The following is a 72,089-nucleotide window of genomic DNA, read 5'->3' on the forward strand; positions in this document are numbered from 1 at the left end:
TGATTTATAATCCTTTGGGTATGTACCCATTAATGGCATGGCTGGGTCATATGGTACTTCTAGTTCTAGATCCTTGAGGAATCACCATACTGTTTTCCATAATGGTTGAACTAGTTTACAATCCCACCAACAGTGTAAAAGTGTTCCTATTTCTCCACATCCTCTCAAGCACCTGTTGTTTCCTGACTTTTTAATGATTTCCATTCTAACTGGTGTGAGATGGTATCTCATTGTGGTTTTGATTTGCATCTCTCTGATGACCAGTGATGATGAGCATTTTTTCATGTGTTTGTTGGCTGTATGCATGTCTTCTTTTGAGAAGTGTCTGTTCATATACTTTGCTCACTTTTAATTGGGGTAGTTTAGTTTTTTCTTGTAAATTTGTTTGAGCTCTTTGTAGGTTCTGGATATTAGCCCTTTGTCAGATGAGTAGATTGCAAAAATTTTCTCCCATTCGGTAGATTGCCTACTCACTCTGATGGTAGTTTCTTTTGCTGTGCAGAAGCTCTTTAATTTAATTAGATCCCATTTGTCAATTTTGACTTTTGTTGTCGTTGCTTTTGGTGTTTTAGACATGAAGTCCTTGCCCATGCCTATGTCCTGAATGGTATTACCTAGGTTTTCTTCTAGGGTTTTTATGCTATTATGTCTAACATTTAAGTCTGTAATCCATCTTGAGTTAATTTTTGTATAAGGAGTAAGGAAAGGATCCATTTTCAGCTTTCTACTTAAGGCTAGCCAATTTTCCCAGCCCCATTTATTAAATAGGGAATCCTTTCCCCATTTCTTGTTTTTCTGAGGTTTGTCAAAGATCAGATGGCTGTACATGTGTGGTACTATTTCTGAGGACTCTGTTCTGTTCCAGGGAATCCTTTCCCCATTTCTTGTTTTTCTGAGGTTTGTCAAAGATCAGATGGCTGTAGATGTGTGGTATTATTTCTGAGGACTCTGTTCTGTTCCATTGGTCTATATGTCTGTTTTGGTACCAGTACCATGCTGTTTTGGTTACTGTAGCCTTGTAGTATAGTTTGAAGTCAGGTAGCATGATGCCTCCAGCTTTGTTCTTTTGACTTAGGATTGTCTTGGCAATGTGGAGTCTTTTTCGGTTCCATATGAACTTTAAAGCAGTTTTTTTCCAATTCTGTGGAAAACTCATTGGTAGCTTGATGGGGATGGCATTGAATCTATACATTACCTTGGGCAGTATGGCCATTTTCACAATATTGATTCTTCCTATCCATGAGCAGAGTATGTTCTTCCATTTGTTTGTGTCCTCTTTTATTCCACTGAGCAATGGTTTGTAGTTCTCCTTGAAGAGGTCCTTTACATCCCTTGTAAGTTGGATTCCTAGGTATTTTATTCTCTTTGAAGCAATTGTGAATGGAATTCATTCATGATTTGGCTCTCTGTTTGTGTGTTACTGTTGTATAAGAATGCTTGTGATTTTTGCACATTAATTTTGTATCCTGAGACTTTGCTGAAGTTGCTTATCAGCTTAAGGAGATTTTGGGCTGAGATGATGGGGTTTTCTAAATATACAATCAACTCATCTGCAAACAGGGACAATTTGACTTCTTCTTTTCCTAACTGAATACCCTTGATTTCTTTCTCTTACCTGATTGCCCTAGCCAGAACTTCCAACACTATGTTGAATAGGAGTGGTGAGAGAGGGCATCCCTGTCTTGTGCCAGTTTTCAAAGGGAATGCTTCCAGTTTTTGCCCATCCAGTATGATGTTGGCTGCGGGTTTTTTGTAAATACCTCTTATTATTTTGAGATACGCCCCATCAATACTGAATTTATTGAGAATTTTTTTGCATGAAGGGCTGTTCAATTTTATCAAAGGCCTTTTCTGCATCTATTGAGATAATCATGTGTTTTTTGTCTTTGGTTCTGTTTATATGCTGGATTACGTTTATTGACTTGCGTATGTTGAACCAGCCTTTCATCCCAGGGATGAAGCCAAGTTGATCATGGTGGATAAGCTTTTTGATGTGCTGCTGGATTCAGTTTGCCAGTATTTTATTGAGGATTTTTGCATCAAAGTTCATCAGGGATATTGTTCTAAAATTCTCTTTTTTTGTTGTGTCTCTGCCAGGCTTTGGTATCAGGATGATGTTGGCTTCATAAAATGAGTTAGGGAGGATTCCCTCTTTTTCTATTGATTGGAATAGTTTCAGAAGAAATTTTACCAGTTCCTCCTTGTACCTCTGGTAGAATTCAGCTGTGAATCCATCTGGTCATGGACTTTTTTTGATTATTAAGCTATTAATTATTGCCTCAATTTCAGAGCCTACTATTGGTCTATTCAGGGATTCAACTTCTTCCTGGTTTAGTCTTGGGAGAGCGTAAGTGTCCAGGAAATTATCCATTTCTTCTTGATTTTCTAGTTTATTTTCATAGAGGTGTTTATAGTATTCTCTGATGGTAGTTTGTATTTCTGTGGGGTCAGTGGTGATATTCCCTTTATCATTTTTTATTGCCTCTATTTGATTCTTCTCTCTTCTTTATTAGTCTTGCTAGTGGTCTATCAATTTTGTTGATCTTCTCAAAAAACCAACTGGATTCATTGATTTTTTGGAGGGTTTTTTGTGTCTCTATCTCCTTCAGTTTTGCTCTGAGCTTAGTTATTTCTTGCCTTTTGCTGGCTTTTGAATGTGTTTGCTCTTGCTTCTCTAGTTCTTTTAATTGTGATGTTAGGATGTCAATTTTAGATCTTTCCAGCTTACTCTTGTGGGCATTTAGTGCTATAAATTTCCCTCTACACGATGCTTTAAATGTGTCCCAGAGATTGTGGTATGTTGTATCTGTGTTCTCATTGGTTTCAAAGAACATTTTTATTTCTGCCTTCATTTCATATGTTCCCAGTAGTCATTCAGGAGCAGGTTGTTCAGTTTCCATGTAGTTGAGCAGTTTTGATTGAGTTTCTTAGTCCTGAGTTCTAGTTTGATTGCAGTGTAGTCTGAGAGACAGTTTGTTATAATTTCTGTTCTTGTACGTTGGCTGAGGAGTGCTTTACCTCCAATTATGTTGTCAGTTTTGAAATAAGTGTGATGTGGTGCTGAGAGGAATGTATATTCTGTTGATTTGGGGTGGAGAGTTCTGTAGATGGCTATTAGGTCTCCTTGCTGCAGAGATGAGTTCAATTCCTGGATATCCTTGTTAACTTTCTGTCTCGTTGATCTGTCTAATGTTGACAGTGGGGTGTTGAAGTCTCCTATTATTATTGTATGGGAGTCTAAGTCTCTTTGTAAGTCTCTAAGGACTTGCTTTATGAATCTGGGTGCTCCTGTATTGGGTGCATATATATTTAGGATAGTTAGCTCTTCCTGATGTATTGATCCCTTTACCATTATGTAATGGCCTTGTTTGTCTCTTTTGGTCTTTGATAGTTTAAAGTCTGTTTTATCAGAGACTAGCATTTCAACCCCTACGTTTTTTTTTCTCCATTTGCTTGATAGATCTTCCTCCATCCCTTTATTTTGAGCCTATGTATGTCTCTGCATGTGAGATGGGTCTCCTGAATACAGCAAACTGATGGGTCTTGACTCTTTATCCAGTTTGCCAGTCTGTGTCTTTTATTTGGACCATTTAGTCCATTTACATTTAAGGTTAAGATTGTTATGTGTGAACTTGATCCTGCCATTATGATATTAACTCGTTATTTTGCTCGTTAGTTGATGCAGTTTCTTCCTAGCATCGATGGTCTTTACATTTTGGCATGTTTTTGCAATGACTGGTACCGGTTGTTCCTTTCCATGTTTAGTGCTTCCTTCAGGATCTCTTGTAAGGCAGGCCTGGTGGTAACCAAATCTCTAAGCATTTTCTTATCTCTAAAGGATTTTATTTCTCCTTCACTGATGAAACTTAGTTTTTCTGGAAATGAAATTCTGGGTTGACAATTCTTTTCTTTAAGAATGCTGAATATTGGCCCCCAGTCTCTTCTGGCTTGTAGAGTTTCTGCCGAGCGATCTGCTGTTAGTCTGAAGGGCTTCCCTTGTGGGTAACACGACTTTTCTCTCTCGCTGCCTTTAACAGTTTTTCCTTCATTTCAACTTTGGTGAATCTGACTGTTATGTGTCTTGGAGTTGCTCTTCTCGAGGAGTATCTTTGTGGCATTCTCTGTATTTCCTGAATTTGAATGTTTGCCTGCCTTACTAGGTTGGGGAAATTCTCCTGGATGATATCCTGCAGAGTGTTTTCCAACTTGGTTCCATTTTCCCCCTCCCTTTCAGGCACCCCAATCAGACGTAGATTTGGTCTTTTCACATAATCCCATACTTCTTGAAGGCTGTGTTCATTTCTTTTTCCTCTTTTTTCTTTAGACTTCTCTTCTCGCTTCATTTCATTCATTTGATCCTCAATCGCTGATACTCTTTTTTCCCGTTGATCAAGTCAGTTACTGAAGCTTGTGCATTTTTCATGTATTTCTCGTGTCATGGTGTTTGTCTTTGTCAGTTCGTTCATGGCCTTCTCTGCAATTATTCTAGTTATCCATTCTTCCATTCTTTTTTCAAATTTTTTTTTCTTTGCACTGGGTACATAGTTCTTCCTTTAGCTCTAAGAAGTTTGTTGGACTGAAATCTTCTTCTCTTAACTTGTCAAAGTCATTCTCCATCCAGCTTTGATCTGTTGCTGGCGATGAGCTGCGTTCCTTTGGAGGAGGAGATGCGCTCTTATTTTTTGAATTTCCAGCTTTTCTGCCCTGCTTTTTCCCCATCTTTGTGGTTTTATCTGCCTGTGGTCTTTGATGATGGTGACGTACTGATGGGGTTTTGGTGTGGGTGTCCTTCCTGTTTGTTAGTTTTCCTTCTAACATTCAGGATCCTCAGCTGTAGGTCTGTTGGAGATTGCTTGAGGTCCACTCCAGACCCTGTTTTCCTGGGTATTAGCAGCAGAGGCTGTAGAAGATAGAATATTGCTGAACAGTGAGTGTACCTGTCTGATTCTTACTTTGCAAGCTTTGTCTCGGGGTATACCCCACCATGTGAGGTGTGGGTTGTCAGTCTGCCCCTAATGGGGGATGTCTCCCAGTTAGGCTACTCAGGGATCAGGGACCATTTGAGCATGCAGTCTGTCTGTTCTCAGATCTCAACCTCAGTGTTGGGAGATCCACTGCTCTCTTCAAAGCCCTCAGACAGGGTCTTTTGCCTCTGCAGAGGTTTCTGCCGCTTTTTTAGTTTGTTTGTTTGGCTCTGCCCTGTCCTCAGAGGTGGAGTCTACAGAGACAGGCAGGACTCCTTGAGCTGCGGTGGGCTCCACCCAGTTCGTGCTTCCCAGTGGCTTTGTTTACCTACTTAAGCCTCAGCAATGGCAGGCGCCCGTCCCCTAGCCTCCCTGCTGCCTTGCCTTTAGATCACAGACTGCTGTGCTAGCAATGTGGGAGGCTCCATGGGCATGGGCCCCTCCCAGCCAGGTATGGGATATAATGTTCTGGTGTGCTGTTTGCGAAGACCTTTGGTAAAGCACAGTATTGGGGTGGGAGTTACCCGATTTTCCAGGTGTTGTGTGTCTCAGTTCCCCTGGCTAGGACAACGGATTCCCTTCCCCCTTGTGCTTCCCAGGTGAGGTGATGCCTCGCCCTGCTTCAGTTCTCGCTGGTTGGGCTACAGCAGCTGACCAGCACCTATTGTCTGGCACTCCCTAGTAAGATGAACTCTGTACCTCAGTTGAAAATGCAGAAGTCACCCGTCTTCTGTGTTGCTCGCACTGGGAGCTGGAGACTGGAGCTGTTCCTATTCGGCCATGTTGCTTTGCCCCCTGGGGATTACATTTCAACGTGAGATTTGGAGGGGACAAACATCCAAACTATCAAAGGATCTGATCATTCAGATTTGATCCAGAGATGACAAGTATGCCATGGAAGATACAGTAGAGAAGATGCCATTCAATTTATTGTATCTTTTATTTGGAATTAACATTGGGAATCAATATGAAGTTCAAAAGTATCTTTGGCTGCATATAAACAGGGATGACAAAATACTCTATGATCTTATACGTAACAACAAAATTCTCAATTGGGCACAGTGACCCACCAAATTATTTCTTTATTTAGAGGTAATTACCTACCTTGTGGCTGACATGTTTATAAAGCAAAAACAAAGCATTTATTTTCCATTTGCTTTTGTTTAAATTTGTTTCCCACTGTCTTACCCTGGGTCGAAAGACACCCTACCCATAATAGGAATGGCATGGAGCTATTTTTAAAAAACACAAGCCAGAGGAGGAGCGAGGATTGAAGAACCACCACTGCAGAAGTAAACAGTATCTACTTTTAAGACGACTTTCATAACAATGGGACCTGCAGAAAGCCTCCCACCTGCTACAGGCAAGGCATCACTGCCCTTTGTTCCACAGCTGCATGTGTCCACCCACCAAAGGCACCTCTTGCTACATCTACTTCCTACACCAGGAATGTTTACTTTTCTCCTGGTGTGCAGGTTTGGATACACTTTCTTTCTGGAAATAAATCAAAGTCAGTCTCTGGCCTGTGGTCTAGAGGGCAGAAGAGTTTAGTCATAGCTTGGTCCAACTCCTGAGCAATGATATTAAGCTTATGATTTCTGAAATGTTTATGTTAGCTCTAGCTATGCCGTTTACTGCAATTGTTGACACTAACACTGTTCGGTCCAGATGAGAGAACAAGATCAGCAACTGAGATTGTTTTGCATTGTAAGTTCTACTCACAGATGTCCTCAAACTAATGAAAGCCAGAGTGTATTGCTTTCTCTGAGCACATGACCAGATAGCCAAGGTTGTTGCAAACATTCAGGACAGCTTTATTTTCCAAGGTTAACAGTTATTGGGGGAAAATAATGTGAAAATAATGTGTAAGAGGTAACTTACTTTCTGGAGCATATTTCAGAGGCTCCTCAAAACATATTTAAAAAAGAGTGCTGTATTTAGTAGTGTCTGCTTTGCAAGTACTTTTAAATCTCCAAGGATGTAAATCGTTTGTGGTACGTAAAACCAGCATTGAATTCAAGCAGTTTTCAGTCAGCTAAAAAAGTTGCTTTATTTTTACAACAATTTTGGCTCTTGTAGACATGGTTTTGGAGCATAAACCGCCTGGTCTTAGAAATATGCATAGAAAGAACCTTGCTTCGTTTTTCCTTTTGGCTTTCATTTGTTTAATATTATACTAATGGACAAGTTGGGCCAACTAAAGAGACAGAAAAAGAGACAAGTTAGGAGAAGGGTGATTTTAATTAACTCTTTTTAAAGCTGCTGAAATCTGCCCCTTGAATTGGCAATGCTTTACCATTAGAACCAGACTCTGAAGAGTCTTGAACTATTCTTTCACTTTAGATTTTTAAAAAAGGAATTTATTTAACAAGAAAGGAATGATTTCTTTACAAAGTTTTCTGCATTGCTCTTGAGTGATAGGTATAGTTTTTTATCTTTACTTGAATAAAATAATGTGACATTGGTGGACCGCATAGGCTTTACTCCATGATAGCAGTGTTACGACGGGAACCTGATACATACAACAAAAACTATTTTCAACCCTCATGCCATGGAAGCTGTATGCTTTGCAATAGGATGATAATGCAGCAAAGGAATTTGGATGGTACCTTGGGGTTTGCTATAATAGGACTGGAAATGCATCTGTCTAATTAGGGATTTTGTTCTAATCTACTAAGCTTGAATCATTGAACATTTGATGTCTGAGACAGGCTTGTTTGGTTCTTTTTAGCATGTCATTATTCAAGAATATGCATAAATAGTCTTTTGTTTAGTCTATTTGATATATATAGCCACTAAATACATTGTTTTTTTCTTCTAAAACACTTTGCTGGTTTTTTTTTTTTTTTTTGACATAATTTTCTCTTAGCCACATAATGTAGTAAATATGTAGAAAAATATGTATTCAGGTGCCCTGCCAATGAGGTCAGAGTTTCCCAAGGTAAATGTCTTCAATTAAGAGAAATTACTAATAATGGTGATAGTTAACATTTATTGAGTACTTAGTCTACAACTGGAAGAGTACTAGAAACTTTACATGTTGTGACAAAGAGTTGTTAGTTTTCTCCCATTCTGTTTCTTTTTCTTCCTGGCAACCCACCTAGTGGCATTTCCATCCTAAGCTGTGACTGCATGTGGCCACGTGAGTTTGTTCTTGTCAATGGCAAGAAAATAGTGACATGTGCTATTTCTAGGTCTAGTCCATAAAATCTCATATGTGATGCTCTTTCATTTTCTGCTGCCTTGATGCAGACAAATATAGTAATCTTAGAAATGATGTGTCAAAAGAGTGGGGTTATCAGAAGCATGCTCTTATTTCCAATATTTCTGCTAAGAACAAAACCTCCTGACAATCAAGAATACCCAGTTAGCACTGTATGTGTGTGAGAAATGAATTTTTGTCATGTTTTGTATCATTTGAGCATTTATTTATGACAACATCTAACATTACTTCAGTACACATACATTGCTTAATTCTTTGCTCTTTGAGATGGGAATAATATTTTACTCACTTTACAGATGATGAAACTGGCTCATAGGGATTTTAAAAAAATATCTAAGTGGAACACAGTTTCTAGATGGTAGAGTTGGGACTTGATCCATGTTCTCTTTGTGGAGGCCTTTTTCTCTTGTTATAATTATTAGGTAAGAGATAAGAAAATTCTCTTATAATTTCCAAATCCATACTTTGCACTATGCAGATAAACCCGTTAGGACTGAAAACATATTTGCATCCTAGGGTCGCAATAAATTCCTGTATTCACTAACGTTTGCTTTTAATTTGAGGGTTGTACTCAATGAAATTCTTTGTGTAAATAATTGGGAAGTTTTTCAAAGAAAATAGAGACATTTAAAGTTTTACAATCTCAAATATTTTAGATTTAAAAAAGAGTTAAAAGAAATTATATCACTAGATACACGTATCTATTACACATAGACGATATATTTGAGGGTTCACGATCAATGTTATTAAATAATATTAGTCTATACTGAGCCCTTTAAAAATGTCTGTTTTTGTAGTTTAAATTATTGAGAACATATTAACAGCAACCATTTTTTGTTACTGTTTAATATTTTACTCAAGTTATTTTCATTGAATTATTTTATGATTTCAATCATAGGAAATCTTCGGTTATCTTGAATCTTGATGAGGTCTGTACTTTTAAATCCTGTGCCTCATTGTCATTCAAGAAAGTTTAGGCTTTCTACATCCATCAAGGGATAGTACTATAACTGCATCATATTGTTTGGATCATTGTAAAAGATATTTTGAACTGTTGCCATATAATATGCACAATCAAGTTAATAATCACAGTAAATCCATCACAGTATAATATAGTTTTAAATGTAGAGATCTTGCATACTTACTAAAAATAAAGAAGCAGAAGAACCAATATTAATAGTCTTGAGAGTTAAGCAAGCACATACCCAAAGAGAAAAAGCCCACTGGTTAGTGGAAAAACTTAAACATCAGTTAGATAAAGAATAGCATTCTCAAAGTCTAAAACAATTAGTGAAGTGCATGGAGGCATTGAGGAAGCTCACAATCTGCATAATAAAATACTTGAAATATCAGAGGAAATACACTTTCGCTATTGTACTATAAAATAATATATTTATTCTTGGTTAATAACTAGGTATAACATTCCGTGCTAAGGACCAAAGTCCATTTTCTTTTTGAAAAAATATTGAAATCATTTTCCATAATAAAAAATGAAAACAAAAACTGCATCTCGATAATGGAATGCTGAGTTTGTTTCACTGGAGGGTGACAGTTTTCTCTTTATCTCTCCCTGCTAATTCTCAGTGTTACCTGTTACTCTTGACTTCACTGTTCCAGGAGTAGAGTCTAGTTTATGAGCCAAACTCCTTAGAGGAACACTAGGTCCTCTCTTTGCAAATAAAGCTCCATTTAGTCCTGGCAATGCAAGGCTTTTTGTTCAAAGAGAAGAGTCTTATAAGACTTCTTGGACACCAAATAACTCTTACAAAACAACATTTTGATGAATTAAGTGTAAATGAATCAGAAACATATGGATTAAATTTCCTTTCAAATATGCATGCCTTTTCCTAATTAAGGGGGAAAATGTTTGGCAAAATGTATTTTGCTGAACCCAAAATACTAGAATAAAACTCAGTGTTTTCCTGGACCCCCAAATTATGCTGGAGCCTCTTTTCTTTTAAAATTAATTCATGTTTAGACTTAATACTGTTTATTTTTTTTTTAAATTTGAAAATGACTTTATTCTGAGCTGTAATTACTTCCTTGGGTTTGTGCTTGTTTTAGTTATTGATAAAACCCTTGACACTCAGAAGTATGCTTCCAGCTTTATATTCACATGTTACCAAACTTTTGGTAGAAGGAATGTATTCTGCTTCTCTGTTAATAATTGTGCAACCTTAATTTTGCATCTTGTTCAAATGGTAAAAGCACTATATAAATTGTCTAGAATTTTTTTTGCCATGCTGTGGTCACTTGGAAAAGGCATAGACCAGGACAATTTTTGAAGATGCTGAACAAAGAGACATCAGTTCCAGTTCCAAAGAAACACCAGTTCCTTTAGAGACACCCAGGGAGAAAGTGTGTTTTGTGGTACTGCACTCATTCTGCTGCTGTAAACATGTCCATTCCTTCTCTACCCTCCTCATTATGCCATGGCAATAGAGGAGGAAATGAGCACAGTTGGTTTTTACTAGGTTCCAGTAATATTTTTCCACCTCTTAATTTACCTCTTTGGGTAGGCATATGCTAAGAGGGGACAAAAGAGTAAATGCTTACTGAATTGGCTGTGCTGTGTGCCTTGGCAGTTAAGGTCTTACTGTCCTTTCACCAGAGAGTTCTAGCTAAGAAATGTAAGACTTCTGATCTCTCCAGCCTACTTTGGATACTTTTTCTTTTTTTCTCTAAACTACGAGCAAGCAAGTCTTCATCATTTTTCCACTTAAACTAAACATTCCCTGCTCCCCCACCCTCCGTTCAGGGCCTTTGCACGTGCTGTTTTCTGAGCTTGGAACACTTCTCTACTTCTCACCTCCCAGCCACCCCATCACTAATCATATTAAGCTTTCAAGTCTCAGTTCAAATGTTACCACTCTCCAGAGAGATTTTTTGAACAGGTATGTTCCTGTCTCTTGTGAAACTTTTTGTTTTCTTTATAGCATTTAAAATCCCAACTGGTAATTATTTTAGTGATGTGATTGTGTCCTTGTTTTCTGTTTCTGCCACAAAGGCAAGGATTATATTTGCCTTATTTATAACTTTTCATCTTAGTGCTTAGCAAAGAATCTGGCACACAGAAGTAACGAATAAATATTTGTTGAATGAATGAATCAAAGAATGAGTCATTAGGTGGGCTTGTCCTTCTTCTTTGGGGCTTTGTCATGCAACCCCGTGGCAAACTCGTTCTTGAGTAAACAGAAAGTGGATTTGCTGGGACACTAATAGTTTGTGTCTGCTGTTTTGGTTTAATTATTACTAATAGTCTCCTCTGCTGTTAGCAGCATCCTGGTTCAGGTGATTAATTATATAGTCCCTCCAGTTATCTAGTATTTTGAATCTTATTTATTTCTTTTAATGTAAAGACAGTGTCTACTGGATTTGTCATATAAATATGGTGCTCTGGTTGGATATATCTGAAGAAAACATATGACTGTGCCTCTCTGTGGTCTGGAAGCCAGTATATTGTCCATAGAGGATAAAGAGTATTGGTTGATCATATATAACCAAGATGAGAGACGATTCAAAAAAGAATAATGAAATTTTGCATCATCTGGCTTCTGAGGCGATATATAGCAATGATCTCAAGAATTCTGATATGAATAGAAGAATAGACAAATTGTGATTAATGATTGAGGCAGGAAAAGGAAAGTCTTCATGACACATACCATGTTAGTTGTTGAAATTACAAACATTTATAAGATTTTATTGCTGCCTGTTGGGGGCTAAATTTGCTTCTAGAAAAGAGATATACATGTAAAAAGTATAAATAGACTATGTACACAATATGTAGAGAAAATGTGGTGTGAGATCTTAGAGGGTAGATTCAGAATGTTTGATGGCCAGGAACTAAAAGGAAAGATCTTTGGCAAAGTAGATGGAGGTTAGACTGATAAGTCAAACCTTGTTTGACTCCGAAGGTGTAACTTGAGGACCATAGAAATGGAGAGAAAAGAAAAGAGATTACTCTGAGAGGTATTTATTCATCACTTTAGTAAACCAGAAGTAAATGTAGTAAAAAAACTAAAACAAAAACAACAACAAAAAAACCACGAACAAATATAAAGTAGTTAACTGTTCTGTTTTGGGAAAATCCTGATGCAAATACTTGTAAAAATTTATAATTCTGGTATCAACATTTTCCCCCAAATTTTCAAGGATGCATTGAATTAGAATAAGTTAACTTGCATACATTTCTAATTCATTTTGTTATGATGCTTTTATTCTATAGATTTCTATTTGAAAACAAGTTTTCAGAAATTGTTTATTTTTTCTTAGGGGATATATCTGAAATATGGTAAGCTGCTGCTTGGTTAGTATTTCCCAAAGTGTGTTCATCGGATATGACTTCTGTGGGAGGTTATAGGTGTTAGGAGGAAAAGGGGTTCATGGTCAAATTATTTTAGGAAGCTCCAGAATAAACAAAGTTGAACAGATTTCCTTTTTGCTAGAATGTTCAGCAACTTCATTATGTTAATTTATCTTATAATTGTAAGAATGGGATACAAGATGCAGAGTGTCTGGCACTTTTTGAAGGACAGAAACTTGTTTTAAGAGATAAAAAATAAGAATCAGGTACTGAGATGAAGTTAGAGTACAAAGATTTATTGGGGAGTAACCTATAAAAGGAAAGGGAAGAAAACAAGATGGAGCCATGGGAGCTCTCAGGCTTATCTGAAAAAGTCTCTGTTAGCTCCACGGAGAGCTCTGGAGCAAAGATTGCCGTTAGAGGAGTCCTCTGTTGGGCTGTCGTGAGGCCTTGGTTTCAGAGTCTGCTCAGTCACTGGCTGGTGCCACCCTGAAAAGTTTATGACTTTGATTTAAAAGCTAGAGGAAGACATGAATGAGTTAACAGTTGGAAGTTGTTTAAGCAAATTCCTTGCAGCTAGGCCACATGTCCTTACTTGCAGGGGGGCCCAAGCAGTCCACTTCTTTCACTACCTCACACACATTTGAGCAACAGCTCCTCCAGGGTCACAGTTGTTCTCTTTCTGAGGGGAAACTTGGAAGAGGATGGTTAGAGGGACAAACTGGCACTACAGTTGGTCTTGAAACTGTAACTCTATTCATTCTCTCCCTCTACCACTACTTATCTTAAATTATCTTTGCCTTCAGCCTTCACCTCTCCTAACACAGGTAGATATCCTAATGTTTCAAGACCATCTGTTCTCAGTCCAATGTTGTTGCATTTGTCCATTCATGATCATGATTGAGCAAGGTAATACCAACAAGTACTGAAGTGGGTCATCTAAGTTCCACACATATTCCTCTCTGTGGCTATTGTGTGACAGTAATCTTACCTCTTCTTTTTTTTTTTTTTTGAGATGGAGTCTCACTCTGTTGCCCAGACTGGAGTGCAGTGGCATGATCTCGGTTCACTGCAATATCCACCATCTGGGTTCAAGCAATTCTCCCTGCCTCAGCCTCCTGAGTAGCTGGGATTATCAGCACCTCCCACTATGCCCGGCTAATTTTTGTATTTTTTAGTGGAGACAGGATTTCACCATGTTGGCCAGGCTGGTCTTGAACTCCTGACCTCAGGTGATCCACCAGCCTTGGCCTCCCAAAGTGCTGGGATTACAGGTGTGAGCCACTGCGCCTGGACTCTTGCTGCTTCTTGATGATCAAGATCGATTTGCCTTGCCAAAATGGAACTTGTTTTTGCCTATCGATCCTGGACACAGCTATAGTTTTCAGTCTTTGGTTCTCTGCTGTGTCTTAGAGCTGAGAGGGTCATCTTTGGGGACCAGGAATTCTAACCTTACAGAGTTCAGAGTTGCAGGGCCACAAAATTTCTCCCTTAGTCATTTGGAATTATGGTAAATAGGCCATTATTTCTTTCATCCTGCCTTCTCATATCCATATAGCTTTCCTACTGGGACACAGTGTCTCTCATTCAGCACACTCTGCTTCCTGGGGGATGGCACCACATCCTTGCAAAGTATTGTTTTGAAGCTGTTCTTCAGCTGTGATTTAAAAGGTCTTTCCAGTGTTCTATGAGGCCTACTGCCACAGGGTGGTGTAGAAGGTAATACACTAGTGGCTACTTTGGTGATAGATCTATTCCTGCACCTCCTTCACTGTGAAGTAGGTTTCCTGGTCAGTGCTACATCTGTGGAACAGATACTTCATAAGCCCCAGATGTGGTACTGGCTGAGGATCTGTGGTTAGGAAAGGCAAACCCATACCTGGAATTAATGTTTATTACTGTGTGACCAAATCACTGGCCTTTAATGATAACAGAATACAGAATCCAGTGTAGTTAACCTACCACCATGTGGTTGGTCAATCTCCTTAGGGAATATTGGCATATTGGGATTTCAACTGTAGTCTCTTTTGATGGTATTCTGGGTATGCAGAGGCAGCAGTAACTAGATTGGCCTTGGTCAGTGGGAGTTCATGTTGTTGGGTTCACGCATAGCATCTCTGCCCACCATAGTCATTTTTTTCCAGTTGCTTATTGTGCCAGCATTGAGGTGGCCACTGACAATGTCTAGCTACTATCAACTAGTGATTAATTTGGTCTACTTATTTGTTTAGTACATCTTTTGTGGTGGGTGCTTTTGATGGGTATTGAAGTATAATATAAGTACCTAATGTTTTATGTCTTTCTGTGTGCTTCTATCCCAGATAACCTTGTCTTTAATCTTCCTTCTCTCAGGCTCCTGACCAAATTGCCAGGCCATTTGCCACTGCCTATGTATCCATATATTTTCTAATATCAGGCCATACCTCTCTATAGAAAGTGGATGACTATGTGCACCACTCAAAGCTCTGTTCATTGTGAAGATTTTCCTTCTCCATTTGGCTTTCAAGACCACCCTTGAGTGAGCCAGTGATGAAGCTATGTTGTATTTTTGAATTCACCTGCATACTGAGCAAAACCATACATAAATTAAGCTCAACCTTTTTCTCCTCCTTTAGCGAGCTGCTAGTGTTAAATTTCCCATATGGCCTGAATATGATCTTGAAGGAGGAGGGTGCTGGCACAACCATTTTGGGCAACATGAAGCACAAGCTACCCTTCATGCAGCTTGCTTGTGTCTTCTGATCCTGTAAGTACCATTTTCATCTTATTGTGTCCGGAATTGGTTCCTTCCAGTGGTTCTTGGTCTCGCTGACTTCAAGAATGAAGTTGCAGACCCTTGCAGTGAGTGTTACAGTTCTTAAAGATGGTGTGTCCCGAGTTTGTTCCTTCAGATGTTCAGATGTGTCCAGAGTTTCTTCCTTCCAGTGGGTTCGTGGTCTTGCTGACTTCAGGAGTGAAGCCACAGACCTTCGCAGTGAGTGTTATAGCTCATAAAGGTAGTGCAGACACAAAGAGTGAGCAGCAGCAAGATTTATTGTGAAGAGCGAAAGAATAAAGCTTCCACAGTTTTATTCAGTTGCTGCTACTGGCTCGGGTGGCCAGCTTTTATTCTCTTATTTGGCCCCACCCATATTATGCTGATTGGTCCATTTTACAGAGAGCTGATTGGTCCGTTTTTAGAGAGTGCCGTTTGGTGCATTTACAAACCTTTAGCTAGACACAGGGTACTGACTGGTGCATTTACAAACCTTTAGCTAGACACAGAACACTGATTGGTGTGTTTACAAACCTTTAGCTTGACAGAAAAGCTCTCCAAGTCCCCACCCGACCCAGAAACTCAGCTGGCTTGACCTCTTATTATGATTGCAGCTAGACCCACCCAACTCTGTGACTTGGCATGTCTGACAGGACCTAGACCATGATAAGAAGTTCTGGATGCATAATTGCCTGAGATTCCATGGCCAAGCATAATACACTGCCTAACCCCAAGCACTCCAAGAGCTGTTTCTCAAAAAGCATGTAGTTCTATGTTGTGGATGGAAGGCTATGCTTCAGGACTCAAAGAATCTGTATTAAGATTCTCCTACTAAGACTTGAAACATATTCCACACTATACCTTTCCCACCATTGACTTTTAACACTGTTGGTTGTTGTGGATTTCATGGCTCAGGTAGCATGTTTACTTGCAATGTAGCTTGAATGTATGTAGTGTACCTGAAAAGTCCTGCAAGACATTATACATCCTTCTTTGTAGCAGAGGATATAAGATGCAGTAATTTGAATTTTACTTTACAAAGGATATCCTGATACGTACTTGATAATTGGACCTCCCAAAACTTTACTGGAGTGGCAAGTCCCTGAAGATTCATAGGGTGTATCTGCCTCCCTTTGAAGTACACATTTGTTAACAAGGTTCGCAACCGCTTTTTGCTCACCCTACTCTAGTAACTTGGTATCATCGATATAACACTGGAGCAATGTGATATTCAGTGAGATACACAAATATCTCAGATTTCTTCAGTTTCTATTATGACAGAGGGTACGAAAATTAACAAAGTCCTTGGACAAAATCATGAATGTATATTGTTGTCAGTTCCATGTGAATGTAAACTGTTTCTTATATTCTTTCTTGATTGGAATAGAAAATGGCAGACTTATGGAATCAATAGCCACACATCATGTATCCAGGGCTGTGTTAATCTGCTCTGGTAGTGATATCACACCTCATAATGCAGCTTGTTTGATCTTGTGGTAGTCAATGGCCATTCTTCAGAATCCAACCAGTGATTGCAGGGACTAGACTAGAAAAATGTTATAAACTGCTATACCTGCATTAATTTGATCTTTTAAAGTGGTATTAGTCTCTTCATCATTCCTGGGATACAGTTTTTATTTTTTGATTTTTCACTTTCTGTGGATAGAGTAAGGACAATTTTGGAAGTTTCAGTTGGGCTTCTCAACTCAGACAGCTTTTACCCCACAAGTCAAAGACCCAATGCGAGGGTTACTCCAAGAGCCAAATATGTCATTCCTAATCATTTATTCAGCAGTTGGGGAAAGGACCAACAGTTGGGTCGGCAAACTCAGTGAGCCCATTGTAAACTCAATTATGGCCAGGACTTCATTTATTATCTGGCCCTTGTGTGTCCTCCACTCTAATAACTGGGCAATGGTGATGCTTCTGGTCTCAGAAAAAAATGTCAACTCAGACCCTTGGTTCAACAGTCCATGAAATGTCTAAGTATTTCTCTCTCCCCATTGTATAGCAAAAAGCCATAGGATCTTTTGGAGAAGGACTGGGAGGATCATTACAGTATACACTTGTTGTGGTGTTGTCTTGCCCTTTTCCCTGGAGACTTAGCCACCACTTAAATCAACAGTTTCCAGATTTGAAAACTGGCTCACTTTTGGGAACTGATCAAGAGATCATGACATTTGATTGATTGATTGATTGATTGGGACAGGGTCTCACTCACTCAGGCTGGAGTGTAATGGCATAATTTTGGCTTACTGCAATCTCCACCTCCTGGAGTCAAGCCATCCTCCCATCTCAGCCTCTCAAGTAGCTAGGACTACAGGTATATGCCACCATACCTGGCTAATTTTTATATATTTTGTAGAGATGGTGTTTCACCATGTTGCCCAGGCTGGTCTCAAACTCCCGGGCTCAATTGATCACACCTTTGCCTTCCAAGATGCTGGGATTACAGGTATGTGCCACTGAACCTGGCCAGATCATGACATTTTAATGGGAAAATAGCTGTCTGATTACTGTTTGTTCATTCTTATATGCTTATTTGTATTTATTCCTTGACTTTTATTTTAGGTTGAGGGGGAAAATGTACCAGTTTGTTACATGGATAAATTGCATGTTTCTGAGGTTGGTGTATGAATGATTCCATCACCCAGGTAGTGAGCATAGTACCAAATAGGTAGTTTTTCAACCCACACCTCTCTCTCCTACTTCCCCTGAGTAGTCCCTAGTGTGTATTTTTGCCATCTTTATTTCCATGTTTACCCAATGCTTAGCTCCTCATTATCAGTGAGAACATGCTTCTTCACAGCAACAGAAACTATCAATAAACAGATAACCTATAGAATTAGAGAAAATACTCAGAAGCTAAGCATTCAACAAATATCCAATGTCCAGAATCTATAAGGAGCTTAAACAATTCAACAAGCAAAAAACAACCCTATTAAAAACGGGCAAAGGACATGTAAACTTCTTTCAAAATCAGTTTTCTTGTGGCAGAATTGATGTAAATTAAAATTATATTTTAAGTGCTAAATTTGATGAGTTTTGTTCAAGATGGCTAAATAGGAACAGCTCCTGTCTACAGCTCCCAGCATGAGCGACACAGAAGATGAGTGATTTCTGCATTTCCAACTGAGGTACTGGGTTCATCTCACTGGGGTGTGTCAGACAGTGGGCGAAGGACAGTGGGTGCAGCCCACTGACAGCCGAAGCAGGGCGAGGCATTGCCTCACCTAGGAAGCACAAGGGGTCGGGGAATTCCCTTTCCTATCTAAGGGAAGCCGTGACAGACAGCACCTGGAAAATAGGGTCACTCCCACCCTAATACTGTGCTTTTCTAAGGGTCTTAGCAAAGGGCACAACAAGAGATTATATCCCACACCTGGCTTGGAGGGTCCCATGCACACGGAGCCTCCCTCATTGCCAGCACAGCAGTCTGAGATTGAACTGCAAGGTGGCAGCCAGGCTAGGGAAGGGGTGCCCGCCATTGCCGAGGCTTGAGTAGGTAAACAAAGTGGCAAACAAAACTGGGTGGAACCCACTGCAGCTCAAGGAGGTCTGCCTGCCTCTGTAGACTCCACCTCTGGGGACAGGGCATAGCCAAACAAAAAGCCCGAGAAGCCTCTGCAGATTTAAATGTCCCTGTCTGACAGCTTTGAAGAGAGTAGTGGTTCTCCCAACACAGAGTTTGAGATGTGAGAACGGACAGACTGCCTCCTCAAGTGAGTCCCTGCCCCCAAGTAGCCTAACTGGGAGGCAACCCCCAGTAGGGGCAGACTGACAACTCACATGATTGGGAACCCCTCTGAGATGAAGCTTCCAGAGGAACTATCAGGCAGCAACATTTGCTGTTCAGCAATATTTGTTGTTTGGCAGCCTCCACTGCTGATACCCAGGCAAACGGGGTCTGGAGTGGACCTCCAGCAAATTCCAACAGACCTGCAGCTGAGGGTCCTGACTGTTAGAAGGAAAACTAACAAACAGAAAGGACATCTACACTGAAACCTCATCTGTACGTCACCATTATCAAAGACCAAAGGTAGATATAACCACAAAGATGGAGAAAAAGCAGAGCAGAAAAGCTGAAAATTCTAAAAGTCAGAGTGCCTCTACCCCTCCAAAGGAACGCAGCTCCTCACCAGCAATGGAACAAAGCTGTATGGACAATGACTTTGACAAGTTGAGAGAAGAAGTCTTCAGACAATCAGACTTCTCTGAGCTAGAGAAGGAAGTTCAAACCCATCACAAAGAATCTAAAAACCTTGAAAAAAGATTAGATGAATAGCTAACTAGAATAGCGAGTGTAGAGAAGTCCTTAAATGACCTGATGGAGCTGAAAAACATGGCATGAAAACTACGTGATGAATACACAAGCTTCAGTAACCGACTTGATCAACTGAAAGAAAGGGTATCAGTGATTGAAGATCAAATGAATGAAATGAAGTGAGAAGAGAAGTTTAGAGAAAAAAGAGTAAAAATAAAAGAACAAAGCCTCCAAGAAATATGGGACGATCTGAAAAGACCAATCTATGTCTGATTGGTGTACCAGAAAGTGATGGGAAGAATGGAACCAAGTTGGAAAACACTCTGCAGGATATTATCCAGGAGAACTTCCCCAACCTAGCAAGGCAGGCCAATATTCAAACGCAGGAAATACAGAGAATGCAACAAAGAGAGTCCTTGAGAAGAGCAACTCCAAGACACGTAATTGTCAGATTCACCAAAGTTGAAATGAAGGAAAAAATGTTAAGGCAGCCAGAGAGAAAGGTCAGGTTATCCATATAGGGAATCCCATCAGATTAACAATGGATCTCTCGGCAGAAACTCTACAAGCCAGAAGAGAGTGAGGGCCAATATTCAACATTCTTATAGAAAAGAACTTTCAACCAAGAATTTCATATCCAGTCAAACTAAGCTTCATAAGCGAAGGAGAAATAAAATCCTTTATAGACAAGCAAGTGCTTAGAGATTTTGTCACCACTAGGCCTTCCCTACAAGAGCTCCTGAAGGATGCACTAAACATGGAAAGGAACAATCAGTATCAGCCACTGCAAAACATGCCCAAATGTAAAGACTGTTGATGCAAGGAAGAAATTGCATCAACTATTGAGCAAAATAACCAGCTAATATCATAATGACAGGATCAAATTCACACATAACAATATTAACCTTAAGTCTAAATGGGATAAATGCTCCAACTAAAAGACACAGACTGTTAAATTGGATAAGGTGTCAATACCCATCAATATGCTATATTCAGGAGAGCCATCTCACATGCAGAGACACACACAGGCTCAAAATGAAGGGATGGAGGAAGATCTACCAAGTAAATGGAAAACAAAAAAAGGCAGGGGTTGCAATCCTAGTCTCTGATAAAACAGACTTTAAACCAACAAAGATGAAAAGAGACAAAGAAGGCCATTACATAATGGTAAAGGGATCAATTCAACAAGAAGACCTAACTATCCTAAATATACATGCACCTAATACAGGAGCACCCAGATTCATAAAACAAGTCCTTAGAGACTTACAAAGAGACTTAGACTCCCACAAAATAATAATGGGAGACTTTAACACCCCACTGTCAACATTAGACAGATCAACGAGACAGGAAATTAACAAGGATATCCAGGAATTGAACTCAAGTCTGCACTAAGTGGACCTAAAAGACATCTACAGAACTCTCCACCTCAAATCAACAGAATATACATTCTTCTCAGTATCACATTACACTTATTCCAAAATTGACCACATAGTTGGAAGTAAAGCACTCCTCAGTAAATGTAAAAGAACAGAAATTAAAACAAACTGTCTCTCAGACCAATGTGCAAACAAACTAGAACTTAGGATTAAGAAACTCAATCAAAACTGCTCAACTACATGGAAACTGAACAACCTGCTCCTGAGTGACTACTGGGTATCAAACGAAATGAAGTCAGAAATAAAGATGTTCTTTGAAACCAGTGAGAACTAAGACATAACATACAAGAATCTCCGGGACACATTTAAATCAGTGTGTAGAGGGAAATTTATAGCACTAAATGCCCACAAGAGAAAGCAGGAAAGATCTAAAATTGACACCCTAACATCACAATTAAAAGAACTAGAGAAGCAAGAGCAAACACATTCAAAAGCTAGCAGAAGGCAAGAAATAACTAAGATCAGAGCAGAACTGAAGGAGATAGAGACACAAAAAAACCTTCAAGGAAAAGAGAGAAGAAAAGAGAGAAGAAAAGAGAGAAGAATAAAATAGACAGAATAAAAAATCATAAAGGGGATTTCAACACTGATCCCACAGAAATACAAACTACGATCAGAGAATACTAGCAACGCCTCTACACAAATAAACTAGAAAATCTAGAAGAAATGGATAAATTCCTGGACACATACACCTTCCTAAGACTAAACCAGGAAGACGTTGAATCCCTGAATAGACCAATAACAGGCTCTGAAATTGAGGCATTAATTAATAGCCTACTAACCAAAAAAAGTCCAGGACCAGACGGATTCACAGACGAATTCTACCAGAGGTACAAGAAGGAGTTGATACTATTCCTTCTGAAACTATTCCAATCAATAGAAAAAGAAGGAATCCTCCCTAATTCATTTCATGAGGCCAACATCATCCTGATACGAAAGCCTGACAGAGACACAACAAAAAAAGAGAAATTTAGACCAATATCCCTGATGAACATCGATGAAAATATCCTCAATAAAATACTGGCAAACTGAATCCAGCAGCACGTCAAAAAGCTTATCCACCAAGATCAAGTGGGCTTCATCCCTGAGATTCAGGATTCAAGGCTGGTTCAACATACGCAAATCAAAAAATGTAATCCAGCATATAAACAGAACCAAAGGAAAAAAAACCACATGATTATCTCAATAGATGCAGGAAAGGCCTTTGACAAAATTCAACAGCCCTTCATACTAAAAATTCTCAATAAATTCGGTATTGATGGGACATAGCTGAAAATAATAAGAGCTATTTATGACAAACCTACAGCCAATATCATACTGAATGAGCAAACACTGGAAGCATTCCCTTTGAAAACTGCAATAAGACAGGATGCTCCTCACCACCCTATTCAAGCATAGCGTTTGAGTTGGCCAGGCAAATCACGCAGGAAGGAAATAAAGTGTATGCAATTAGAGAAGAGGAATTAAATTGTCCCTGTTTGCAGATGACATGATTGTATATTTAGAAACCCCATCGCTCCCAGCCAAAAATCTCTACGATAAGCAACTTCAACAAAAGTCTCAGGATTACAAACCAATGTGCAAAAATCATGAGCATTCTTATACACCAATAAACAGAGAGTCAAATCATGAGTGAACTCCCATTCATACTGATTCAAGGAGAATAAATGCCTGGGAAATCAACCCTCATAAAGGATGTGAAGGACCTCTTGAAGGAGAAGCTACAAACCACTGCTCAAGGAACAAAAAGAGGCCACAAACAAATCGAAGAACATTCCATGTTCATGGATAGGAAGAATCAATAAGTTGTGAAAATGGCCATACTGCCCAAAGCAATTTATGTGGGATTCGATGCCATCCCCATCAAGCTACCAATGTCTTTTTCAGAGAACTGGAAAAACGAGAGCCTAAAGTTCATATGTAACTAAAACAGCCCCATTGCCAAGACAATCCTAAGCCAAAGAACAAAGCTGGAGGCATCATGCTACCTGACTTCAAACTATACGCTACAGTAACTAAAAACAGCATGGTACTGGTACCAAACAGAGATATAGACCAATGGAACAGAAAAGAGGCCTCAGAAATAAAACCACACATCTGCAGCCATCTGATCTTTGACACACCTGACATAAACAAGAAATGGGGAAAGGTTTCCCTGTTTAATAAATGGTGCTGGGAAAACTGGCTAGCCATATGTAGAAAACTGAAACTGCATCCCTTCCTTACACCTTATACAAAAATTAATTGAAGATGAATCAAAGACTTAAATGTTAGACCTAAAACCATAAAAACCCTAGAAGAAAACCTAGGCAATACCATTCAGGACATAGGCATGCACAAGGAATTCATGTCTAAAACACCAAAAACAATGGCAACAAAAGCCAAAATTGACAAATAGGATCTAAATAAACTAAAGAACTTCTGCACAGCAAAATAAACTACCATCAGAGTGAACAGGCAACCTATAAAGTTGGAGAAAGTTTTTGCAATCTATTCATCTGACAAAGGGCTAATATCCAGAATCTACATAGAACTCAAACAAATTTACAAGAAAAAAAAAAAAACCAAAAACAGAAAACATCAAAAAGTGGGCAAAGGATATGAACAGACACTTCTCAAAAGAAGACATTTATTCAGCCAGCAGACACATCAAGAAATGCTCATTATCACTGCTCACCAGAGAAATGAAAATCAAAACCACAATGAGATACCATCTCACACCAGTTAGAATGGTGATCATTAAAAAGTCAGGAAACAACAGGTGCTTGAGAGCATGTGGAGAAATAGAAACACTTTTACACTGTAGGTGGGACTGTAAACTAGTTCAACCATTGTGGAAGACATTGTGGCGATTCCTCAAGGATCTAGAACTAGAAATACCATGTCACCCAGCCATCCCATTTCTGGGGATATACCCAGAGGATTATAAATCATGCTGCTATAAAGACACATGCACACATATGTTTATTACGGCACTATTCACAATAGCAAAGACTTGGAATCAACCCAAATGTCCATCAATGGTAGACTGGATTAAGAAAATGTGGCACATATACACCATGGAATATTATGCAGCCATAAAAAGGATGAGTTCATGTCCTTTCTAGGGACATGGATGAAGCTGGAAACCAACATTCTCAGCAAATTGTTGCAAGGACAGAAAACCAAACACCACATATTCTAATTCATAGATGGGAATTGAGCGATGAGAGCACCTGGACACAGGAAGGGGAACATCACACACTGGGGCCTGTCATGCGGTGGGGATGGGGAGAGGGATAGCATTAGGAGATATTCCTAATGTAAATGACGTGTTAACGGGTGCAGCACACCAACATGGCACATGTATACCTATGTAACAAATCTGCGCGTTATGCCCATGTACCCTAGAATAAAGTATAATTAAAAAAAAAATTGATAACTTTTGACGGTATAGTCATGTTGCTTTTACACAATCATCATTTTGAAACACTTCTAACATCCCCAAATTCTCTCATGGTCCTTTACAGTAATTATTTACCCCCATCACCAGTTTCTATTAACCACTGTTTTGCATTCTATTACTACAGTTTTGCCTTGAAAATTTTTATATAAATGGAATTAGACAGTACATAGTCTTCGGGGCCTACTTTCTTTTTATTTACCATAATGCTTTTAATGCTTATCAATGTTGTAGCATGTATCAGTAGTTCCTTCCCCTTTTGTTGAATAATATTCCATTGAATAGATAGCCCACAATTTTAATTATCAATAAAGATGATGTAAGTTTTCATGTAGGGTGGAGCAAGATGGCCGAATAGGAACAGCTCCAGTCTCCAACTCCCATGCCGAGCCGCACACAGAAGACCGTGATTTCGCATTTTCAACTGAGGTACTGGGTTCATCTCACTGGGAGGCCGGATCCATCCGGTGCTGGTCAGCTGCTGCAGCCCCACCAGCGGTAGAGCTGAAGCAGGCTTCAGGCATTGCCTCACCTGGGAAGCTAGTGTAAAGGGAATCCCTTTCCTAGCCAGGGAACTGAGACACACAACACCCTGGAAAATCGGGTAACTCCCCCCACCACTGCGGGCTTTTAAGCAAACAGGCACACCAGAGATCATCCCACACCTGGTCAGGGAGGGTCCCATCACTTCACGAGCCTCCTCATTGCCAGCACAGCAGTCTGTGATCTACCGCAAGGGCAGCAGCAGCGCAGGCTGGGGAGGGGCTTCCACCACAAGGAGAGGCTTGGGTGAACAAAGTCGCTGGGAAGCCCAACTGTGGGAGCTCACAGCAGCTCAAGGAAAACCTGCTCGTCTCTGTAGACTCCACCCTGGGGACAGGGCACATCTACACAACAACAACAACAACAACAACAAAAAGCAGCAGAAACCTCTCTGCAGACGCGAAACGACTCTGGGTCTGACAGCTTTGAAGAGAGCAGTGATCTCCCAACATGGGAGGCTGAGATCTGAGAACGGGACACTGCCTGCCTGGGCGGGTCCCTGACCCCTGAGTAGCCTAACTGGGACATCCCCCACTAGGCAGCCTGATACCCCACACCTCACAGGGTGGGAGTACACCCTGAGAGGAAGCTCCAAAGCAAGAATCAGACAGGTACACTCTCACACCAGAAATATTCTATCTCTGCAGCCTCTGGGCTGATACCCAGGGCAAACAGGGTCTGGAGGACCCTCAAGCAATCTCCAACAGATACAGCTGAGGGTCCTGACTGTTAGAAGGAAAACTATCAAACAGGAAGGACACTCTACACCAAAACCCCATCAGTACATCACCATCATCAAAGACCAGAGGCAGATAAAACCACAAAGATGGGGAAAAGCAGCAGAAAAGCTGGAAATTCAAAAATAAGAGCACATCTTCCCCGCAAAGGAGCCGCAGCCCATCACCAGCAACGGATCGTTGGACGGAGAAGGACTTTGACGATGAGAGAAGAAGGTTTCAGTCCATCAAATTTCTCAGAGCTAAAGGAGGAATTACGCATCCAGCAAAGAAACTAAAAATCTTGAAAAAAGTGGAAGAATTGATGACTAGAGTAATTAATGCAGAGAAGGTCATAAACTAAATGAAAGAGATGAAAACCATGACACGAGAAACACGCGACAAATGCACAAGCTTCAGTAACCGACTCGATCAACTGGAAGAAAGAGTATCAGCAATTGAGGATCAAATGAACAAAATGAAGTGAGAAGAGAACCAAAAGAAAAGAAGAAAAGAAATGAACAAAAGCCTGCAAGAAGTATGCTGGATTATGTAAAAGACCAAATCTACATCTGATTGGGGTGCCTGGAAAGTGAGGGGGGGAAAATTGAACCAAGTTGGAAAAAACACCTTCAGGATATCATCCAGAGAGAACTTCCCAACCTAGTAGGGCAGGCCAACATTCAAATCCAGGAAATACAGAGAACGCCACAAAGATACTCCTGGAGAAGAGCAACTCCAAGACACATAATTGCCAGATTCACCAAAGTAGAAATGAAGGAAAAAAATCTTAAGGCAGCCAGAGAGAAAGGTCGGGTTACTCACAAAGGGAAGCCCATCAGGACTAACAGCAGATCTCGGCAGAAACTCTACAAGCCAGAAGAGAGTGGGGGCCACATTCAACATTCTTAAAGAAAAGAATTTTCAACCCAGAATTTCATATGATCCAGCCAAAGTAAGTTTCCATAAGTGAAGGAGAAATAAATCCTTTACAGATAAGCAAATGCTTAGAGATTTTTGTCACCACTTGGCCTGCCTTACAAGAGACCCCTGAAGGAAGCACTAAACATGGAAAGGAACAATCGGTATCAGGCATGGCAAAAACATACAAAATGTAAAGACCATCGAGGCTAGGAAGAAAAACTGCATCAACTAACGAAAGAAAATAACCAGTTAATATCATAATGGCAGGATCAAGTTCACACATAACAATCTTAAATCTTTAAAATGTAAATGGAGGGGGCGGAGCAAGATGGCCAAATAGGAACAGCTCCAGTCTCCCCAACTCATACGCGAAATGACACAGAAGACTGGTGATTTTATTTTCAACTGAGGTACTCGGGTTCATCTCACCGAGTGCCGGATGATCCGCGGTTGGTCAGCTGCTGCAGCCTCTGACCAGCGAGAGAGTTGGAAGCAGGGCTGGTGGCATCACACCTGGGAAGCAAGGGGGAAGGAATCCTTTTCCCAGCCAGGGGAACTGGAGACACACAACACCTGGAAAATTGGGTAACTCCCACCCCAATATTGGCGCTTTAAGCAAACAGGCACACCAGGAGATCATATCCCACACCTGGCCGGAGGGTCCCACGCCCACGGAGCCTCTCATTGCTAGCACAGCAGTCTGTGATCTACCGCAAGGCAGCAGCCAGGCTGGGAGGGGCCCCACCATTGCTGAGGCTTAAGTAGTAAACAAAGCCGCTGGGAAGCTCGAACTGGGTGGAGCCTCACAGCAGCTCAAGGAAAACCTGCCTGTCTCTGTGGTGACTCCACCTCTGGGACAGGGCACAGCCACACAAACAAACAAACAACAACAACAACAACAAAAAGCAGTGAACCTCTGAGACGAAAACGACTCTGTCTCGGGACAGCTTTGAAGAGAGGCAGTGGATCTCCCAAACACGGAGGCTTGAGATCTGAGAAGGGACAGACTGCTCGCCTCCAAGTGGGTCCCCTGACCCCCGAGTAGCCTAACTGGGAGACATCCCCCACCAGGGGCAGTCTGGACACCCCATACCCTCACAGTGGCGGGAGCACACCCCCGGAGAGGAAGCTTCCAGCAAGAATCAGACAGGCACACCTCGCCACCAGAATATTCTGAGTTCTTTCAGCAGCCCTGCTGCCGATACCCAGGGCTGGAGCACCAGCACTCCAATTAGACATATAGGTTATGTCTTGACTGTTAGAAGGAAAATTATCAAACAGGAAGGACACTCACATTAAACTCCCCATCGCAGTATCACTATCTCAAACACTGCAGCAGATAAAACCGCCGTTGACGGGGAAGGCGTTACAGTTGAAAATTCAAAAAGTCGGAAAGAGCACAGCCCTCTCAGCAGTGGTTTCAGGCCTCATCGCCAGCAACGATCAAAAGCCGACGAGAATGCCTGACCCAGATGAAGAAAGAAGCTCTCAGTCCATCAACTTCGAAGCGTGCTGAATACGCATTCAGCCGCCAGTTGTTCAAAGTCTGAAAGCGCGAAAGAATTGGCGCTGGTGAGCATTGACGCAAGAAAGGTCATAAACGAAATGGTTATTTAAAACCATGACCAGAAATGGTCGCGACAATGGCCGCGGTCGCACCGGTCAACTTCGAAGCCAGCAGTATCAGTTTATTGAGATCAAATGAATGAAACAGTTTAAGAGGGGCTATAAAAACCGCGCCAGTGCCATGAAAGAAAAAAGCAAATGAACAAAGCTCGCAAGAAGTGGCGATTGCGGGAAAAGACCAAAATTCGTCACCCGATTGCCGAAAGTATGGGGGAAAATGGGACCGTTGCAGCCTTCAGACATCACATCCGGTGAAGTAACTTCCCCGTCCGCAGTCAACATCAGTCCGGTGAAATAGTGAACATCACGTAAAGATGGCTTCCTCTAGGCAGTTGCCAACTCCAAAGAACATAATCGCCGCAGACCACCGCCGAAATGAAGCGAACGCAGCGTTAAAGCCAGAAAGCTGTCGCCGGTTTCATCAAAGCGAAGCCCATCAGACACAGCAAGTATCTCCTCGGCAGAAATCCTCTCTTACAGCCAGAAGTTATAGCAGTCAATATCTCAACATTTCAAAGTCAGTTGTTCTAAACCCGCACCATATCAAGTCAAACCGGGTGCCTCTTCATGGGCGAAGCGAGAAAACTTCACACATAAGCAAAGCCAGAGATTTTCACCACCAAAGTCTGATTTTACAAGAAGAGCCTCGATCAGCGGGAAAGAATGGCCCGTGCACACACAAACACGTGTCGTAAAGAATATTTGCGCTGTAGTTAAAACGCATCAATCAACGAAAGTCAAATAAATCAAAGTTAATATCACGGCAGATCAAGTCACACAACACCCAACTTTGGGGTCATAAATGACTAAATGCTCCAATGAAAGACATTAGACCGGCAACCGGATAAAGAAAGTCAGCATCCCCGCCGTAATTGTGGTTATTCATTCAATACGCAGCATATTACATAGCTCAAAATAAACGATGGAGGAAAGATTTACCAAAGGAAATCAAAAGCAGGCGCTGGCAAATCCCAGCCCCGATGTCGAATTTCTAAAATCATCAAAAGCATCAAAGTTATCGGTGCCAGGCGTCATCGCCACGGGTCGGTAGACCAACAGAAACTATCCCAAATATATGCACTGGGTCGGCTGTGAGCACCCGCAGACCATACAGCAAAGTCTCAGAGACTTCGCCAAAGAGATTCACAATACCACGGGGAAGACTCCTCACCAACACAGAGATCAACCATATCAGAAATAACAGCGACAGTCCGGTAGGTCACCATCTTCGCAGAGCGTTATTCAATAGACATCTGAGTAGTCTCTTCACTTCAAACAACAGAATACGTTGAGTCTTTTCACATCAATATCACACTTTATTCCAAAAATACCGACGACAGTTGGGTTCGAAAGTGTACCAGTCGCAAAGAAGAACAGTAGCTCGAACAACCGTCTTCTCAGATCATTGTGCGCAATCAAACCAGAATCAGACTGTTGTCCTCGAATAAACCGCCTTCACTGGTACGGAAATGAACAACCCGTCACGGGTAATAGCACCAAATGAAGGCAGAAATAAAAGATGTTCTTGAAATCACGAGTAACAAAGATACAGATACCCATCTGCAGTGTAAGAGGAAATTTATACATTAAATGCCCAATAAAGAGAAGTACAGTGAAAGTTATTCAAAAATACCGACACTTAACATCACCAAAGAACTAAAGAAAGCAAACAGAATTAAAAGCTAGCAGAAGGCAAGAAATGTCAAACATCAGAAAGCGAGAACCGAAGCGGATATTGCATAATAAAACCTCCGAAAAATCAATGAAGTTCATGGCCGGTTTTGAAAAGATCAACAAAATTTATCAGGAGACCACTGAAGACCAATAAAGAAGCCAGTAAATTCCACTACTCAAAATGAGCGACATCACCACGACCACAGAAAACAACCGTCATCTATAGTCAGCCATAAACACCCCGCCAAATGCGCGAAAATTCAGAAGTTGAAATGACGTTTCGACACTATTCTCTTCCAACACCAAAACTGTGAAGAAGGAATCGAATATCAATAGTAGCTTCCCGAAATCGGCGCGTCATCAGCGCCCAACAAACCGTTCCAGACGACTACGAATTTCACCAGAGGCGGGCGAAGGAAAGCCGCCATTCCTCGAAATTATTCAATCAACAGAAAAGAGGAATCTCTTCCCCAACCATTTTACAGAAGTCAACAACAGCCCGATAATAAAGCTCGGCAGAGCATCAATAACAAAGTTATAATTCTTTATCAATATCCTCGATGAACACGACAAAACTGGTCAAAATACCGGCAAAACCGATACCAGCAACACAAAGTCTCACGATCAAGGGAAGCCATCCGGGATAAAAGGCCGGTTCAACATTTGCAAAATCAACATATCCCGCATAGCAGCAACCAAAGAATGTAAGAATCATTACGATTGATTAACAGATGGTAAAAGTGCTTCGACAAAATCGGCCCAGCTCTCTCGCCAAAACGCCAATAAATTCCCGCATTGATGGAACGCACCGTAAATAACATGGGGTTGTTGTTTATGACAAATCAATAGCCGTCATCACAATAAAGGGTAAAACTGAAAATTTCACCGCACAAGACAGATGTCCTTCATCATCTCCTCATTCAACATATGTTGGAAGTTCCGGCCAGGGCACCGTGCTAGTTATGTTGAAACAGCTCAGTTAGAAAGAAGCTGTTTCGAAGTCTCGCCAGTAAGATTACGACTGCGCTACGGCAAACGCCATCTTCGTGCCCGCCTAAAAGCGATAAGCAATCTCAACAAAGTTCAGACAGCCAAAATTAATGCAATAAAAATACGTAAAGAGCTCTTGAAGCAATACCGGTACGCAGACAAACAGAGTTATCAGTTCCAGAATGAACTTCCATTCACCGTTTCCGTTATAATAAAAAATGGCCTAGAATTCACCATATGATGTGGGCATGGTCTTCTTATAGTCCGGTTAAACTGTTCTCGCTCGAAAGTGAAATAAAAGTATCAAACAAATGGAAGAATATACCACGTCAAGGATAGAAGAATCAATATCATGAAAAGTCGCAAGCCATACCGCCCGCGGTTTATAGATCACGCCGTTTCCTCATCAAGTCAATGAAAGTTTCTTCTTCACAGAATTGGAACAAACTGCCAAAGTCATATGGACCAAAGAGCTCACATTATTACCCCAAGTCAAAGAACAGCCGGAGGCATCACGCTGCTTCCGACTTCAAATCCACTACAGCAGTTGCAGTGCAATCAAACAGCATGGTACTGGCACAAAAACAGAAGAGTTATAGATCAATGGAATAGAGTCCTCGGTAGGCCGGGTCATCAATATCTGCTGAGCCATCTGACCTGACAAACCCGGTTATTAAAGCGACCCTTACTTCTACAAACGGTGCCGGGAAAACTGGGCCAGCCGGAATCCATCCCCTACCCCTCATACGAAAATTCAATCAAGATGGATTACAGACTTAAATGTTAGATCTACTACCATAAAAATCCTCAGAGGAAAACCTGGTAGTACCCATTCAGGACATAGGCATGGGGCAAAGACTTCATGTCTAAAACAATCAAAAAGCAACGCAGCAAAAGCTAAAATTGACAAATGGATCCCTATTACACTAAAGAGCTTCTGCACAGCAAAAGAAACGCCCATCAGAGTGAACAGGCAACCACAGAATGGGAGAACATTTTGCACCTACTCATCTGACAAAGCGGCTAATATCCAGAACCTACAAAGAGCTCAAACAAATTTACAAGAAGAAAAAAACAAACAACCCCATCAAAAAGTGGGCAAAGGATATGAACAGACATTTCTCAAAAAAGAAGACATCTATACAGCCCACAGACATATGAAAAAAAAAAATCCCTCATCATCACTGGCCATCAGAGAAATGTAAATCAAAACCATTAATGAGATGTACCATCTCACACCAGTTAGAATGGCAATCATTAAAAGTCAGGAAACAACAGGTGCTGGAGAGGATGTGGAGAAATAGGAACGCTTTTACACTGTTGGTGGGATTGTAAACTAGTTCAACCATTATGGAAAACAGTATGGCGATTCCTCAAGGATCTAGAATTAGATGTTCATATGACCCGCCATCCCATTACTGGGTATATACTCAAAGGATTATAAATTATGCTGCTATAAAAGACACATGCACACGCTTGTTTACGCACTATTCACAATAGCAAAGACTTGAATCAACCCAAATGTCCATCAGTGACAGATTGATTAAGAAAAATGTGGCACATATACAACTATGGAATACTATGCAGCCATAAAAAGTGATGAGTTTGTGTCCTTTGTAGGGACATGGATGCAGCTGGAAACCATCATTCTTAGCAAACTATCACAAGAACTAAAAACCAAACACCTATTGCCTTTCACCTATAGGTGGAACTGAACAATGAGGTCACTTGGACCTCGGGAAGGGGAACATCACACACCAGGGCCTATGATGGGGAGGGGAGGGGAGGATTGCATTGGGAGCCATACCCGATGTAAAATGACGAGTTGATGGGTGCAGCACACCAACATGGCACAAGTATACATATATAACAAACCTGCACGTTATGCACAGGTACCCTACAACTTAAAGTATAATAATAATAAATAAATAAATAAATAAATAAATAAATAAATAAATAAATAAATAAAAAAGAAAAAAAAAAAGAAAAAGAAAAAAAAAAAAGTTTTCAAGTAAAGTCTTTGTGTAAAGTTACACTTTTACTACTCCTGGAAAATACTTAGAAATAGAATTCCTGGGTTGTATAGCAAGTATATGCCTAACTTTGTAAGAAATGACCCAACTTCTTTTCCAAGTGACTGAACATACTAGTGAAGTATGAAAATGCCAGTTGCTCGACATGTTTTCTAACAGTTAGTAGATAGTTAGTTTTTAAAATTTAACTGTTCTGTGGATGTGCAGTGGTATCTCATTGCCATTTTAATTTGGATTTCTCTATCAACTAGGGAAGCTGAGAATCTTTCCAAGTGCTTCCAAGCCATTTGTATATCTTCTTTGGTGAAGTGGCTACTGAATTGGCCCATATTTTAATAAGATAGTTTCTGTTATTATTGAACAGTAAAAATTTTTAAATACATTCTGGATAGGTATTTTTAAAATCAGGTACATTTAAAAAATATCTTATCCAAGCCTATTGGGATTGATGTTTCATTTTCTTGGTAAATTTTGAGGAGCAAAAGATCTTAATTTTGATGAAGAACAATTTATCAAATTGTTATTTTATGGTTCATACTTGTGTCCTATGAGGTATTTGTCAAGCTGAAGGGCAGAATAATTTTCTTCTAGAACTTTTATAACTTTGTTTTACATTTAGTGTATGATCCATTTGGAGTTAGCCTTTGTTTATGGTGTGAGGCGAGAGTTGATTTTCTTTTATTATTTTTAATTTTTTTGCATATGAATATTTATACTTAGCCAAATGCTTTTGATGCTTATCTATGTTGTAGTATGTATCAGTAGTTCCTTCCTCCTTTGTTGAGTAATACTCCATTGTACAGAACTGAATGTGAATATTGACTTTTTTCAACATTGTGTTGAAAAATTAATATCTGCATCTCTGTATCTGTCTCCCTCTCTCTACCTATTTGTCCTCCCATTCATTTTAACTTTGTCATTTATGTTGATTGCATTCCCTTGAACCCAGGAGGTAGAGATTGCAGTGAGCCGAGCTCCCGCCATTGCACTCCAGCTGGGCAACAAGAGTGAAACTCTGTCTCAAAAAAAAAAAAAAAAAAAAAAAAAGAATCATGATCCCTAGGTTTATTCACTACTTCTAAAGATTGTTTCAAGTGGATGTGTTTTAACAGTGGCAGTTTTTATTCAGCTTTCTTTTACCCACTTATGTACTGGAGTAATTCTCTACTTTTTATAGAGTACTTTCTCTTTTTCTCTTTTCTCTAACTTTGTAGAGAGAGAGAGCTACTGCTAGGTAATTATTTGTGGGGGTTTTATAATATTTCATGGTGTCTCATCGGAAAACCTCTCTAGGAGAGGGTAGGAAGATGGGAATTTCTTTCCACTCCAATTAGAAGCCTGTAGCAGAATTTCCTCCAGACTATAAATTCTTTTAGCAGATATTCCTGAAGATTTTGCCTTGCCACCTTTCCACCTTTTTAATAAGGAACTTATTTAATGCTCATTTATATTTAATATATAATTTCTTTAATATGACTTGAAGTTTGCAACTTTAATTTCTTTTTTTTAAATCCTAACAAAACAAAAGGCTTTATTTTAAGAACACATTTTTAACTTTCTTTATATTACTAAAATTATTATTATTTTTTTTTATTATAATTTTAAGTTCTAGGGTACATGTGCCTAACGCAGCACGCTTTGTTACATATGTATACTTGTGCCATGTTATGTGTTGCACCCATCAACTCACTAGCACCCATCAACTCGTCATTTACATCAGGTATAACTCCCAATGCCATCCCTCCCTCCCCCTTTCCCCCTCCCATGATAGGCCCCTGGTGTGAGATGTTCCCTCCCGAGTCCAAGTGGGATTCATTGGATCAGTTCCCACCTAAGTGAGTGAGAACATGCAGTGTTTGGTTTTTCTGTTCTTGTGATAGTTTGCTAAGAATGATGGTTTCACCTCCATCTATGTCCCTGGCCAGCGACACAAACTCATCCTTTTTATGGCTGCATAGTATTCCATGGTGTATATGTTACATTTTCTTAATCCAGTCTGTCACCATGGACATTTGGGTTGATTCCAAGCCTTTATATTAGAATAGTGCTGCAACAAATACATAATGCAGTGCATGTGTCTTTATAGCAGCATGATTTTAGAATCCTTTGGGCATATACCCAGTAATGGGATGGCTGGGTCATATGGTACTTCTAGTTCTAGATCTTATGAATCACCTCATACATACTGTTTTCCCACAATGCTGAACTAGTTTACAATCCCACCAACAGTGTAAAAGTGTTCCTATTTCCTCCACATCCTCTCAAGCACCTGTTGTTTCCTTGACTTTTTTAATGATCACCATTCTAATTGGTGTGAGAGATGGTATCTCATTGTGGTTTGATTTGCATTTCTCTGATGGCCAGTGATGATGAGCATTTTTCATGTGTCTGTTGGCTGTATGAATGCCTTCTTTTGAGAAATGTCTGTTCATATCCTTTTGGCTCCACTTTTTGATGGGCTGTTTGTTTTTTTCATGTAAATTTGTTTGAGCTCTGTAGGTTCTGGATATTAAGCCCCTTTGTCAGTTGAGTAGATTGCAAAAATACTTTCCCCCATTGTGTAGGTTGCCTGTTCACCTTGATGCAGGTTTATTTTGTTGTGCAGAAGCTCTTTAGTTTAATTAGATCCTATCGTCAATGTTGGCTTTTTGCTGCCGTTGCTTTTTGGTGTTTTAGACATGAAGTCTTTTGCCCATGCTCTCTATGTCCTGAGTGGTAATACCAAGGTTTTCCTCTAGGGTTTTATGGTACAGTCTAACATTTAAGTCTGTAATCCAATCTTGAATTAATTTTCGTATAAGGAGTAAGGAAAGGATCCATTTCAGCTACTAATGGTTGGGGTCAATTTCCCAGCACTATTTATTAAATAGGGAATCCTTTCCCCATTTCTTTTGTTTCTCTCAGGTTTGTGTCAAAATCAGATGGCCGAGATGTGTGGTATTATTTCTGGAGGACTCTGTTCTGTTCCATTGGTCTATATCTCTTGTTTTGCTCAGTACCATGCTGTTTTGGTTACTGTAGCCTTGTAGTGGCAGTTTGAAGTCAGGCAGCATGGTGCCTCCAGCTTGTTCTCCTTTTGACTTAGGATTGTCTTGGAGATGCGGGCTCTTTTGGTTCCATATGAACTTTTAAAGCAGTTTTTTTTCCAATTCTGTGAAGAAACTCATTGGTAGCTTGATGATGGCATTGAATCTATACATAACCTTTGGACAGTATGGCCATTTTCACATATTGATTCTTCCTATACATGAGCATGGAATGTTCTTCTATCTATATGTCCTCTTTTATTTCACTGAGTAAGTGGTTTGTAGCTCCTTGAAGAGGTCCTTACATCCCTTTGTATTGGATTCCTAGGTATTTGATTCTCCTTTCTTTAAAGTAATTGTGAATGGAAGTTCATTCATGATTTGGCTCTCTGTTTGTCTGTTACTGGTGTATAAGAATGCTTGTGATTTTGCACATTAATTTTGTATCCTGAGACTTTGTATGAAGGTTATCAGCTTAAGGAGATTTTGGCCTGAGACGCGATTTTCTAAATATACACCATGTCACCCTGCAAACAGGGACAATTTGACTTCTTCTTTTCCTAACTGGAATACTCTTGATTTCTGTTCTTACCTGATTGCCCTAGCCAGAACTTCCAACACTATGTTGAATAGGAGTGGTGAGAGAGGGCATCCTGCCCTGTGCCAGTTTCTTTTCAAAGGGAATTTTTCCAGCTTCTGCCTCTATTCAGTATGATATTGGCTGTGGGTTTGTCCTAAATAGCTCTTTTATTATTTTGAGGTACATTCCATCAATACCGAATTTATTGGAGAGTTTAGCATGAAGGGCTGTTGAATTTTGTCAAAGCCTTTTCTGCATCTATTGAGATAATCATGTGGTTCTTTGTCTTTGGTTCTGTTTATATGCTGGATTATGTTTATTGATTTTACTGTTGAACCAGCCTTGCATCCCAGGGATGAAGCCCACCTATGATCATGGTGGATAAGCTTTTGATGTGCTGCTGATTCGGTTTGCCAGTATTTTATTGAGGATTTTTGCATCGATGTTCATCATCAGGATATTGGTCTGAAATTTCTATTTTTGATGTGTCTCTGCCAGGCTTTGGTGTCAGGATGATATTGGCCTCATGCTAGGGAGGATTCCCTCTTTTTCTATTGATTTAAAATAGTTTCAGAAGGAAATTATACCAGCCCTCCTCGGTACCTCTGGTAGAATTCAGCTGTGAACTGGGCTCTGTCCTGAGCTTTTTGATTGTAGTTATTAATTATTGCCTCAATTTCAGAGCTCGCTATTGGTCTATTCAGGGATTCAACTTCTTCCTGATTTAGTCTTGAAGAGGTAAGTGTCCAGGAAATTATCCATTTCTTCTAGATTTTCTAGCTTATTTGCTTAGAGGTGTTTATAGTATTCTCTGATGGTAGTTTGTATTTCTGTGGGGTCGATATGATATCCCTTTATCATTTTTTTATTACAGTTTTATTTGATTCTTCTCTCTTTCTTCTTATTAGTCTGCTAGCTGGCCTCAGGTCAATTTTGTTGATCTTCAAAACCAACTCCTGATTCATTGATTTTTGAGAGTTTTCAGGTTCCCTATCTCCTCAGTCTCTGCTCAGATCTTGGTTATTTCTTTGCCTCTCTACAGCTTTTTAATGTGTTTGTTTTGCTTCTAGTCTTTTTAATTGTGATGTTAGGAGTCACTCTTAGATCTTTCCAGCTCTCTGTGGGCATTTAGCTATAAATTTTCACACACTGCTTTAAATGTGTCCCAGAGATTCCTGGTATGTTGTATCTTTGTTCTCAGTGGTTTCAAAGAACATCTTTTATTTCTCCTTCATTTCGTTATGTACCCAGTAGTCATTTAGGAGAAGGTCTAGTCATGTAGTTGAGCTGTTTTGATTGAGTTTCTAGTTCTGAGCTCTAGTTTGATTGCACCCGTGGTCTGGAGAGACAGTTTGTTATAATTTCTGTTCTTGTACATTTGCTGAGGAGTGCTTTACTTCCAATTATGTAATAATTTGGAATAAGTGCCATGTGGTGCTGAGAAGAATGTATATTCTGTTGATTTGGGGTGGAGAGTCTATAGATGTTCATTAGGTCTGCTTGCTGCAGAGATGAGTTCAATTCCTGGATATCCCAGCAACTATCTGTCTCGCTGATCTGTCTAATGTTGACAGTGGAGGTTGGAAGCCCTCCCACATATTGTATGGGGAGTTCAAGCCCTTGTAAAGTCTCCTAAGGACATGCTTTATGAATCTGAGTGCTCCTGTATTGGGTGTATGGTATATTTAGGATAGTTAGCTCTTCCTGTTGAATTGATCCTTTTACCATTATGCAATGGCCTTCTTGTCTCTTTTTTGATCTTTGATGGTTTAAAGTTTGTTTTATCAGAGACTAGATTGCAACCTCCTGCTTTTTTGGTTCTCCCATTTGCTTGGTAAATCTTCCATCCCTTTATTTTGAGCCTATGTATGTCTCTCTATGTGAGATGGGTTCCTGAATACAGTGAATTGATGGCCCTTTGACTCTTTATCCAGTTTGCCAGTCTGTGTCTTTTTGGAGCATTTAGTCCATTTTACATTTAAGGTTAATACTGTTATGTGTGAACTTGATCCTGCCATTATGATATTTAACTGGTTATTTTGCTCATTAGTTGATGTAGCTTCTTCCCAGCCTCGATGGTGTTTACATTTTGGCGCATGTTTTGCACGGCTGGTACCTGTTGTCTCTTTCTCCATGTTGAGGCCTTCAGGGTCTCTTGTAAGGCAGGCCCAGTGGTGACAAAAATCTCTAAGTGGTCATTTTTCTATCTGTAAGGATTTGGTTTCTCCTTCACTGATGAAACTTAGTTTGGCTGATATGAAATTCTGGGTTGAAAATTCTTTTCTTTTAAGAATGCTGGAATATTGGCCCCCACTCTCTTCTCTGGCTTGTAGAGTTTCTTGCCGAGATCTTGCTGTTAGTCTGATGGCTTCTCGTGGGTAACCTGACCTTTCTCTGGCTGCCCTTAAGATTTTTCCTTCATTTCAGCTTTGGTGAATCTGGCAATTATGTGTCTTGGAGCTGCTCTTCTCGAGGAGTATCTTTGCATGCCCTCTGTATTTCCTGGATTTTGAATGTTGGTCTCGTCTACTAGGTTGGGAAGTTCTCCTGGATGATATCCTGAAGAGTGTTTTCCAACTTAAGTTCCATTTTCTCACTTAAGCACCCTAACTACGTAGATTTGGTCTTTTACATACAATCCCATACTTCTTGCAGGCTTTGTTCTATTTCTTTTTCTTTCTTTTCTTTTTGGTTTCTCTCTAGCTTCATTTCATTCCCATTTGATCCTCAATCGCTGATACTCTTCTTCCAGTTGGACTTGTGCCCGTTACTGAAGCTTGTGCATTTGTCAATGCATTTCTCGTGGTCATGGTTTTCATCTCTTTCATTCGCTTATGACCTTTCTCTGCATTACTACCTTAGCCAGCACTTACCACTTTTTTTCGTTTTAGTTTCTTTTATGCTTCTGGCAATTAATTCCTCCTTTTGCTCTGAGAAGTTTGATGGACTGAAGCCTTCTTCTCTCATCTCGGCCAAAGTCATTCTCCCACAAGCTTTGATCCATTTCTGGTGATGAGCTGCGCCTTGCCAGGGAGATGCTCTTATTTTTTGAATTTCCAACTTTTCTGCCCTGGTTTTTCCCCATCTTTGTGAAGGCACTGCCGCTGGTCTTTGATGATGATGGTGACGCATCACGGGGTTTGTTGTAGGTGTCTTTCCTGTTTTTAGTTTTCCCCTTCTAACAGTCTGCACTGCCAGCTGTAGGTCTGTTGGAGATTGCTTGAGGTCCACTCCAGACCCTGTTTGCCTGGGTGTCAGGCAGCAGAGGCGAAGATAGAATGCTGCTGAACAGCTATGTACCTGTGTGTGATTCTTGCTTTGAGGCTTCCTCTCAGGAGGTACTCCACCGCGGTGAGGTGGGTGTCAGACTGCCCCTAGTGGGGGATGTCTCCCAGTTAGGCTACTCAGGGGTCAGGGACCCACTTGAGCAGGCAGTCTGTCCCTTCTCAGATCTCAACTTAAGACTTTTCTGGAAGATATTAGAGAAATATGACCTCCAGAAGCAGAAGTATCAAGAAGTCGGGATAAAGTGAGTCGCCTACACAATAACAGAAGGCAACCAGCTCAGTCCAGCAGAACCACTTTAATTTCTTTACATAGAGAGTTACTTTCAAAGCAAGTATGACATTTTTTTTTCTGGAAATAAAAAGCACTGAAAGGAAATTTAATTAGCATTTTGATTCTTGAATTTCTTTGAATTAATGGTATCCTTGTGACCAAGAAAAGAAAAGGACTGCAAAAGGAAATAGAGAACAATCCTGAATTTAAGCAGTAGTTAGAAAGAAGAATGGAAATAAATACCAATTATAACATTTTGTTTTTCTCCTTGCACATGGATGCTTTCCAAGACAATAAAAATGATGACTTTATAGCCAGGGGCAGAGTTTGATACCAAGATGCAAATCATAAACATGGATAGGAACTTTGAAATAGCAATTGAAAATATTATTGGAAGTAGATAGAGAAATTCAGTGTGTGTGCCTGTGTATGTGTGTATGTTGTCATCTTCTGCCTTTAAACTTGTATTTTAGAACTTCTCATTAGAGGGTATATGTTATAGGATTGTATTAGGACATGGAAACTTTTCTATCATTATGTTTTTTTTCAATCAATATCATCCATGTCAAAGCAATTATCTCACTTTTAAATTGCTTTTAAAAAAATTGGGAACAAAATTCATTATTTTTCACACAATCATACTAATCAAGCTGATATATATATATATACACATATTTATATATCTTTGCCTTACATCTAAGAAAAAAATTAAAATACTGTACCAAGTAATTTGTAAGAGAATTAGAGTTAATAATAATAATTCCCAAGTGCCATGGTTTGAGTGTGAAAACTGGTTATGAGTGAGGTGTTGCTATAATAAATATTTAAAAGTGTGGAAGTAGAAAACAGTTTTGGACTTGGGTAATGGGCAGAGGCTAGAAAAATTTGGAGGAGCAGGCTAGAAAAATCCTGAATGGCTATGAATGAAGCTTTAAGGACAATTCTGGGGAGGACTCAGAAGAGTATAGCTGTAGGGAAACTCTGAATCTTCCTAGACATTGTTTAAGTGGTTGTGATCAGAATCTTGGTAGAAATATGGACAGGAAAGGTCATTCTGATGAGGTCTCAGAGGGAAATGAGGACTCTCTGATTGGAAACTGGAGTAAATGTCATCTTTGTTAAAAAGTTGTAAATAAATTAGCTGCATCGTGTCCATGCCCAAGGGCTTTACAGAAAGCAGAATATAATAGTGATGAACTAGAATATTTGGTGGAGGAAATTCCTAAACAAAATATTGAAGGAGCTGCATAAGTGCTTTTAACCACTCATGTTAGGTTGGTGCAAAAATAATTGTGGTTTTTGCCATTGAAAGTAATGGCATGTCTTTTAAAGACATGAAAGGAGAGAAATGATTTAAAGATAGAATTGATAATTAAGAGTTAAGCAGAGTAAAAATATTTGGAAAATTAATAACCTGGTCATGAAAAGAGTGAAAAAGACATTTTTAAGAGAGCAAACCAAGGGTAGGGCTAAGCAGCTGTTTGGTAAAGATATTAGCATAGATAGAAGGGAGCCAGGTGCTATTCATCAAACAATGGGAGAATGACCTTAAAGACATTTTAGAGTTCTCCAAGGCTGCCATGCCCATCACAGGTCCAGAGCTCTGGAAGGGTAGACTGATTTTAGAGGATGAGGTCAGGGCATCTTCCATGGGCTTACTACCAGAGCTGCCTTGGCACTTCACTCCCCACATTCCACTGCAGTGTTCCTCAGCTGGCCCATCCACAGCTCAAGTGGACCCAGGTGTTGCTAGTGCAAGCTGTAAGCTTTGGTGATGCCCATGTGGTGCTGGCTCTGCATATGGACAGACTGTCCAAGCTGTGGGGCCATGACAGCCTCTAACTAGGGATCAAAAAAAAAATGTACTGGACCGCCTGAGAGCCCAAGCAGAAATCTGTTGCAGGGGTGGAGCCACTGCAGAAAGGATCCCCAGTAGGATAATGACTAGTTGAGCCATGGGAGTGGGGCCACCCCTGAAACCCAAGAACTATAAAGCTACCAGCATGAAACTTTCACATGGGAGAGCTGCAGGCATAAGATGGCAACCATAAGAGTTGCTGAGTGGGCCAGACGCGGTGGCTCACACCTGTAATCCCAGCACTTTGGGAGGCCGAGGTGGGCGGATCACGAGGTCAGGAGATCGAGACCATCCTGGCAAACCCAGTGAAACCCCGTCTCTACTAAAAATACAAAAAATTAGCCGGGCGAGGTGGCGGGCGCCTGTAGTCCCAGGTACTGGGGAGGCTGAGGCAGGAGAATGGCGTGAACCTGGGAGGTGGAGCTTGCAGTGAGCTGAGATCCGGCCACTGCACTCCAGCCTGGGCAACAGAGCCAGACTCCGTCTCAAAAAGAAAAAAAAAAAAAAAGAGTTGTTGAGTGAGCTGAGCTCAGCAAAGCCATAGGGGTGGATAGGGGTAGATAGGGGTGGGGCTGCCTAACCCTTGCCTGAGTGTGTCAGAGAGGTGAATGATTATCTTTCACATGGAGTGAAAGATTATTCTGAAGCTTTAAGGTTTAATGTTTTCCCTGTTAGGTTTTAAATTTACTTGGGGCCTGGAATGGGAATGTCTATCCTATGCTTGTTCCACCATTGTATTTTGGAAGCATATAACTTGTTTAAGTTCACAGCCTCACAGCTGGAGAAGAATCTACCTCAGGATGAATCATATCTTGAGTCTCACCCATATCTGATTCAGATGAAACGCTGGACTTTGGACTTTTGAGTTAATGCTGGAACAAGTTAAAACTTTTGGGGTCATTGAGATGGAATGAATGTATTTTGCATGAGAGAAGGGCATGAATTTTGGGGTCGGGGTGAAATGCTATGGTTTGAATGTGTCCCCCAAATTTATGTGTTGGAAACTTAATCCCCCGTGCAGTAGCTTTGAGAGGTGGCACCATTAAGAAGTGATTAGCTCTAATGTCCTTATTGTCAGAGCAAGTTCATTATTGAAGGAATGAGTTTCTTATGAAAGGATAAATCTGGGTTTCTTCCCTCACTATCTTCCCATATGATGTCGATGTCTTCCACCATGTTATAATGTGTCAAGAAGGCCCTCACCAGGTACCAGTGCCTTGATCTTGAACTTCTGAGACTCCAGAATTATGAGGAATAAATATTTCTTTTTTTAAAAAAATAAATTTCTCCGTCTCAGATATTTGGTTATTGCAGCACAAAATGGACCAAGACACCAGGTTTCTATTTTTTTCAAATTTTCATGCTGTCTTTTAGAACTCTCATTATATTTTCATTAATTTAAAAAACCTCTTTGTTCTATTACAGATATGCTTTTCAATTACTCAATACAATTTTAAGCACAAGATGGAAGTTATTATCTAGTGATGGCTAACTAGAAAAACACATATTTAACTTTTGTTAAAAGACGTTGTTTGGGATTTGTATAAAAATTACAAATAAAAGTATATGAATTCTAATCATATTACCTTAACTCTCATCATGAATAATCCTTAATATGATGTTATTGCAAATGTATTTTAGTTGCTTATTCTCTCCCATAAATACTGACATTTAGACACATAAAACATGTCTTACCTTTCCCACAATTAAAGAGAGTGATCTAGTAGATAGATGAAAGGAATTCTAACTACCTACTGGATTTTAGAGAAAGGAGAAAAACTATGAGATATTTTGAGGAATTCATAGCTTTTATTGCTATCAGAGATTTCTAATTATCAGGGAAAACTATCATGCCCATCATAGTATTGTAACAATTACCTTAATGCTGAATTTCTTAAAGCAACTATGGATATTGTTGTTTTTACAGCTTTTTGGGGAACACATAATCTCCTTGGATATCAAATACACTGAGTAAGCATATTTTATTATTACATCTCCCTTTATACACAGATAACATACTATGATAACTTTTGTTTTCTAAAGAGGCCTCAACTAGTACTTAATGAATGAATCAATTACTGGTAGCCAGTTTTTCTCTCCCACATACTTTTTTTCAGAATTTAAAAACAAAATATAGATAACTATTTTTTCAAACACCTTTTACCTATAGGGATAAGATGATGTGAAAATTTTCTTATTTTACAGAAAGTAAATTTAGAACTTTAGGTGAGGTAAAGGAGACTTCTTTTCTTTAGTATTTTTACTATTTTGTTTTCCTTAACTGGATTTGTGAAGCATTTCATGAGATGTCATTTTACCTATTAAGCCAAAGATCAAAAATATGCACACCTTCTTAGAAGATATTATGTCTAAAATTTTATGTGAGTGAGAGAGTAAATCTGATGCCCAAGTTATACCTGCACTTTGATGGATCACATGATTCATAGCTTTTCACTCTTGATGCATCAAGGCCTTGTTAGTTTCATGTAGAGTACTTATATCCAGGACTATGAAGTTTCTAGGAGAAATGAAAACAGTGTTTAAGAGAATGGAACATGTAATCTTTTATCTGTATTTGTTTAAATAGTTCTATAATTTAAGAATGAAGCCTATCTAAGTGTAAACTATTCTCAAATAATTTTCTAAAAGCCCATCTCTCATATTTAGTATTTAATACTGAAAAAGACTACTAGAAACCATAAATTGAAATGTCTCTTTGATGATGCTGGTACCAGGAGGTCTTTACTAACTATAATGAATGTATTTTTCTTAAGAAACCATATTGCTTTTCAATAAAACAAATATTTGCCTTTACTGAATTACATTTTGAATTTAATTCCATAGTATCACTATCTGAATAAAGCAAACATGTAATTCATCTTTGTGTTTGTGAGGTTGTAATTGAAAAACTTTTACCATAGTCTCAGATATACAAGAAAATAGAAAATCAAAGATTTTATAAGACTATATGATAAAGAATTGTATATAGTGATCAGTATGTGTAATATATGTTTAAATTAAAAATTTGAAATGAAGACTTATTAACTATTAGATACTGTTTTTACTTGGTAACGTTTAATACACACACTATTACTTACTGTGTTAGGTGCCAATATGTTTCTTAAATTTAATTTGAACCATAAAAAAAACAAAACACTGGATTGTCTTCACTTCTCATATCATTTAAAATATTGTCTCACAAAATAGATTATATTTTGTGATTTATTATTTTTTGTCCTTAATGTAAAATTGATTGTATAATTCAATTTACATGAAACATGCTGCATTCATTGAAAAACATTTTCTAATCTCTTTTTCTGCTTAGTAAGATCTCTCTGTAAATATCTATGAACTTGCCCTTTAAACAAAACAAAAAAGAGCTTTTCAGATTCAAAGCAAAACACAACAAAAGAAATAAATTAGGAATGTATTTTTTCCTTGGCAAGAGATCTTTTTATGAATATTTGGCTTGGACACTATTGAAAATTGCGACATTTTTTTTTCTTCTTCTCGGGCAAGGGCTTCCCTCTTTCTTTTTCCAGTGTAATTCTGGGTATTGGTCTGATCTCTATGTTTATTTTCATGCAATGATGACAGCACATCTTTATGTTGACCAACCGTTGACAAAAACAATTTTACGTAAGCAGTGATAGTTGTGATGGCAAATCATTTTCCAGGCTGTAAATTTAGTCTTCTGTGGCAGTTTTCTTTGGTACTATCTTTCAAATTTCCCATATGCTTTTAACTTTGTTCCATTTTCATACTATAAATCACTATGGTTCCTGAGAGGGTTAAATATCAACCTCTTGTAAGGTAGGTTTATTCCATGAATGTTAGAAGACAGACAAATTCTTAACTACAATCCACTTACCCTATCAACCTTCCATGCTCCTAATTCTGTCTTAATTGATATCCCCAGTGTCTTTTGATACATGATGCTATAATATGCTGTTACCTTTTTGAAAAATCAGTTTAATCAAATATTTGAGGTACTATTCACAATAGCAAAGACTTTGAATCAACTCAAATGTCCATCAATGATAGACTGGATTAAGAAAATGTGGCACATATGCACTATGGAATACTATTTCTGCTGAACTGATGTGTTAGCTTTGTATTGCACCAAGTTTAGAAATTACTTGAATTTTTATTGACCTGTTTCATTATTTTTGCCTTTTGAAGGTGTAGACACAAATGCATGTTAAAGGTAAATGGATTTACTCAAAAAGAAAGACCACATGAAATGTTTTGATTTTTACATTGCACTTATGTAGATTAGAATGAAAGACTGGAAACAAAAGTCATATTGTTGACTGGAATAACACCTACACTTTTAGAATGGGAAAGCAAATATTTTTATGTTGTCTTAGGAGTAGTATACAGGCATGTTATTTTTATTTTTATTTTTAACTTTCATTTTAAGCTCAGGGGTACAAGTGCAGGTTTGTTATATAGGTAAACTTGTGTCATCGGGGTTTGTTGTACACAAGTTTCATCACCCAGGTACTAAGTCTAGTACCCATTAGTTATTTTCTGACCTCTCCCTCCTCCCACCCACCACCCTCCTATAGGCCCTAGTGTGTTTTGTTCCCCTCTATGTGTCCGTGTGTTCTTATCATTTATCTTCCACTTATAAGTAAGAGCATGTGGTGTTTACTTTTCTGTTCCTGCATTAGCTTGCTAAGGATAATGGCCTCCAGCTCTATCCATGTCTTTGCAAAGGACATAATCTCAGTCTTTTTTATGGCTGTATAGATTCTATAGTGTATATGTACCAGATTTTCTTTATCCATCTATCACTGGTGAATTTAAGTTGATTCCATGTTATTTCTATTGTGAAGAGTGCTACAATGAACATACATGTGCATGTGTCTTTATAATACAATGATTTATATTCCTTTGGGCATATACCCAGTAATGGAATTGCTGGGTTGAGTGGTATTTCTGTATTTAGGTCTTTGAGGAATTGCCACACTGTCTTCCACAATGGCTGAACTAATTTATACTCCCACCAATAGTGTATGAGTGTTCCTTTTTCTTCACAACCTCACTAGTATCTGCCATTTTTTGACTTTTTGATAATAGCCATTCTAACTGGTGTGCTTTTAATGTTTATAAAAGATCTTCAACTTTGTGAAGAAAGTGACTTGCAAATAGAGTTATTAAACGTTAGAGTAGCTTTAGGAAGAAGATTACCTTTAAATGACATTTTAGAATAGATGGGACACTCACCTTTCTCAAACTCTTTTGAGAGTATATAAGGCTAGAAGTGTTCTTTTAGAGGTTTGTCATATTTTTATCTATTGATAATAATGTATATAAAAAATACCACTGTAACAATTTTTAGCAGTTTTGATCCACTGGGATACAGATGTGGACTATGTGTTTTTTTTGCACTACCTCTGTAGTCTCTGAAATCTCCATGCATTTTCTGTTATGCAGTGAGCCCTTTTAATGACATCCAGTTTGATTCATAATGTCTTTCTTACTTTCAGGGCCTGCAGAATTGTGGAGTCTCTTCTTGCTATCTTATTGGCCTGAAAGCTTCCTTCTCTCACTGTCCTTCACATGCACCCCTTCCACCCAAGGCTAGACTAGTGGCCTGGAGAGCATGTGCTTCTTTTTACAAAATGCATTCCCACCCCCATTCCCTCCCCTACTCCTCTGGTATTTGCAAGGTACATAGGGAGGGCCAGTTTTCTCCTTAGAGGGTTTTGCTTGGCAATATCATTTTTCTCTCCTTTGTGGGTTGTGATTGCTTTTTGGCTTGTCTACAAGTTTGCTGTGGCTTAATGTCAAGGAATGATGGTACCTCTAGCTCCACAAATAATCTTGATGGGGCTTTATAGACTTTGTGATTCTAATTTCTGTCTTCTCATTAACACCCAGCTAGTGGTCTCATGCTGCCCTCTTGATTCAGGTATCTCTTTCCCGCCTTTCAAAGGGGACTGTTGAGTTTCAAGATACCACAATCAGATTTATTCTCTGGGGCCCCAAAGCTGGGATATGGACACATGCCAAACATCCCTTGTTTATCAGTGTTGGAGAAAGTAGTACTGTTTTTCCTAATGGTGTGCTATATCTACTGTAATCCCTGCATTATTTGGCTTTAGAAAAGATATCCATCAGCACTTCACCCCTTTAGTACTCTAAGATAAGGTAGGCATTAGAGAAGAGAGAATAACTTTCTATGAAAAATTAATCACTTTTAAAGAAAAAATACAGGAAAAGCAGTTAAGTAGTCATTCCCATATACTCCCTTCCTCCCTTTTTCCCTCATTTTTTTTTTTTTTAATCTGAAGTGATTGTTTTCATTTCTAGTTGAGCATTACTCCCTAGAACTTTCCCAGTTTTGTCCCCCTGCCCTGTTGAATTCTGCTCTTGCCAGATCTGTATTAGGTAGACAAAATCAGTTCTAAGTAAGCAAGATCTATAAAAAATGGCCTTAGTTGTTTTCTTTTTTTTATTAGCTCTTCTAAGCCGAATTTGTCTCTGTATGGCTATCCAAACTTAGATTTGAAGACTTATTAGAAATATATTACTAAATATTTGTGTCCATAGGTGTTGCAGATGATGTAGCATTAGGAAGAATACAGGTGTCTTTATTTATTTTTATGCTTTTTACTTCCCTTGAATAAAAGCTTAAAGATGAATGAACAGGGAAATATTCAAGTATGCATAAATCCTATCCTACTAGAGACAAATTGTATTCACAACTCAAAATACATGAGGTTTTCTGTAGTGAGGTTGCATTTTTTCTCTCTCTTTATTTAGTTACCCATGGCAGGTAACTATTTTCCTACTGGTGTGCTATATCTGGTGCAATCCCTGTATTATTTGGTTTTGGAAAACATATTGATCAGTACTTCACCCCTTTAATACTCTGAGATAAGCTAGACACTAGAGAAGAGAGGATGACTTTATATTAAAAATTATTCACTTTAAGGAAAAATACAGGAAAAACAGTTAAGTAGTCAGTCTAATACAATCCCTTCCTCCCATTTTCCCTCAGTTTTTTCTCTGAAGTGATTGTTTTTATTTCTTCTTGAACATTATGCCTCAAGGCAAGGAAACAAAAGTTGGGAGACTTGACATGAAGATTCATAATCTTCCTACAGAGATAGGTTTTATCTAGAGGAATAAAGTAGGCCAAGGAATCAAGTAGGCCAAGAGGCTCACTGAGCAAGTCCATCAATACTGGTAATAAGGAGGACTAGGAAGTGCACGATTATGAGGCTAAGCAGCACAGAACTACACTAAGTTGGGGTAGAGATGGTGGAACATGGAAATATTCAGAAGTACGATAGGAGATGGTCAATTTGAGATGTCACTAAGGCAGAAGGAAATCTGCTGCGGTGGTCTAGCCCTAGAAAAGAAAATTTAAACAAAGTGCAAAGGGTTCAGTTTTATAAGGGAAGTTGGGGTGAGAGGCATGCTAGCTGAAATCACCACAGAAGGGAAATGAAAGCCAGTCTAACCAGCCAGCATACATGGAAGGAGTACTGGTTCTGGGCCTGTACGTATGCTGAGGTGAGACTTGGCCATGGTACTTCCTGAATCTGGTTGATAGGTATAAAGAGAATTTGGATGATCCAGCAGTTCAAGTCTGTGAAACATGATTTTATTCCAGCCTCACTTGTATACTAACTCCTACAGTTAGGCCTGATCCTGCAGATGAATTTACAGCATAATCCAAATGAAGGGGTAGTAGAGGAGGCAAAAAAGGAAAAAAAAGCTTATGTTACAAAGATAACATTTATTTTTTTCTCCTTAAAGTTTGGTTTTAGGGAACATAATTGTAGGATAAAAGAGTTCACTAATGTCTAAACCTGACCCAGGAGGTATTTGACTATAAGGCATAACATTTTAAGCTTTCACTATATATTATATTATAACATATATAATAATATAATATATATGTTATTGTCTCTTATATAATAATATAAGATATTATTATATCTTATATAATAATATATAATAATATAATTTATATAATAATTAATATATTATTATAGTATAAATTATATAATTATATATTATATAATATAAATTATATAATATATATAGCATTATATATTATATACCTATTTCCTTGGGGGAAAGCTAAGTGTAGATAGATGCCCCTGGATAACTTTCAGAAGAGTTCTATAGGACAATAAGGGGGCCAATAATTTAAAGCAACAAGTCTGGCAGGAGGTCCTGCTATGACAAGTGGTTAGAAAAATGACACAGTATTTTATGAATTAGTTATTAGTTGGTAAGGCCTGAGACACACAGACTGTGCAAAATGTGGGTATACATAAGTAAGATTTCCTTAGTGACCATTTTAGCTTAATTTTTTTTGCTTTTAGTTGGTGAATTCTTCACAGTACTTTTTAATGTGAGAGCAATGTCCCCACAACTTAGCAGCATGAGTGTTCATCTGTACTGTCAAAATCATAGACACATTGAAATTTATTGTCCCCTTGTCTATTTTGTTAAATAATTGTTTAGATAACATTCATTGAGATTGTTATTCCAGAATTAATTATATTAATCCAAATAAAATGATCAAGAAACTAAGAGTTGAAACTGCTTCAACGTAAGTACTTTTCATTAAGAAAAGTATAGTTAATTTGAGAATAATGATTTTTTTTTAGTGTTTTCTGTCTGAAGCCATAAGATATTTGAATTTGAAGTGATACATCGTTTTATTTATAAGAATGTTTTTGTTTGTTTGTTTATTTTTAAAGAAATATTGTATGGATAGCCATCACATTGCTATTGCTTCCTTCCTGGAAAAATTATTTGCTTGTTTGAATTTCCCTACCTTTAAAGAGAACCTTGTAAATGTATAGATTATAGTTATTTTAGGATGATTGCAACATCTCTCTTTTCATACCATTATTTCAGTGAGGTCTTCTCCCTTCCTGCCCTCTGGTCCTACTTTATTTGTTATTTTCTGCACTGGTATGTAAAATCTGCTTAAAGATACAGGTTTGTCAGATTGTTTTTTGTCCACTTAAATTATTATCATTTGGGAAGATGCTCAGTCTGAATGACTTAATTTACCTAATCCCAAGTTTCTACCTGTGGTCATTGAGTCTTTCCAGATTTAGACCATTACATTAAATTCTGGAGATAAATGGAAGACAAATGCACATTTGCTAGAAAGGTAATTAAGAGGGTTAGACCGGAACTAAGACATTCATGATTTCCTTAACCAATAAATATTGCTTTTTACATTTTAAAAATAATTAAATTCATACCAACAAAATTCATAGGAGCACGACGAAACATAAAATGGTAAGCAAGTTTAGAAACAAATTCTTCTGTTATATTCTATTTGGAAGCAGACTTGTAAAAACCTTTTCTCTGCTCAATGCCAATGAGCTCACAATGCCTAATTACTCTTTAAAATGACTTGTGGAGGGCATCAGGGAAGAGATGAAAATGATTCAGAGATGGTGTAATAGCGTAGTAGTGATATGGTTGAGATTATAGAAGACATTATTATTATTATTATTATTATTATTATTATTATACTTTAAGTTCTAGGGTACATGTGCATAACGTGCAGGTTTGTTACATATGTATACTTGTGCCATGTTGGTGTGCTGCAACCATCAACTCGTCAGCACCCATCAACTCGTCATTTACATCAGGTATAACTCCCAATGCAATCCCTCCCTCCTCCCCCACTCCTCATAATAGGCCCCGTTGTGTGACGTTCCCCTTCCCGAGTCCAAGTGATCTCATTGTTCAGTTCCCACCTATGAGTGAGAACATGTGATGTTTGGTTTTCTGTTCTTGCGATAGTTTGCTGAGAATGATGGTTTCCAGCTGCATCCATGTCCCTACAAAGGACACAAACTCATCCTTTTTTATGGCTGCATAGTATTCCATGGTGTATATGTGCCACATTTTCTTAATCCAGTCTGTCACTGATGGACATTTGGGTTGATTCCAAGTCTTTGCTATTGTGAATAGTGCTGCAATAAACATACGTGTGCATGTGTCTTTATAGCAGCATGATTTATAATTCTTTGGGTATATACCCAGTAATGGGATGGCTGGGTCATATGGTACTTCTAGTTCTAGATCCTTGAGGAATCGCCACACTGTTTTCCACAATGGTTGAACTAGTTTACAATCCCACCAACAGTGTAAAAGTGTTCCTATTTCTCCACATCCTCTCCAGCACCTGTTGTTTCCTGACTTTTTAATGATTGCCATTCTAACTGGTGTGAGATGGTATCTCATTGTGGTTTTGATTTGCATTTCTTTGATGGCCAGTGATGATGAGCATTTTCTCATGTGTCTGTTGGCTGTATGAATGTCTTCTTTTGAGAACTGTCTATTCATATCTTTTGCCCACTTTTTGATGGGGTTGTTTGTTTTTTTCTTGTAAATTTCTTTGAGTTCTTTGTAGGTTCTGGATATTAGCGCTTTGTCAGATGAGTAGATTGCAAAAATGTTCTCCCATTCTGTAAGTTGCCGGTTCACTCTGATGGTAGTTTCTTTTGCTGTGCAGAAGCTCTTTAGTTTAATTAGATCCCATTTGTCAATTTTGGCTTTTGTTGTCGTTGCTTTTGGTGTTTTAGACATGAAGTTCTTGCAAATGCCTATGTCCTGAATGGTATTACCTAGATTTTCTTCTAGGGTTTTTATGGTTTTAGGTCTAACATTTAAGTCTGTAATCCATCTTGAATTAATTTTCGTATAAGGAGTAAGGAAAAGATCCAGTTTCAGCTTTCTACTTATGGCTAGCCAATTTTCCCAGCATCATTTATTGAATAGGGAATCCTTTAGCCATTTCTTGCTTTTGTCATGTTTGTCAAAGATCAGATGGCTGTAGATGTGTGGTATTATTTCTGAGGACTCTGTTCTGTTCCATTGGTCTACATATATGTTTTGGTACCAGTACCATGCTGTTTTAGTTACTGTAGCCTTGTATTATAGTTTGAAGTCAGGTAGCGTGATGCCTCCAGCTTTGTTCTTTTGACTTAGGATTGTCTTGGCAATGCAGGCTCTTTTTTGGTTCCATATGAACTTCAAAGCAGTTTTTTCCAATTCTGTGAAGAAACTCAGTGGTAGCTTGAAAGGGATGGCGTTGAATCTATAAATTACCTTGGGCAGTATGGCCATTTTCACTATATTGATTCTTGCTATCCATGAGCATGGTATGTTCTTCCATTTGTTTGTGTCCTCTTTTATTTCACAGAGCAGTCATTTGTAGTTCTCCTTGAAGAGGTCCTTTACATCCCTTGTAAGTTGGATTCCTAGGTATTTCATTCTCTTTGAAGCAATCGTGAATGGAAGTTCATTCATGATTTGGCTCTCTGTTTGTCTGTTATTGGTGTATAAGAATGCTCATGAGTTTTGCAAATTGATTTTGTATCCTGAGACTTTGCTGAAGTTGCTTATCAGCTTAAGGAGATTTTTGGCTGAGATGATGGGGTTTTCTAAATATACAATCATGTCATCTGCAAACAGGGACAATTTGAATTCCTCTTCTCCTAATTGCATACGCTTTATTCCTTTCTCTTGCCTGATTTCCCTGGCCAACTTCAACACTATGTTGAATAGGAGTGGTGAGAGAACGCATCCCTGTCTTGTGCCAGTTTTCTAAGGGAATTTTTCCAGTTTTTGCCCATTCAGTATGATATTGGCTGTGGGTTTGTTATAAATAGCTCTTATTTTTTTGAGATACGTTCCATCAATATCAAATTTATTGAGCGTTTTAAGCATGAAGCGCTGTTGAATTTTGTCAAAGGCCTTTTCTTCATCTATTGAGATAATCATGTGTTTTTTGTCTTTGGTTCTGTTTATATGCTGGATTATGTTTATCGACTTGTGTATGTTGAACCAGCCTTGCATCCCAGGGATGAAGCCCACATGATCATGGTGGATAAGCTTTTTGATGTGCTGCTGGATTCGGTTTGCCAGTATTTTATTGAGGATTTTTGCATCGATGTTCATCAGGGATATTGGTCTAAAATTCTCTTTTTTTTGTTGTGTCTCTGCCAGGCTTTGGTATCAGGATTATGTTGGCCTCATAAAATGAGTTAGGGAGGATTCCCTCTTTTTCTATTGATTGGAATATTTTCAGAAGGAATGGTACCAGCTCCTCCTTGTACCTCTGGTAGAATTCAGCTGGTCCTGGACTTTTTTTGGTTGGTAGGCTATTAATTATTGCCTCAATTTCAGAGCCTGCTATTGGTCTATTCAAGGATTCAGCTTCTTCCTGATTTAGTCTTGGGAGAGTGTAAATGTCCAGGAAATTATCCATTTCTTCTAGATTTTCTAGTTTATTTGCATAGAGGTGTTTATAGTATTCTCTGATGGTAGTTTGTATTTCTGTGAGGTCGGTGGTGATATCCCCTTTATCATTTTTTATTGCGTCTATTTGATTCTTCTCTTTTCTTCTTTATTAGTCTTGCTAGTGGTCTATCAATTTTTTTGATCTTTTCAAAAATTCAACTCCTGAACTCATTGATTTTTTGCAGGGTTTTTTGTGTCTCTATCTCCTTCAGTTCTGCTCTGATCTTAGTTATTTCTTGCCTTCTGCTAGCTTTGGAATGTGTTTGCTCTTGCTTCTCTAGTTCTTTAAATTTGATGTTAGAGTGTCAATTTTAGATCTTTCCAGCTTTCTTTTGTGGGCATTTAGTGCCATAAATTTCCCTCTACACACTGCTTTAAATGTTTCCCAGGGATTCAAGTATTTTGTATCTTTGTTCTCATTGATTTCAAAGAACATCTTTATTTCTGCCTTCATTTTGTTATGTACCCAGTAGTCATTCAGGAGCAGGTTATTCAGTATCCATGTAGCTGAGTAGTTTTGATTGAGTTTCTTAGTCCTGAGTTCTAGTTTGACTGCATTGTGGTCTGAGAGACAGTTTGTTATAATTTCTGTTCTTTTACATTTGCTGGGGAGTGCTTTACTTCCAATTATGTGGTCAATTTTGGAATAAGTGTGGTGATGTGGTGCTGAGTAGAATGTATATTCTGTTGATTTGGGGTGGAGAGTTCTGTAGATGTCTATTAGGTCTGCTTACTGCAGAGATGAGTTCAATTCCTAGATATCCTTATTAGCTTTCTTTCTCGATGATCTGTCTAATGTTGACAGTGGGGTGTTGAAGTCTCCCATTATTATTGTATGGGAGTCTAAGTCTTTTTGTAAGTCTCTAAGGACTTGCTTTATGAATCTGGGTGCTCCTGTATTGGGTGCATATATATTTAGGATAGTTAGCTCTTCCTGTTGAATTGATCCCTTTACCATTATGTAATGGCCTTCTTTGTCTCTTTTGATCTTTGATGGTTTAAAGTCTGTTTTATCAGAGACTAGGATTGCAACCCCTGCTTTTTTTTGTTCTCCATTTGCTTGGTAGATCTTCCTCCATCCCTTTATTTTGAGCCTATGTATGTCTCTGCATGTGAGATGGGTCTCCTGAATACAGCAGCCTGATGGGTCTTGACTCTTTATCCAGTGTGCCAGTCTGTGTCTTTTAATTGAAGCATTTAGTCCATTTACATTTAAGGTTAAGACTGTTATGTGTGAACTTGATCTTGCCATTATGATATTAACTGGTTATTTTGCTCGTTAGTTGATGCAGTTTCTTCCTAGCCTCAATGGTCGTTACATTTTGGCATGTTTTTGCAATGGCTGGTACCTGTTGTTCCTTTCCATGTTTAGTGCTTCCTTCAGGGTCTCTTGTAAGGCAGGCCTAGTGGTGACAAAATCTCTAAGCATTTGCTTATCTGTAAAGGATTTTATTTCTCCTTCACTGATGAAACTTAGTTTGTCTGGATATGAAATTCTGGGTTGAAAATTCTTTTCTTTAAGAATGTTGAATATTGGCCCCCACTCTCTTCTGGCTTGGAGAGTTTCTGCTGAGAGATCTGCTGTTAGTCTGATGGGCTTCCCTTTGTGGGTAACCCAACCTTTCTCTCTGGCTGCCCTTAAGATTTTTTCTTTCATTTCAACTTTGGTGAATCTGGCAATTATGTGTCTTGGAGTTGCTGTTCTCGAGGAATGTCTTTGTGGCGTTCTCTGTATTTCCTGAATTTGAATGTTGGGCTGCCTTACTAGGTTCGGGAAGTTCTCCTGAGTAATATCCTGAAGAGTGTGTTCCAACTTGGTTCCATTTTCCCCCTCACTTTCAGGCACCCCAATCAGACGTGGATATGGTCTTTTTACATAATCTCATACTTCTTGCAGGCTTTGTTCATTTCTTTTTCCTCTTTTTTCTTTAGATTTCTCTTCTTGCTTCATTTCATTCATTTGATCCTCAATTGCTGATACTCTTTCTTCCAGTTGATTGTGTCAGTTACTGAAGCTAGTGCATTTGTCACGTATTTCTCATGTTATGGTTTTCATCTCTGTCAGTTCGTTTATGGCCTTCTCTGCATTAATTATTCTGGTTATCAATTCTTCCCTCTTTTTTCAAGATTTTTAGTTTCTTTGCTCTGGGTATGTAATTCCTCCTTTAGCTCTGAGAAGTTTGATGGACTGGAGCCTTCTTCTCTCATCTCGTCAAAGTCATTCTCCGTCCAGCTTTGATCTGTTGCTGGCGATGAGCTATGCTCCTTTGTCGGGGCAGATGTGCTCTTATTTTTTGAATTTCCAGCTTTTCTGCCCTGCTTTTTCCCCATCTTTGTGGTTTTATCTGCCTGTGGTCTTTGATGATGGTGACGTACTGATGGGGTTTTGGTGTGGGTGTCCTTCCTGTTTGTTAGTTTTCCTTCTAACAGTCAGGACCCTCAGCTGTAGGTCTGTTGGAGATTGCTTGAGGTCCACTCCAGACCCTGTTTTCCTGGGTATCAGCAGCAGAGGCTGCAGAAGATAGAATATTGTTGAACAGCGAGTGTACCTGTCTGATTCTTACTTTGGAAGCTTCCTCTCAGGAGTGTACTCCACCGTGGGAGATGTGGGGTGTTGGTCTGCCCCTAATGGGGGATGTCTCCCAGTTAGGCTACTCAAGGGTTAGGGACCCACTTGAGCAGGCAGTCTGTCCCTTCTCAGATCTCAACTTCCGTGTTGGGAGATCCACTGCTCTCTTCAAAGCTGTCAGACAGAGTTGTTTGCATCTGCAGAGGTTTCAGCTGCTTTTTGTTGTTGTTGTTGTTGTTTAGTTGTGCCCTGTCCCCAGAGGTGGAGTCTACAGAGACAGGCAAGACTCCTTGAGCTGCTGTGAACTCCACCCAGTTCGAGCTTCCCAGCCGCTTGGTTTACCTACTTAAGCCTCAGCAATGGCGTGCACCCCCCCCCCCCCCCCCGCTCCTGCCTTGCTACGAGATCACAGACTGCTGTGCTAGCAATGAGGGAGGCTCCATGAGCATGGGACCCTCCTGGCCAGGTGTGGGATATAGTCTCCTGGTGTGCCCGTTTGCTAAGATCCTTCATAAAGTGCAGTATTGGGGTGGGAGGTACCCGATTTTCCAAGTGTTGTGTGTCTCAGTTTCCCTGGCTAGGAAAAGGGATTCCCTTCCCCCTTGCACTTCCCAGGTGAGGCGATGCCTCACCCTGCTTCAGCTCTCACTGGTCGGGCTGCAGCAGCTGACCAGCACCGATTGTCCCGCACTCCCTAGTGAGATGAACCCAGTACCTCAGTTGAAAATGCAGAAATCACCTGTCTTCTGTGTTGCTCGCACTGGGAGGTGGACACTGGAGCTGTTCCTATTCGGCCATCTTGCTCCACCCCCAACGTTTTTCTAACTATGTAGAAAAACATGGCTAAAAACTGTATTTGCTGATTTTTAGTAAGTTAAATCAGTACTAGGTAAAACTGTCAAACTGTTTTGCACAGCTAGAAATTTGATTTGAGAAATTGCCGTTGGACAGAAACACAATAGACTTTTAATTTAAGGTTCAACTTAATTCACTAGAAAGCTTTTGTCTATGGATACTTTCATTTTCACTAAAATACACAATACATGTTGTTGGGTAATAATTTGAAATTGAGAAATTTTAAAAAATATTGAAGTTTTCAAATTGTGGTTATTCTTCTTTAGAGTGCTCTGCCAAATACCTCTAGATTATACTGACTAGATTAGAGTTTAGAATTTCAAGTGGCCTTTTACTGTTTGTTTTTGTATTTTTTTCTCTCTAACCCAATTATTTTACTAAATTTTTCCAATATGTAATGTATTTAGATGGTTCACAATTCATAGAATAGAGAATTCAGAGAAGCATCTCTCGCATTCCTGAACCTCATCCACTCCTCTTCTCACAGGTAACCAATATATTTTCTTTCAGAAATCTTTGTATTACATACCTATATAAACACTGACTTTTTTTTTAGTATTTGTATTCACAGGATTCTATATTTTTTTAACCTTAGAAGATATTAGAGATCCTTCTATATAATAACTCATTATCTCTTATGGCTGCTTATTATTCTACTGCATAAATATATCACAATTTTGGGAGACATGTTGTATTAGTCCATTTTCACCCTGCTGATAACAACTTGCCCAAGACTGGGCAGTTTACAAAAGAAAGAGGTTTAATGGACTTACAGTTCTATGTGGCCTCACATGGAAGAAGGGGAGGCCTCATAATCATGGCAGAGGGTGAAAGGCCTGTCTCACATGGCAGCAATCAAGATCAAAGAGCTTGTGCAGGGAAACTCACCTTTTTAAAACCTTCAAATCTTGTGAGACTTACTATCACAAAAGCAGCATGGGAAAGACCTGTCCCCACGATCCAGTTACCTCCATTAGGTTTCTCCCACAACATGTGGGTATTCAAGATGAGATTTGGTTGAGGAAATAGCCAAATCATATCAGAAGTGGAGCAAGATGGTACAATAGAAGGCTCCACTCCTTGTCCCCCTGGGAAGGACACTAATTTAAAGACTATCTATATAGAACAAACACCTTCATAAGAACCTAAAATCAGGTGAGCCCTCATAGTACCCAGTTTTATCTTCATATAGCTGGAAGAAGCACTGAAGTGATAGAAAAAACATCCTGAATCACCAATACCATCCCTCCCCAGCTCCTGGTAGGAGTATGTGGTGCAGAGAGCATCTCTAGGCACTGGGGGAAGGAGAACACAACAATTGTGAGGGACTGAGATCAGTGCTGTCCTTTTAGAGCATAAAGGAAAGCTGGACCAAACTCAGCTAATGTCCTCCCACAGTGGGAACATTTAAACCAGCCCTAGTGAGAGCGGAATTGCTAATCCCAGCGTGCCAAACTTGACTTCTAGCAAACCTTGCCTCCATGGACTATAGTGCTCTGTGTCTCTAAATGGAGTTGAAAGGCAGTCTAGGCCATAAGGATAGCAACTTTTAGGCAAGTTCAAGTGCTGAACTAGGTCCAAAGACAGTGGAATCCAGGGGCACATGACCTATTGAGACACCAGTCAGCATTGCTAAGGGAGTTGGTGACATTAGCCCTCCCCTAAACCCAGGCTGCATACCTCATGACTCCAAAAGAGACTCCTTCTATCACTTAAGGAGAGGAGGGGGAAGGGTGGGTAAGACTTTGTCTTGCATCTTTGATACCAGTTTAGCCACAGCAGGATAGGGCATCAGTTAGAGTCATGAGACCCTCATTCCAGGATCTAGCACCTGGACAACATTTATGGACACACCCTGGACCAGAAGGGAACCCACTGTCTTGAAGGAAAAGACCCAGTCCTGGAAACATTAATCACCTGCTATCTGGAGAGCCCTGAATTACCAGCAGCAACACCCAGGTACTATGTCAGGAGCCGTGAGTGAGCCTCTGGGACTTGCTGGCTTCAGGTGAGACTGAGCACATTACCAGTTGTGGTGGCTATAGGGCAAAAGTTTTCCTGCTTGAGAAAATCAGAGGGAAAAGTAAAGGACTTTGTCTTACACATTAGGTACCAGCACGGTCGCAGAGGGGTAGGGCATCAAGTGGTCTCTTGGGGTCCCTGACTTTAGGACTTGATTTTACTTTACTTTTGGATGGCATTATTGCATCTACCCTGAGCCAGGGGAGAGCTCACTGTCATGAAGAGTGAGTCCCAGGCAAGGCAGCATTCACTACAAGCTGACTTAAGAGACCTTGGCCTTTAGGGGACATTGGTGGTAGTTTGTTATTACTTCTTGTGGCCTGGAATGGGTGTGGCTATGGAGTGAGATTCTTCTGCCTTTAGAAAGGTGAAAAAAACGATGGGAACTTGTGGTTTGAGTGCCAGCTCAGCCACACTACAGTAGAACAACAGGTAGACTTTTAAGGTTTCTGATTCTAGTCTCTGATTACTGGATGATACCTCTGGACCCACCTGGGAATGGAAGACCTTTCCATCCTGAAGGCAAGGACACAGGCTTGGCTGGCTTTGCCACTGGCTGATTGTGGAGCCCTGGGGCTTTGGTTGAACATAGGCAATACACAGGGAGTTGTTATAGTAGGCCTTGGGTGAGACCCAGTGCTGTTAGAGTGGTGATGGCCATAGGGGTACTTATGTCTCTTTACCCCCAACTTCTTCACCCTCAGTATTAGAACAAAGAGAGAGACCCTGTTCATTTAGGAGAAAGTGAGAGAATACAACAAGAGTCTCTGCTTGATAATCCAGAGAATTCTCCCATATTTTGTCCAAGACCATCAAGGTGGTGTCTCTAAGAATCTGTGACAACCACAGTGTTACTGGGCTTGGGGTGCTCCCTAAAGCAGATACAGCTTAGATCACAACACCCAACTTCTTTCAAATATTTGGAAATCCTTCCCAAGAAGAAAAGCTACAAATAAGCTCAGACAGTGAAGACTACAATAAATACCTAACTCTTCAATGGCCAGACACTGACAATGTCTACTACCATCAACATCATCCAGGAAAATATGATATCACCAAATGAACTAAATAAGGCACCAGAGACCAATCCTGGAAAAACAGAGATATGTGACCTTTCAGACAGAGAATTCAAAATAGCTGCGTTGAGGAAACTCAAAGTATTTGAGATAACACAGAGAATGACTTCAGAATTCTATCATACAAATTAAACAAAGATATCGAAATAATTCAAAAGAATCAAGCAGAAATTCTGGAACTGAAAAATGCAATAGGCATACTGAAGAAAGCATTAGAGTCCTTCAATAGCAGAATTCATCAGGCAGAAGAAAGAATTAGCCTGAAGACAGGCTAAATGAAAATACAGTCAGAGGAGACAAAAGAAAAAAAGAATAAAAAACAGTGAAGCATGCCTACAGGATCCAGAAAATAGCCTCAAAGTGGGCAAATCTCAGTTATTTTCCTTAAGGAGAAGATAGAGAAAGAGAGAGGGGTATAAAGTTTATTTAATAGGATAACAATAGAGAACTTCTTAAACCTGGAAAAAGGAATGAACATCCAAATACAAGGCTATAGAACATCAATGAGATTTAACCCAAAGAAGACTACCTCAAGGCATTTAATGATGAAACTCCCAAAAGTCAAAGTTAAAGAAAGTATTTTAAAAGCAGCAAGGGAAACAAAACAAATAACTTACAATGGAGCTGCAATATGCCTGGCAGTAGAATTTTCAATGGAAACCTTACAGGCTAGAAGAGAGTGGCATGACATATTTAAAGTGCTGAAGGAAAAAAAAAAAAAAAAACTTTCACTGTAGACTAATATATCTGGCAAAAATATACCTCAAACATGGAGAAATAAAGATATTCCCAGACAAACAAAAGCTGAGGGATTTCATCAACACCAGACCTGTCATACAAGAAATGCTAAAGGGTGTACATCAATCAGAAACAGAAGGACATTAATAAGCAATAAGTAACCACCTGAAGGTACAAAGCTCACTGGTAATAGCAAGTAAACAGAAAACCTCAGAATATTATGAAACTGTAACTGTGGTGTGTAAAGTACTCTTATCCTAAGAAGAAAGATTAAGCAATGTACCAAACAAAAATAATAATTACAACAACAAGTATTCAAGACATCGAAAGTACAGGAAGATATAAATAGAAACAACTAAACGATTAAAAGCCAGGGGAGAAAGTTAAGGTGTAGAGTTTTCAATATTTTTGCTCGTTTTTTCATTTGCTTATGCAGTTTTGCTATCTGGTTAAAATAATGGGTTGCAAGATAGTATTTGCAAGCCTCGTGGTAACCTTAAACTAAAATCATACAAGAAATACAAAAAATAAGAAACTAAAAAGCAAAAAACTAAGAAAATCACCTTCACTAAAGGAAGACAAAAAGAAAAGAACCAGAAAATGTCAAAATTGCAGAAGTAAGTCCTTACTTATCAATAATAACATTGAATGCAAATGGACTAAACTTTCTAATCAAAATACAGAGACAGGCTGAATGGAAGAAAAAACAAGACCTATTGATCTGTTGCTTAAAAGAAATGCAATTCACTTATAAAGATACACATACACTGAAAATAAAAGGATGAAGGAAGACATTCCATCCCAATGGAAATCAAAAAAGAGCAGGAGTCACTATACTTACATCACACAAAATAGATTTCAAGAGAAAAACTATAAGAAGAGACAAAGATCACTATATAATGATAAAAGAGTCAATTCTGCAAGAGGATATAACAATTTTAAATATACATGGACTTAACAATGGATCACCCAGATATATAAAGTAAACATTATTAGACCTAAAGAGAGAAATAGGCCCCAATACAATAATAGCTAGAGATGTTAACACCTCACTTTTAGCATTGGACAGATCTTCCAGACAGAAAATCAACAAAGAAACATCAGACTTAACCTGCACTGTAATAGATCTAATAGATATTCACAGAACATTGCACTGAAGAGCTGCAGAATGCCCATTCTTTTCTTCAGCCCATGGATCATTCTCAAAGACAGACTATATGTTAGGTAAGAAAACACGTGTCAAAATATTCCAAAAAATTGAAATGCTGTCAAGCATCTTCTCTGATCACAATGGAATAAAACTAGAAGTTAACAACAAGAGGAATTTTGGAAACTATACAAATATGTGAAAATTAAACAATATGCTCCTTAGTAACCAGTGGGTTCATGAAGAAATAAGAAGGAAATTGAAAAAAAATTTGAAACAAATGATAATGGAAACACAACATACCAAAACCTATGCAATATAGCAAAAGCAGTACTAAAAGGCAAGTTTATAGTTATAAGTGCCTATATCAAAAAAAAGGAAAACCTCCAAATGAACAGTCTCACAATATATCTTAAATAACTAGAAAAGCAAGAGCAAAGCAATCAAAAATTAGTTGAAGAAAAGAAATAATAAATATCAGAGCAGAAATAAAAGAAATTGAAATAAAAATAAAAGATTATTGAAACACAAAGTTGGTTTTTTGAAAAGTTAAACAAAATTGACACACCTTTAGACATACTCCCTAAGAGAAAAAGACAGGAGATACAAATAAAATCAGAGATAACAAAGGAGACATTATCCCTGATACTGCAGAAATTCAAAAGATCTTTAGTGGCCAATGTGAGCAACTATATGCCAAGAAATTGGAAAATCTCAAAGAAATGGAAAAATTCCTAGACACATAAAACTTACCCAAATTGAATAGGGAAGGAATCTAAAACTTGAATTGACAAAGAAAAAAAAAAAAAGTAATGATATTGAACCCATTATAAAAAGTCTCTCAGTAAAGAATAGTTTGGGGCTTGATGGCTTCCTTGTTGAATTCTACCAAACATTTAAAGAAGAATTAATACCAATCCTACTCAAACTTTCAAAAAACAGAGGAGAATGGAATCCTTCCAACCTCATTCTTCGAGACCACAGTTACCCTGATAGCAAAACCAGACAAAGACATGTCCAAAAAAGAAAACTACAGGCCAATATCTCTGATGAATATTGATACAAACATCCTCAACAAAATACTAGCAGACCTAATTCAACAATACATTAAAATGACATGACCAAGTGAGATTCATCCCTGGGATGCAAGGATGGTTCAACATATGCAAATCAATCAATGTAAAACATCATATCAGCAGAATAAAGAATAAGAACTTTATAACCAATTCAATTAATGCTGTAAAACCATTTGATAAAATTCAACATACAATCATGATAAAAGCCCTCAAAATCTGGGGATAGAAGGAAAAATACTTCAACATAATAAAAGCCAAGTACAGCAGACCCACAGCTAGTATCATACTGAATGGGGAGAAACTGAAAACATTTTCTCTATGATTTGGAACATGACAAGTATGCCCACTTTACCACTGTTATTCAACATAGTATGGGAAGTCCTAGCTAGAAAAACCGGACAAGAGAAAGATGTGCAGGGCATCCAAATTAGAAAGGAAGGAGTCAAATTATCCTTGTTTGTAGATGATATATAATCTTATATTTGGAAAATACCAAACACTCCACAAGAAAGCTATTAGAATTGGCACACAAACTCAGTAAAGTTGCAGGATACAAAAACAACAGGCAAAAATCAGTAGCATTTCTATATGCCAACAGTGAACATGTGAAAAAGAAATGAAAATGTAATAACATTTGCAATAGCCACAGATAAAACTAAATATCTAGGAGTTAACCAAAAAAAAGTGAAAGATCTCTACCATGAAGACTATAAAACACTGATAAAAGAAATTAAACAGAACATCAAGAAATGGAAAGATATTCCATGTTCATGGATTGGAAGCATGAATATTGTTAAAACGTTCATACTAGCTAAAGCACTCTACAGATTCAATGCAATCCCTATCAAAATACCAATGAGATTCTTCACATAAATAGAAAATACAATTCTAAAATTTATATGGAAAAATAAAAGCCCCAGAATATCCCAAGCAAAAGGAAGAAAACTGGAGGAATCACATTACCTGACTTCAAATAATTCTTAGAGTGATGGTAATCAAAACAGCATAATACCTGCATAAAAACAGACACATCAATCAATGGAACAGAATTGTGAACCCAGAGACAAATCCATACATCTACAGTGAGCTCATTTTCTACAAGGTGCCAAGAACATAGACTGAGGAAAAGACAGTCTCTTCAATAAATGGTGCTGGGAAAACTGGATATCCATATGCAGAAGAATGAAACTAGACCTGTATCTCTCATCATACACAAAAATCAAATCAAAATGAATTAAAAGTTTCAATCTAAGATCTCAAAATATGAAACTACTACAAGAAAACATTGGGGAAAATATCCAGGACATTTGTCCAGACAAAGATTTCCTGAGCAATACTTCCCAAACAGAGGCAACCAAAACCTCAATGAACAAATGAGATCACATCAAGTTAAAAAGTTTCTACACAGCAAAGGCTGCCGTTATTCAAGTGAATACACAACCCACAGGATGAGATAAAAAGGTTGTACACTACCCATCTGACAAGGAATTAATAACCAGAATATATTAAAAACTCAACACTATTGGAAAAAAAGCTAATAATCTGATCACAAAATGGGGGAAAGATCTGAATAGACACTTCTCAGAAGAAGACATACAGAAGGCAAACAGACATATAATAAGGTGCTCAACATCATTAATCATCAGATAAATGCAAATCAAAACCACAATGAGATGTGATCTCCAATTAAAATGGCTTAGTCCAAAAGACAGGTTATAACAAATGCTGACAAGGATGTAGAGAAAAGGAAAAACTTGTACACTGTTGGTGGAATGTAAATTAGTACTGTGGAGAACAATTTAGAAGTTCCTTACAGAACTAAAATTGAGCTATCATAGAATTCAGCAATCCCACTGCTGAGTATATACCTGAAAGAAAGAAAATAAGTATATCAAAGAGGTATCTGCATTCATATGTTTGTTGTAGCACTGTTTACAGTAGCTAAGATTTGGAAGCAGCCTGTGTCCAACAACCTAAGTGTCCATCAACCTAAGTGTCCAGCAGTCTAAGTGTCCATGAATGGATAAAGAAATGTGGTACATATACAAAATGGAGTACTATTCAGCCACAAAAAGAAGGAGATCCTGTCATTTGCAACAACATTGATAGAACGGTAGATGATTATATTAAGTGAAATGGACCAGACATAGAAAGACAATCATTGCATGTTCTCACTTATTTGTGGGATCTAAAAATCAAAACAATTGAACAATTGACATAAAGAGTAAAATGATGGTTACCAGAGACTGGGAAAGGTAGTAGGGATTTGGGGGTGGGGGAAGATGGGATCTTTAATTTGTACAGAAAAATTAGAAAGATGAATAAGACCTACTATTTGATAGCACAATATGGTAACTGTAGTCAATAATAATGTAACTAAATATTTAAAAATAACAAATGTAATTGGATTGTTTGTAATGCAAGGGATAAATGCTTGAGGGGATGGATACCCCATTCTTTTGTCTTCTCTGTGTATTTTCAAATAGCCTGTCTTCAAGTTCACTAATTATTTCTTCTGCTTGATCAATTCTGCTATTGAAGGACTCTGATGCATTCTTCAGTATGCCTATTGCAGTTTGCAGCTCCAGAATTTCTGATTGAGTTTTAAAAATTATTTGATCTCTGTTAAATTTATCTGATAGGATTCAAAATTCCTTCCCTGTATTATCTTAAATTTCATTGTGCTTCTTCAACACAGCTATTTTGACTTACCCATAAGGTTACCTATTTCTGTCATACTGGGATTGGTCTATGGTGCCTTCTTTAACGGTAGTTTGTTTGGTGAGGTAGTATTTTTCTGGATAGTCTTGATGTTTGTGGATGCTCGTTGATGTCTGCTCAATGAAGAGTTAGGTGTTTATCCTAATTTTCATAGTCATGGTTTGTTTGCTCCTATCTTTCTTGAAAAGGTTTTCCAAGTATTCAAAGGGAATTGAGTATTGTGATCTATGTTTTTGGTTACTGCAGACATATCTGCATTAGGGAGTACCTCAAGTCCAGTAATGCAGTGACTCTTACAGGCTTGTAGAAATATTACCTTGGTGCTTTTGTGTAACATCTGGGAGAATTTCCTAGATTACCAGGCAGTCTCTAGTTCTCTTCTTTTACTTTACCCCAAACAAATGGAATCTTTCTCTCCATGCTGAACTTCCCAGAGTTGGAGAAGGATTAACACAAGCACTGCTGTGGCCACCATCGTGGGGACCATGCTGGGTCACACCTGATGCCAGCATAATATTGGGTCTCACCCAAAGCCTGTGGTCAATGTTGCCTGGCTACCACTGATGTTTATTTAAGGCTTAATGGCTCTTTAGTCATCAGGTGGTAAATCCTACCTACATCTTTCCCTTCAAGGAAGCAGGTGCCCTTCTGGCTCTGGGTGGCTCCAGGAATGCTGTCTGAGAGCTAGGGCCTGGAATCAGGAACCTTAGGAATCTACTTGGTGCTTCATTTTACTGTGACTGAACCCTTTCCCAGGTTGCAAGACAAAATACTTTTTACTTTGTTTCCTCTTTTCTTCAGGCAAAAGGGGTCTCTCCCTGTGGCCCCTACCACTGCAGGCCTATGGTGACTGCTGCCTGGCTACCACTGAAGTTTATTGAAGACTAAAGCGCTCTTTAGTCAGCACATGGTGAATGCTGCTGAGTCGAGGTCTCTGTCTTCTGGTTGGTGGGTTCCTTTCTCGCCCACAGTGGTGGGCCTTTTAAATTTTCCTTATTTTAAAGCATTTATTACATGCATGAGGATTTTGTTGTTGTTGTTGTTCTATAGACTGGTCAGGCTGCAGATTTTAGGTACAAATGAGGTCCTCTATTTTTCTCCGGATTTTCTATTATTTAAAATGTCTCCTAAAGTCCATGTTTTATCAGTTCTAAAAAATTTACTCAGCTAGTTTGAGTAATATTTCCTAATATTTCCCTAATATTGAACTTAGCTTTTGACCTAAAGTTATAAAATAATCTATAGAATGTGAGAAAGGAAATTCTTGAATTTCATTGTTTTTAGTGTGAGCGTGGTAGTATAGTTAAAATGATTTATTTCTTGGAATTAAAATATGTATTCTGTGGCTGTGTTATTCATTTTAAAACCCTTACTTTTTCAGTATTCTCAGATATCTAATATACATCTGTTTCTTTACAATCTGCCTAATTCCATTTGAGTAAACAAACAAACAAACAAAAACCAAAACTTTTTTTTCCCCATGGGCTCAGTGATGAAATCAAAACATTCTTGATTATGTGTAAAACCTCATCCTGGACTACTTTATCCATATTCTTGGAAAGATTAGTGAGAACTTCATTCCAGGTGAAACTCCATGGAATTGCTTGTTTATCCTTGCTATTTAAAATAACTGAGTTCCCATTAGATCAAAATAAATGAGATCCTTTTGACTTAAACACTGTAACATTAATTTCAACATTAAAATAAAATAATTTGAATCAGAATCTCCCTGCACTTGAGAAGTTTTCTAGAATCTGCCCCAGTAGAAATAATATAACTATGATTTATTGAATTCTTAAATGCTTACCATGTGCCATGATTAAGCCAATTGTCTTGCAAGCAATTGTTTTATTGAATTTACAGTGTCCTTGTGATGTGGTTAATATAAACACCACATTTTTCAGAAAAAGAAACTGAGGCTCAGAGGGATAAGTTGCCTGGAAACTTGAGGGTTTTTTTGTTTTTCTTTTTTTTCCTTTTTTAACCAGTAGAGCCACATTAAATCTCCATGTGAATAGATTGATACTATGTGTATTGATTCTGTATTTCTGCTGTAGCAAATTACCATCAAGTTAGTGCTTAGACAACATAAACAACATACAATTATTACTTCAAAAGTCGAATATAGGTCTTATTGGGCTAAAATCAAGGTGTCAGCACATCTGCTTTCCTTTCTGGAGTCTCTAGGAAAGAATTCATTTCCTTTCTCTTTTTTAACTTCTAGAGGCCACCCAAATTCCTTGGCTCATGGCCCCCTTCCTTCATCTTCAAAACCAGCGATGCTGCTTCTTTCAGACCATTCTTCTGTAGTCACATTTCTGTCTGACCACTGCCTAGAAAAAGTTATCTGCTTTCCAGGAGCCTTGTGATTAGATTGAGATCACCCAGACAATCAAAAATAATCTCCTATTTCAATGTTCTTAACTTAATCACAACTACAACATCTCTTTGCCATATGGGGAAACATTAACAACTCCCAGTAATTAAGTTAGGAGAGGACCTCTTTCAAAAGCTGTTGTGCTGTTGTCACACTATAGGAACCTGTTTTTGCAAATAGAGTTTGGCAAGCACTGATTGAACTATAGCCAAAGCAAAGGGAAAGTCAACCCCAGAACAAATTGATTAATTTTAATGCTCTTTGCCTGATTTTTTGTTGGCAACCAACTTCTGTAGCTTTAGATCTGTACAGTGTGTGTGCGTGTGTGTATATATATATATGTGTGTATATATATATATGCATAATTCATACTGAATCTGTTTTTCTTGTTATTGCCATAAGTGTTTTAAAAAATCACTTTATTGAAGTATGATTTGCATTCAATAAAACTCATCCATTTACGTGTACAAATAAATTCATTTTGTCCTACATAGTTTCTTTTTATATTTAAACATTTTAAAAACTTTAATTTAACTATAATATACTTACAGAATATCATAAATGAAGAGTCTGATGAATTTTCTCAAAAACTGAACTCATTGTTGTAACAATCACTCAGCTCAAGCCGTAATGATATTGTTTTTGTGGTCAGCTTTATTAAGCATAATTTATATACAATGAAATGTGTAAATTTCAAGTATACAATTTGGATACATTTGAGAAATGTATACAGTCGCCTCACAACTACCACCACAATGTTGATATATCTATATCCAATCTATATCTATATCTACCTATATCTATGATATAGCTATAGAACATTTTCCATCACACCAACAAGTTCCCTTTTGCCCTCTTGCAGTCAATCTCATTTCCCATCCTTGACCCTTAAAACTACTGATCTGATTTCTATCACTAGTTTTTGCCTTTTCTAGAATTTCATGTAGACTTTAACTTAAGCAGCCTTTCATGTTTAGCTTCTTTCATTTAGCATCACGTGTTCAAAATTTACCCATTTTGTTGCATGTACCAGTAGTGGATATCCCACAATTTGGTTATTTCTTCACCTTTTGAGAAACATTGGATTGATTCTTTCCAGTATTTGGTTATTATAAATAAAGCTGCTATGAACAGTCCCATAAAAACTGTTGTGTGGACATAGGTTTTTATTTATCTTGGGTAAGTATAATATCTACAAATGAACCTGTTCAGTTATATGGCAAATGTGTGCTTACCATGAGAAACTGCCAAACTATTTTCCAAAGTGGTTATACTATTTTGCATTATTTTAAACAATGTACCAGTTTCTTTCAGTTGCTTTCACTCTCTTCAAGAGCATTGGGTATTATCAGTTTTATTCATTTTTACTTTTCCAGTTAATGTATAGTGTCTCATTGTTGTTTTGATTTTCATATCCCCGATGACTGATGATTTTAAGCTTTTTTCATGTGTTGTCATCAGTATGTATTTCTAATGAAATTACTTTAAAATTATTTTTTGCCTTTTTATTAGTTTATCATTCTTCTTCAGTGGAAAGATTTCTTTAAATATTCGGATAGAAGTCTATTTTCAGATATATATTTTTCAAATACTTTCCTCTAGTCAGTGACATTCTTTTCATTTTTGACAGTGTCTTTGAAGAGCATAAAGATTTTAATTAAAATTCATTTATCAACTTTCTTTTACAGTTTGTGTTGTGTCCTATTTAAGAAATCTTTGCCTAACTCAAGGTCACTAGGAATTTGTCCTACATTTTCATCTGGAAATTTTAGATTTTTAACTCTTACTTTCAGATATATAAACACTTTTGAGTTGATTTTTTAATATGCTGTGAAATAAGTTCCTTCCTTCCTACCTTCCAACTCTCTTTCCTCCCTGACTCTCTTTCCTCCATTCCTCTCTCCCTTCCTTCTTTATTTCTCATGTTTATTCATTTCTACCAGCCATATTTTTTGAAATTATTATTTTAATTAATTGGATTGTCTTGACAACTTTGTCAAAAGAAAACTGCTCATATTTGTGTCAGTCTATTTCTTATCTTTGTATTCTGTTTTATTAAGCTGCATATCAGTTTTCATGTAAATATCACACTTCTGTGATTACTGAAGCTTTACAGTAAGTCTGTAAATCAGGTAGTGTAAGTCTTTTAATTTATTATTTTTCAGAATTCTCATGGTTCTTTTAGTATGTATTAAAATAATATTTGATTCTGCATGAAAATTTCTCCAAAAATGGCTGTTGATATTTACTTAGAGATTATCTTTAAGTCGTTACTCAAATGGGAGAGAAGTGAAATCTTAGAAATATTTAGTTTTCCAAGCAATGAACATAGTATATCTTTCTGCTTCTTTGGGCCATCTTTATCTCAGCAAGTTTTTTTTTTTTTTTTTTTTTTTAAATTAATTAATTAATTATTATTATTATACTTTAAGTTTTAGGGTACATGTGCATAACGTGCAGGTTTGTTACATATGTATACTTGTGCCATGTTGGTGTGCTGCAGCTATCAACTCATCAGCACCCATCAACTCGTCATTTACATCAGGTATAACTCCCAATGCAATCCTTCCCCCCTCCTCCCTCCCCATCATAGGCCCTGGTGCGTGATGTTCCCTTTCCCAAGTCCAAGTGATCTCATTGTTCAGTTCCCACCTATGAGTGAGAACATGCGGTGTTTGGTTTTCTGTTCTTGCGATAGTTTGCTGAGAATGATGGTTTCCAGCTGCATCCATGTCCCTACAAAGGACACAAACTCATCCTTTTTTATGGCTGCATAGTATTCCATGGTGTATATGTGCCACATTTTCTTAATCCAGTCTGTCACTGATGGACATTTGGGTTGATTCCAAGTCTTTGCTATTGTGAATAGTGCCGCAATAAACATATGTGTGCATGTGTCTTTATAGCAGCATGATTTAAAACCCTTTGGGTATATCCCCAGTAATGGGATGGCTGGGTCATATGGTACATCTAGTTCTAGATCCTTGAAGAATCGCCATACTGTCTTCCATAATGGTTGAACTAGTTTACAATCCCACCAACAGTGTAAAAGTGTTCCTATTTCTCCACATCCTCTCCAGCATCTGTTTTTTCCTGACTTTTTAATGATCGCCATTCTAACTGGTGTGAGATGGTATCTCATTGTGGTTTTGATTAGCATTTCTCTGATGGCCAGTGATGATGAGCATTTTTTTCATGTGTCTGTTGGCTGTATGAATGTCTTCTTTTGAGAACTCTCTGTTCACATCCTTTGCCCACTTTTTGATGGGGTTGTTTGTTTGTTTGTTTTT

Source organism: Papio anubis, chromosome 5 (assembly GCF_008728515.1).
Source record: "Papio anubis isolate 15944 chromosome 5, Panubis1.0, whole genome shotgun sequence".
Classification (NCBI taxonomy): domain Eukaryota; kingdom Metazoa; phylum Chordata; class Mammalia; order Primates; family Cercopithecidae; genus Papio; species Papio anubis.